This window comes from Urocitellus parryii, chromosome 9 (genome assembly GCF_045843805.1).
Source record: "Urocitellus parryii isolate mUroPar1 chromosome 9, mUroPar1.hap1, whole genome shotgun sequence".
NCBI classification, from domain to species: Eukaryota; Metazoa; Chordata; class Mammalia; order Rodentia; family Sciuridae; genus Urocitellus; species Urocitellus parryii.
In genome coordinates this window covers 30,554,161-30,626,249 of record NC_135539.1, presented here as the reverse complement: position 1 = coordinate 30,626,249, position 72,089 = coordinate 30,554,161, and the positions used below count along the sequence as shown (strand labels likewise).

Sequence of the window (72,089 nt, the reverse complement as noted above, 5' to 3'; positions counted from 1 at the left end):
TTTGAACATTGAGCAAAATTTTTAAAGAATGCATCAGTGCTGTGCTGACACAAAACAAAGCAACCATACCTATGTCCTGGGTCGATTTGTGAGTCAACAGATGACAAAAAAATGCTAACAAAACTAGGTTTTTCATGTTGATTCAGCCACCCTTGCCAATCTGCCCTCTCTCCAGTTCTCCCACAAACACTAATCAGAATAAGAAGTTGATCTCCATGAGGAAATTAGACTCAAAAAAGTCATAAACTAAGTAGAGCCTTCTATCACTTCTTGTGTCTTACCTCCTAAATATATTCCTGTACTTTCACATATTCTGATTCATTGATGTTCATTAACAGGAAAGAACCACCACCAATGAAGAAAAGTACTCATGACAATTATAAGAGTAACTACCAGTAACTAAAAATAATTATGTGAGTATAAAAAATAAACTTCAAAAATTAAAGCAAAAAACACAGGACTTAATGCATTCTAATCAAATTTCAATTCTACCAGTAAAAACGAGTTCACATTTATTTTTCTTCTGTCCAAGGGTCGCTCTAGGATTATAATGACAGTCGTGTCACACTGTTACTTCCTGCTCAGCTTCTATGGACTAAGAGAACAATTTCAACCCTGGTTCCCCTGATTACTTCAACTCAGTTGACATGATCTGCATACATCTTTTCTACCTAATTATTGAAACACATCTCTTTCTCTTTCTTCAATAGTTTCTGACTATCTCTATGAACCCCCTTGGCATAAGTTTTCCATGATATGCCTCTACTCTCTTTCTTCCTTAGGCAACCCATTCTTGTACCCCTTAAATTATGTTTTTCTCTATCTTCTCAGGAAGCATCCTCATGTACTGATGAAATGTCACCATTGACTAAAGGATAATCTCACAATGCCCTAGTTTCTAATAAAGGCTTCTGAACACCTCAAGCCCCAACACTATCTTACCTGCAATTTTCTCTGCAGAGATTTGTGCACAGAAGTGAGATGGATTGAGAAGAACACTCCTCCCAGCCACACATTGGCTATTGGTCTTCCACAAAAGTACTTGCTGAAGTACTCCTCAGACTCCTCCTCTACCCTGGAAGCTGCATCTTCTAGCAGAATACCAGAGAGAATATTTGTCCAGCTCACTCTTCATGGTTTCCACTAATTATCCTAGTGATGGAGCATCACACAAACAACAGGACATGGTGTTCTAGGACCCTCTGAAAATCTGTGTTTATATTTTGAGCCCTATCAGACAGATTAAGTAAAACTGAACACATTTGGCCCCTACTAATTGGAACCGGTGGTGCATATGTTTCCTCTTGACTCTGAACTTATATTTGAACTTCCTTCCATTACCAGATTGAGAGCCTGGGAAATAGAAATGGCCATCCATGTTACCTGAGTAAGAGACTAAACATAATAACAGGTTAATCCTCAATGCTCCCAGAGTCCAACAAAAATCATCTTTGCAGTCTCTGTGGTTTTGGATCACTATAGCACTCTCATCATAGATTTACCCTCATTCCCTAGTAGTAACATACAAGTATGTATGTGTTATGCAGTTACTAAGCTTCTTCCATACCACAGAGATGTTTCCTCAACAGTAATCAAAGGGGTCAGAAGAGGCCAGACTGTCTTGACCTGAGCCAGTCATGAGGGAAGAGGTTCATGCTCCACGAGGATGAAACATCCTCCAGGTCCTCAGGACCTCTGATGTCAGCAGAGGTGAATAGAAATCTGAAGACCTGATGGCATCAGGGATTCCCACTCAGAAGACACACCGGATGTCTTCTGGGCACCATTACCCAAGATACCAATTAGTCTGTACCATGTGCACTGAAGTGAGTATCCCATGGTGCTGTACTTGAAGTTTGTTTGCAGGGGTGGGGAAACTGGGTAATTGGGGAATCTGGTTCTGAATATAACATGGGAGTACTCTCTCTAGGGGCTAGTTAATAATACAGAGTAACGGATCCTACAGTCCCTGATTTGTTTTGTTCATTACAGAATCCAGGTCTCTGTAGCCCCTTTCCGTGCTACTCTTTTGAGAAGACAATCTGAGTGTCGTTTTGCCCAGTGGCCACATTACTGTTTTTCTCATGTCTTATATTATAGAATTGGCAGCAGGTAATTCCCATTCTCAGTCTTATTGGTGCTTCATTTCTATGGACCACACAAAATAGCATGTTAGGAGATTTTATATGGACCAATAGAAAGAAAAGTGCATTCCCTGTATTTCATTTACTTCCATATTTTATTCACTCACTGCCCTCCTCTCATCATAAGCATATTTGAGCTATTCTTGTTTCTTGTTTTGAAGCACAAACAAGACTGAGTGTGGGAATTACCTGCTATCATTTCTATAATACAACACATGGGGAAAAAAACAGAAAGTGGCAACTAGCCAAGAAGACATTCAGACTGTTTCTCTTTTCTCAACTCAGATATTAAAATGCCTTGCTTCACTGAGCTTACCTTGACTCTATATCATGGCTTGTTGTTTAAGTAGAGGAAACATGTTATTACTTTCTTGAAAACCTATAGGCTATTACTTTTATCTGGTACCTCCCTTTATGACAGAATATAGTTTTAATTTAGGCAGTCTTGGCATTTATATGATTTATTCATTGTTTGAGAAATATTTTATGAGAGCCTGCTGCATTCCAAGAAGTGTACTGATTACATAGTGATAACAAGCATGAGGGGTCTTTTACTCCTTAGGGGTTACAGACACAACTATGTCAACTTAAGTTTAGGATTTGTATTAATCAATATTCAATGCAAGTGACATAAAACAGAATGTGTTGCATTTTTTTCTTTTTATTTATGTCTAACATTAGGATTAATTTTGACATAATTACAAAGCATGGAATGTAATTTGTCCGAATTCAGTCCACAGTATTTCCCTTTCCCTTCCTTCTTCCCTTTCTCTTTTCTTTCTTCTGCTGTACTGATCTTTCTACTATTTACTTTTAGGCTTTTTAAAATAGAAACTTGTGGATATACATTATGGTGAGGTTCCTTGTGGAATATCCATGTATGTGGTATAATCATATATGTATTTTACATATATTCATATATGTGAAAGTTAGTTCAGATTCACTCTGCTGTTCTTCCCTTATCATGTACCATCTCCCGCTTCTCATTACCCTTTATCTAGTCCACCTACCTCATTTCAATTTTGATAGAAGGAAGGCACCAGTAATAGCCTGTAGGTTTTGAAGCAAGTGATAAAATGTTTCCTCTACTTAAACAACAAGCCTCGATATAGAGTCAAGGTAAGTGCAGTGAAGCAAGGCATCTTAATATCTGAGTTGAAAAAAGAGAAACAAGAATAGCTCAAATATGATCGTGATGAGAGGAGGGCAGTGAGTGAATAAAACATGGGAGTAAATGAAATGCAGGAAAATTCATGGTTCTTTATATTGGTCCATATAAAATCTCCTGACACGCTATTTTGTGTGGTTCATAGAATTGAAACACCAACAAGACTGAGTGTGGAAATTACCTGCTATCATTTCTATAATACAACACATGGGAAAAAAAAACAGAAAAGTGGCCACTGGGAAAGAAGACACTAAGACTGTCTTCTCAAAAGAGTTGCACAGAAAGGGGCTACAGAGATCTGGATTCTGTAATGAACAAATCAGGGACTGTAAGAATTAACTCTGTATTATTAACTAGCCCCTAGATAGAGTATTCCCATGTTATCTTCAAAACTAGATTCCCCAAATTACTCAGTTCCTCCTCCCCTGCAAACAAGCTTCAAGTACACACCATGGGATACTCATTTCAGTGCAGTCCAAGTAAATCAAGAATAAAGTGAAGGATTCACATTTCTTGATTTAAAAACTTAATGCAAAGCAAAAATACATTTTTAGTGATAAAGCAAAATGGTAGAACTATTAGAGAAAAGAGTTTTGGTGGTTCTTTATTAAGTGAAACACAGAATTATTGGTCCTGGCAGATGGGTAACATGTAGATAAATGCAATATGATTTGGAGTTCATAAAGAAACCCACCTGTGTATGACCTGTGGAATTTTGAGAAAGGTGCAATTGCCACTGAATGGGGCAGACACTCTTCAAAAATGAAACTGGCACAACTGAATAGCTACATGCCAAACAATAAAAGACAAATATGCACATAAGGACTCTAAAAGACTAGTAAGACAGAGCCTTGGGGAACACTTTGTCTGGACTAAGATGACAGTTTCATGAATCTATCCACAGTAGCAAATTTGCAGACATACATAGATACACATGCAGGAGGCACATAAAAAAAAAACTGGTGAAATCTAAATACGTTCTGCAAATTGTATCAATGTCAATTTCTAGTTACTATAATAAGAGGAATAGAATGTATCCATAGATAAGCAATGTGCTAATAATTGCTGGAATGCAGGAGAAATTGTATATGAAACATTCCTGTACATTTTTTCGAGCAATTCTCTGTGAAGGTATATTCATTTTAAGATGCAAATTTAATTTTAAAAAAATCATTTAAAAAAATGATGCTTACAGCTGATTTGTGAAAACAAAGCATCACTGTTTTGATCATCTCTGGATCTGCAATAACCAACACAGACTGTGGATCATCACACAACCGGTAATGGAAAAGAAGAGCTGATTAAAACTAATAAGCCAGATTCTGCAGTTAGAGCTACCCCCAGGAATCCAGACTTATTTTAACAGGGTCTTCATAAAAGCAAATATTGTTTTATTTGGAGGAGACTAATATATTAATATTTCTTTGTGGTTTAAGCATAATATCTGAAAATTCTTTACTTCTGACTTCTGTTTTTCTTTTTTCTCTTCTAAAAATTGTACTTTTATGCTTTGCATTTAAATCTATGATCTATGTCATGTTCATTGTTAAACAAGATAAGGTTCAGTTTTGTTGTCTCGTTTTGTTGACCTGTGACCGTCCAGTTGTTCCAGCACCATATTTAGAAAGACTATCATTGCAGCACTTCCAAACTCATTTCCTGAGGCCAATATCACCCTGATCCCAAAACCAGGCAAAGACACCAATATCTCTAATGAAAATAGATGCAAAAATTCTCAATAAAATTCTGGCAAATCAAATACAAAATCATATCAAAAAGATCGTGCACCATGATCAAGTGGGATTCATCCCAGGATGCAAGGTTCATTCAACATATGGAAATAAATAAATTTAATCATCATAACAATAGACTCAAGGATTAAAATCATATGATCATTTCAATATGTGCAGAAAAAAAAACATTTGACAAAATACAGCATAGCTTCATGTTCAAAACAGTAGAAAAACTAGGGATAACAAGAACATATCTCAACATCATAAAGGCTATCTATGCTAAGCCTCAGGCCAACATCATCTTAAATGGAGAAAAATTAACAGCATTCCCTCCAAAAACTGGAACAAGACAGGGATGTCCTCTTTCACCAGTTATATTCAACATAGTTCTTAAAACACTGGCCACAGCAATTAGAGAGTCAAAAGAAATTAAAGGGATATGTATAGGAAAAGAAGAACTTAATTAGCACCATCTGCTCACGATATGATTCTTTTTTTTTAAAGAGAGAGTGAGAGAGGGGAGAGAGAGAGAGAGAGAGAGAGAGAGAGAGAATTTTTTAATATTTATTTTTTAGTTCTCGGCGGACACAACATCTTTGTTGGTATGTGGTGCTGAGGATCGAACCCGGGTCGCACGCATGCCAGGCAAGCGCGCTACCGCTTGAGCCACATCCCCAGCCTGCTCACGATATGATTCTATACCCAGAAGACCCAAAAAGCTCCACCAGAAAGCTTCTAGAACTAGTAAATGAATTCAGCAAAGTAGCAGGATATAAAATCAACACCCATAAATCAGAGGCATTTCTATATATCAGTGACAAATCCTCTGAGAAAGAAAGCTACCCATTTACAATAATTTCAAAAAAAATAAGATACTTGGGAATCAAATTAAAGAGGTAAAAAATCTACACAAATAAAAACTACAGAACCCTGAAGAAAGAAAATCACAGACGACCTTAGAAGATAGAAATATCTACCTTGCTCTTGGATAGGCAGAATTAATATTATCAAAATGACCATACCACCAAAAGCACTATTCAGATTTAATGCAATTCCAATCAAAATCACAATGGTATTCCTCAAAGAAATAGAAAAAGCAATCATGAAATTCATCTGGAAAAATAAGAGACCCAGAATAGCTAAAGCAATCCTTAGCAGGAAAAGTGAATCAGATGACATCTCTATACCAGACCTTAAACTATACTACAGAGCAATAATAACAAAAACAGCACGGTATTGGCACCAAAACAGACTGGTAGACCAATGGTACAGAATAGATGACACAGAGACTAACCCACAAAATTACAATTATCTTATATTAGACAAAGGTGCCAAAAACATGCATTGGAGAAAAGATAGCCTCTTCAACAGATGGTGCTGGGAAAACTGGAAATACATATGCAACAAAATGAAATTAAACCCTTTAATCTCTTTCATCTGTATAATTGCTCTGCTCAGTGTTTCAAGAACTATGTTAAATAGAAGTGGTGAAATCGGGCATCCCTGTCTTGTTCCAGTTTTTAGAGGGAATTCTTTCAATTTTTCTCGATTTAGAATCATGTTGGCCTGGGGCTTAGCATAGATAGCTTTTACAAAGTTATTATATGTTCCTGTTATCCCTAGTGTTTATAGGATTTTGAACATGAAGCCATGCTGTATTTTATCAAATGCTTCTTCTTCATCTGTTGAGACGATCATATGGTTCTTATCTTTAAGTCTATTGATGTGATGAAATACATTTATTGATTTCTGTATGTTGAACCAACCTTGCATCTCTGGGATGAACCCCACTTGATTGTGGCACAGTATCTTTTTGATATGTTTTTGTATTCGATGCCAGAATTTTTTTTGAGAATTTTTGTATCTATATTCATTAGAGATATTGGTCTGAAGTGTTCTTTTTTTGATGTGTCTTTGCCTGGTTTTGGAATCAGAGTGATATTGGCTTCATAGAATGAGTTTGGAAGTGTTGCCTCTTTTCTATTTCCTGAAATAAATTGTAGAGTATTGGTATTAGTTCTTCTTTAAAGGTCTTGTAAAACTTGGATGTGTATCCATCCATTCCTGGGCTTTTCTTGGTTGGTAGATTTTGTGGTGTCTGCTATTTTATCACTTGAAATTGATTGGTTTAAATTCTGTAGATCATCCTGATTCAATTTGGACAAATTATATGACTCTAGAAATTTATTGGTGCCTTTGATATTTTCTATTTTATTAGGGTATATATTTTAAAAATACTTTCTAATTTTCTTCTGTATTTCTGTAGTATCTGTTATGATATTTTCCTTTTCATCAAGTATGTTATTAATTTGAGTTTTCTCTCTCCTTCTCTTCATTATAATGGCTAAGTGTCTGTCAAATTTATTTGTTTTTCAAAGAACCAACTTTTTTTCTGTTAATTTTTTCAATTGTTTCTTTTGTTTCAATTTCATTTATTTCAGCTCTGATTTTAATTATATCCTGTCTTCTGATGCTTTTGGTGTTGATTTGTTCTTCCTGTTCTAGGGCTTTGAGATGTGTTAATTCACTTATTTGTTGACTTTTTCTTTTCTTAAGAAATAAACTCCATGCAATGAGGTTTCATCTTAGAACTGCTTTCATAGTGTCCCAGAGATTTTGATATGTAGTATCTGTGTTCTCATTCACCTCTAAAAACTTTTTAATCTCCTCCCGATGTCTTCTGTAACTCATTGTTCATTCAATAGCATATTGTTTAGTTTTCAGGTGTTGGAGTGGATTTTATTTCTTATTTTATCATTGATTTCTAATGTCATTCCATTTTAATCTGATAAATTCAGGGTAGTATCTCCACTTTTTTATGTTTTCTAAGAGTTGCTTTGGGAATATTATATGGTCTATTTTAGAGAAGGATCCACGTGCTGTTGAGAAGAAAGTATACTCTCTTGTTAAAGATTAAAATATTCAAAAATAAAAGATTAAAATATTCTATATATGACAGTTAAGTCTAAGTAATTGATTGTACTATTGAGTTCTAGAGTTTGTTTGTTCAGCTTTTGTTTGGAAATCTATCTAGTGATGAAAGAAGTGTGTTAAAGTCACCCAAAATTATTATGTTGTGGCCTATTTGACTCTTGAACTTGAGAAGAATTTGTTTGATGAATATAGCTGCACCATTGTTTTGGGCATATATATTTATGATTTTTATGTTTTTTGGTGAATGGTTCCCTTGAGCAGTATGTAATGTCCATCTCTATCCCTTTTGATTAACTTTGGCTTGAAGTCTACTTTATTTGATATGAGGATGGAAACTTCTACTTGCTCCCAGAGTCCATGTGAGTGGTATGATTTTTTCCAACTTTCCCCCTTCAGTCTATGAATGGCTTTTCCAATGAGATGAATCTCTTAGAGGCAGCATATTGTTGAGTCGGTTTTTTTTAAATCCAATCTGCCAGTCTATGTCTTTTGATTGGTGAGTTTAGACCATTAACATTCAGGGTAATTATTGAGACATAATTTGTATTTCTAGCCATTTTTGTTTATTTTTGGTATTTAACTTGTCTTGGTTTCTCCTTTGATTAGTTTTTCCTTTAGTATAATGCCTCCCTTTTCTGATTTTACTGTTGTTTTTCAATTCCTTTTCATAGAATATTTTGCCAAGGATGTTCTGTAGTAGAGACTTTTGAGTTGTAAAATCTTTTAACTTCTGTTTATCATGGAAGGTTTTACTTTCATCATCAAATCTAAAGCTTAGTTTTTCTGGATATAAGACTCTTGGTTGTGGCATCCATTTTCTTTCAGAGCTTGATATATGTTGTTACAGGACCTTATAACTTTCAGGATCTGGGTTAAAACTCTGCACATATTCTAATCGGTTTCCACCTATATGCAATCTGATTCCTTTCTCTCATGACTTTAATATTCTCTCCTTATTCTGTATATAAGGCATTTTCATTATAATGTGCCTTGGTGTGGATCCGTTATAATTTTGTACATTTGGCACCTTGTAAACCTCTTGAATTTGGTTTTCCAATTCATTCTTAATGTTTGGAAATTTTTCTGATATTATTTCATTGAACAGATTGCTCATACCTTTAATTTGGAACTCCATTCCTTCCTCTATCCCAATATCTCTTAAATTTTTTTATTCTATCCCATATTTCTTCTATCTTCTGCTCATGGTTTCTTACCATTTTCATTGTGCGGTCTTCATTCAAGATTATATATTTTGTCTTCATTGTCTGAGGTCCTGTCTTCCAAGTGGTCTAATCTATTGGTGATGCTCTCAATTGAACTTTTAATTTGGTTTATTGTTTCTTTCATTGCAAGATTTCTGTCTGTTTTTTTTTTTTTTTGAAGCCTCTATCCCCATTGAAGTAATCTTTTGCTTCCTCTATTTGTTGATGTAGCTCTTTTTCAAAAATGATCTTTTGCTGCCTGTATTTGCTCTTATATCATCTCTCAGTTCACAGAACATTTTAATTATGTACATCCTGAACCCCTTCTCTGTAATATCTTCTGCTGTGCTAGCCATGGATTCTAATAATGCAGTGTCTTTATTTGTTTCAGACACTTTCTTCCTTTGTCTTTTCATATTGCTTGTGTGTCTTTCCTTCTAGCACTGTGTATATAGGTGGTACCTATTTTACCGTATAGGCTTATTGTGCCCCTGTAAGAACCCAATACCTCTTCTTTGAAATGAAGGACAATGTTATCAGATCCCATATAAACAAATATATATCCTAAAAACCCAAATGTTTGCTACAGTTTGTTCACAATGTACAAAAATGGTGAATTAACTTCTATAATATACTCAGTAGGCTTATAAAAGGATTTACAGATTCTGATGGTAGGCAAGGAACCTGGGGTGAGGAATAGGATGATATGGTGAGGAGGTAGGAGGTGAGGATATAGAGTTGTTATACCTTAGAAAGTCTGAAAGAGAAATCTAAAAAGGAAAATTAGTAGAAGGATGGAAAGTACCTTTGGGTAGATAATTAAGTGGGAAGATAGTAGAGTACATAAAACAAACACACAGATATATCAAGAAAAGTAAAAAATGTTAAAATAGAAGAACCTTAAGGAAAAAAGAAAACAGATTTTTAAAATTTAAAAAATAAAATAGTATTAAAAGAATGTACAACATAATGTAATATACTATTCAGACGTCCCAGACCTTCTTTGTGGGTGCTGCTGCCACTGCCATGGATGGTCTCACTCAGGTATCCAGTAGTCTTGTGTGGGCTAGTATTTGGGAGACCTACTCTGATCTTGAGGCCTGGAGCCCTGGAAAGGCAAGGTGCTTCCTGCATGGGGCAGGAATATTGCTGGCAGAGAAGCCATATTCTCACAACTTGAACCCCAGGTTACTGAGCAATGCAGAATTCTACCTCCCTCTGGCCCGCCATCTTGTAACCCCTCTTAATCATCCACACTTCATTCGTTGCTGTAATTTGTTCACTTATGGCTCTCTCTCTCTCTCTCTCTCTCGCTCTCTCTCTCTCTCTCTCTTCTCTTCTCTTCTCTTTGATCTGAGAGATGAGTCTCACTCACACTAGTGTCTCTGACTCCGCTGGCACAAGGGCAGCTGCCTCATGGCATGTGATGGGAACAAGAACTAGCCATTGGTCAACAGATAATTCTGACAGTGTGTGGATCTATGCTGGACCAGGCAGTGAGGGAGATAACATGTAGGTGACACATAATAATGAAAACTCCATCGTCATATTCTGTCCTTTCCAACTCCAGTTAGAGAACACCCCCTCCCAACCCCAAAAGCACAATAATTAGCTAAAAGAAGTTTAGTCTTCATGGCCCAAATTCTTGGGTTCATACTTGATAAACATTCCCATAAGTTAAAATTTCTGTGCTCCTGAGAGGTCCATACTGGTGTTCTGCCAGGGCGTTTTGTTTGCTATGTCTCTTTGGTCTCTTGACTCTTCCTTAATGTGCAGATTCCTACTCTAGGTAAAAAAAAATGGTGGGGAGAACAGATGTTTTGACATGATTTTGATGATGAGATTTTGGGTAACCAAGTTCACTCAATTACAGGGAATCCACTGAGAGAATATGGTGACATTTTTTCCTTGCAATTTGTTCACAAAACATTTATCTTTTTTCTTCTCACTATGCCATGTCCTTGGTTCATCATCCAGCACTACTTTAAATCTGACTTCACATGGGCACTTAGAAACAGTCATAGTATTCTTATTTCTATTGAATAAAAAAATGTATCATTTTAAAAAATGAGACTCCATTGGCTTAACACAAATGTGAAATCTGTTGAGTGACACCAAAGTCTGTTGTCAGATAATAAGATTGACTTGAGCCATAATGAAGGCTGATTTCCCTTACATCCTTTAAGTGCTACTTTGAGGAATGAATGACTGAAAAATCATCTCCAGACCACTCCTCTCCTTATTGAGTGTGTTTCTTCAACTGGAGATGGTCAAATGGCTCACAAAGCCAGACATGCTCATGTTCACCAAAGTGGTCAATCACGAAGCAATTTGTTTATTGCCTCCATACATGAGTATTTAGAGCAGAGGATACCATACATTAACTCTCTTTGTAAGAAAATCTACAAAGGCTGGTGCCCCTTGGGCTGAATAGTCAGCAACTCAGATGTGTTAAGTTGAATAGCCCCATTCCTGGGTATTCTGGATCCTAAAACCCCTGCCCTTCCACAGCATTACTCAAAGATGAGAGACTAGGAAAAGAAGAAAAGGTGAAGAAGAGATTTCTGCCAGCTGCTTTAATCATGAAACATCTAGTTCTGTATAGGTGGCCCCATAGTGGCAGAGAAGGAGAGTGTGGTAAGTATAAATGGCTCAATAGCCCTGCAATTCCATTCAGCTACATGGAAGAACCTTCCAAAGGTCAGGTACAGTCCTGTTGACACAGCAGAAAATATGCAACATAAAATAAGAACTCATGATGAATTCCAAACAGTTGCAATAAAAACTTGATGCTACATCTTTAGAGGAGAATGTTGAAGGCAGTATAGGTTTCATACACTTCTGTACAAATCATGTATCTAAATACAAGAAAATTAAGCTACATCAATTTATTAAAAAATGTTATTGAAGAGAGGATTATGTCACCATAACACCCTGAATTAATACCTTTAATTTCAGAGAATTGAAACTTTTTCATGCTATTGTGATTCTCTACTCTTACGAGTGAAATTCAGACAGAAGTCCAATATAACCGGCATGGAATCTCTCCTACACACACATCAAAGTAATGTCTCTCCCTCTACTTCAAGATATCATGATCTCATTATTAAGAGCATTTCCTATGAGATGATATTTATTCATGTTTTCATGCTGGAGTATAGAGAAAAAAACTATAAAATCAAATTGTCTTTGGGGTGTTTTTCAGGCTTCTTGCAGATTTCATATAGGGGGAAATGCATCTCTTTACTGATGTTAATCAATATAAAGCAAGAATAAGACTTCTTAAAATTTCTGTCAAGTATCCTCTGCTCTAAATACTCATCATTTGGAAAGAAACAGTATTGTGTATTGCTTAGTGTAAGAATTGAGTTGTAGGAGGGAGGGAGCGCCAGGAGTGGTTCACAGAAAACAGGAATTTGTGCAGTTAGCCTCCTGGGGAGTCTCAGGTATAATTGGTACATTCTATAAATAGTGCTGGGGGCAGGAGGAGTAAGGAATCACCACATGCATAGGAGCTATTCCTTTTACATTTGTTTTGCAGAAGATAGAAAACCCAGAGGATAAAGGCAAAACCCAAGCAAACTGGTTGCCCCCGAATTTCCCAAAACTCCAAAGGGTGAATTTTCCACTGTGCATGGTAATAACTCATTCATTAGCTGTATATGTTTAATTCTGGTTCATTACACTAGGTGCAAACTCAGAGCCAATCAGATCATCCCCAGGAACAAACCACCAATCCCTCTACCCACAGGAATATGGATTTAGAGGTAGGGAGGAGCTCCAGAAGTCTGCCTAAGATGAACAGGAACTTCCTAAGTGTTTATAGCAATTTCAATGACATCATCTCTTTGATCTTCCAAACATAAGGGAAACAGGAACCTGATTAGGCCTCCAACTCCACGGTTCCAGAGGAGAGGAGGCTAGACAGCAATTAAGAGTGAACTTCAGACAGAAGTCCAATATAACCTGTATGGACTTGTGTCTGAATTTCACTCTTAATTGCTGTCTAGCCTCCTCTCCTCTGGAACCCTGGAGTTGGGGGCCTAATCAGGTTGGTGTTTCTAATGTAGCTCCTCATAGGTAGAGAAGCACAAGGCTGATAGCTAGGAGGACTCAGGTCTCTATGGAAGAATTTGGGATCAGATCCATCACCATTTTCCTTCAATACTCTGTCTTCTGAATTTTCCTTTCAGCTCTGGGGGATGCTGTTTGGAGAACTGTGCCTGCAGAGCATGCCTTCTGTGCCAAGTTGTGCAAGGCCAGTTTATGTGCTGGGAAATGAGGTGGGGCAAGAGTTTCAGTCAGAGGAAAGGCCACTCTCTCCATTTCCTGAAATTGGAGGGTCAGGTGCCCTCTTTGCAGTTGGCAAAAAATCGTGCACTGTCTTACTTTGACCTTTTATAATAGGAACTTCAAGAAGCTACCTTTGGTAAATGCAGTGACTCTGAAGTCCACAGCTGTTCAATGGGTAACTAAAAGCAGGATAAAGCTTGGTGTTCTGCCTTCATTGGGTATCATTTACTAACTTAACATTTTTGACTGCTCAGCTCTGCACATAGATATGTTAATCATTTAAGAAGTGCTCATCTAAAAACTGGAAATACCACATTTATTAACCCAAATTTACCTATATTTAGCTATATTTGATACCCCCTTGAAAACTGAGGCAAGATGGAGGGGACATTTAATCATCAGCTTTTACAGTACCTTGTTTCAGAGACCTGGTGTGGTGCCTAGAAGTTTTCAGTCATTGTTCAATTCCTTCCAGAAATGACAGAGCATTATAGACAGATCACAATGAGGAGACTCTTCCCTCAATAGGAGCAATCATTTCATGGGACCTATAATGCCCCTTCTAGCATTTCAGGTCTGGTACATGAACATACTGTGCATTAAGTTAAATTTACCGACTTCAAGAGATAAGGACTTCTCAGAGTGCTAGAACTGAGATAATAATCCATCAGACTACAGTTTGGCCAATAATACTTAAAAATGCATACTTCTTCCCCACTTCTGCAATTCTTCTTCTATATAAACCTTCAGTTCATGTCAGCACCCTGAAGATATGCCTAAAACATGCATTCCCATTGTGGCTGGTATTAAAGTTATTTTCTTGATTTTCACAATTACTGTTTGGGTTTGTTTTCGGGGGTGAGTGGCCAGACCTGGTTTTTGTACCTGGCCTGGAACTCCTGTAATACTTTTAGTTCATATATTTTGGGAAATCCATTAATCACTGTGTAATTGGTAATGTCATAGGTTATTTGATATCATGAGAAACCGAAGCAAAGCCACTAGCATTAAATCTCCTTATTTTGTGTCTGCAAAATAGCTGCTGTTGTTAAAAACAGACTTTATCATAACAAAATGTTTCATCAAACATTCTTAAATCTTAGCCCACACAGTTTTGTCTGCCTAGTATGATTTTGTGCCTCATAAAAGATTCCTGCTTAGCCTACAAAACAAATCTCCTATAGCATCTATTTGGTACATAGAGTCTTTCCTTATTTATCTCAAACAGTAGAACAATTTATATTTTGCCTGTATTCCCCAAGACTCTGGAGGCTGAGGATGGAGGATTGCACATTCAAAACTAGCCTCAGAAATTCAGTGAGGTCCTACGCAATATAGCTAGAACCTGTCTCAAAATAAAACATTAAAAAGAGAAGAGTAATAGAATTAATCACACATTATTACTCTATGCAAATGATTATACAACACACGTATCTCTACATAGTGTACAAGCAGTAGATTCATTCTACTATCCTTATTACCTCATATCCCCTCCCCTCCCTTCACTCCTTTCTACCTAATCCAAAGTAATTCTATTCTTCCCTAACATCAGAATTTTATTGTGTATTTGCATTCGCATATCAGAGAAAACATTCACCCTTTGGTTTTTCTGGGATTGGCTTAGCACAATATTTTCCAGCTCCATTCATTTACTGAAAAATGTCATAATTTCATTCCCTTAGGCTGAGTAATATTCCGTTGTGTATATATAACACATTTTCTTTATCCATTTATCTGTTGAAGGGCACCAAGTTGGTTCACTGTTTAGCTATAAATCTCTGCTCTAAGTACTTGGTTAAGTAGAAACTCAGCCCCAGATATCATGATGATTTGAGAAAGGCACACCCCATAAACAGGCAATTTCAGGATGCCAAATAAAGTAATCATAGTGGAATTAGAAACAGCATCCTACCAATCTTGAATGGTGGAGCTTCTTTCTTGCCACGGGATGATCCATTCCCTTGTTTTTCGTCAGCACAAGTGACATCTCTTTGAGAAGCCTGTTCTGACTTTCACTGACAAGTATATTGCTCATGGTCTTGGTTTATGTTTTACATTGAAAAATCAGAGGTCATAATCTTAAATATGCAAAAAGAAAAAGGAAAGAAATGAAAGAAAGGAGAAAGATGATTTGTGTAACTCAGTTCTCAAATGCCCTTTCTTCAAAGTAGGAACTATATTCATCTTGCCAGTTTTGGGGGGCAGGCAGTATCTAAGCTTTGTGGCTGGGAAAGGGAATGGCCAAATCCTCTGGCCTTTGTGTTTGTGTTGTGAGGAGAGGGTCAGGTCTAGGAACATTCCCTCTTGGCACTGGAGAAAGTATGTACCTCACCTCAGTGTCACTGCAGGGTGACTGGGCTGCATGCCTGCACTTGTAATGCATGGCTCAGATCAGGATTTAGGATCTAAGCCATGCATCACACAAAAGCCAGGCACAACCTTGGCCTTCATGAAGTTTAACTTTTCCTGGGGGAAATAGACACTAAACAGCAACAACAAAATTTCCACTAATACAGATTTTGAATTACAAGTTGGGATAAATTCTGTGAAGTAGAAGAATTTTTTACTGAAGCTTGCAGCAGGATTTGATTCATTCATCCTTTCTTTTCCTCAAATCACTCCTCCTTTGAAAAATATAAAAACAACAGAATCAATGGGACTAGAGGCATGGAAAGTGTGAGGCATTGGTTGTGCCTGGATCTCTTTCCTCACAAGGGAGAAATTGACCTAAGAGGTCCAAAAGCCTTGTTATCTCAATCACAAGACCCACTCAGCACTACCTGCCTATCTCATACTTGGCATGAAACACACACCTTCCTCATTATTCTAATTATCTTCTATGTTATAGTCCCCAAATTTCTCCAGTTCATGCAGAAACCAAGAGATCCTATGATCAGGATGCATAAAAGGTGAAATAATCTGGAACTGAAAGTTGACACACCTGCCACAGATGTCCTGAGCTATAAAATCTAGAGAGGGTATCTCAATTGGGAGTGCAATAACCACATACAGGAATCAATAACTCAGGAAAGAATAGCTACCATTTATTTACTTATCTATATTTTTTATTTGGTCTTTTTAGATATACATGACAGTAGAGTGTGTTTTGACATTACACATACATGGAGTGTAACTTTTTAATTAGAATAACATTCTTGTGGTTGTACATGATGTGGAGTTTCATTGGTCTTGTATTAATATATGAACATAGGAAGGTGATGTTCAATTAGTTCTAATGTCTTTCCTAGTGTGTGGGTTTTTTTTTGTTCTAATAACTTCTGCTTCATTAACTGGCACAATCCATCCAACAACTCTATGAAATTTGTGTGGTTATAGTCATTATTTTATGAATGAGTAAACTAAGTATCACAAAGTTTAACTCACCCACCCATGGTTACCTAGCTAATTACTACCAGAGCCACTGTTCTAATTTAAATCATCTAACTCTAGTGCCCAGGGTCTTAACCTTGCAACTTGGGCTCAGCCTCACCTTCTGCCACACAGGATGAGTTAAGGGAATGGAATGTGGCCCAGATCTTCTGAAAGTGTTGTGCCCAGAGCTCTGTCTCCTACAAAGGCACAAGTTGAAGATACCATTTTAGCTCCATGGGGGACATCCTATCTCCCCTCCTCACTCTGGAAGAGGAAACCTTCTGAAGATTTTGAGGTTAAGAGTAAGAAGACTTCATCATGGCTGCTCACTTCCTACTCCATCCCTGAGCCTTTCTTCTTTTGAAAATAACCAATAAGGGAACAGAGTACCTCATAGTTTAGAAAGCTCATTTACATGTCTCTTAATGATGGATCCTATTTCTACTCTGTGAGACAACAAATGTTGGGTTGTTTTAATTCCCCTGTTATAGCTGTGAAACCAACACTGAAGAAGAAAATTGCTGAGGCAATTTAATCCTGAAGTGGGGCCCTGGAGCCAGAACTTGTAATTCCAAATTCTCCTGAAGGTGTAAGGGATTCTCTCAAAAACTTGGTTGATATGTCAGCCTCACATAGGTTATATATTTCTTTCCACCCCTCCCAGAATACTCCCAACATAGTTATGAAATGGTGCAGAACTGCTTGTGAACACAAATCCACAGACAGCCTTTAGTTTATTACTAAATGTGAATTCACTGAATTTCTGGAGTCAGCAGACAGTCAGAGGTAGAAAGAGTTCAGTCATTTCATAATCTGAATCATTTTGATAGTCAGGAAAGCAGGAAGCAAATGAGGACAAAGCCAATAAATCAAAGAGAAATCAGAATTCATGAAAGAGAAAATGAGTAAGGAGAAGATGAGCATCATGGGGTCATGTTGAAAAGGACTGCAAAGCCTGCACACTCTCCCCTCCACATGGGACAGTGAGCTTCTAACTTGCTTGATGGGACTGCAGGCTGCTCTTATCCAGGGAATACCCTGCTCACCACCAGGCATATCCTTGTAAAATGGGTCTTTTAATATTTATTTATTGATTTTTGTACTCAGACTTTTTACTTTTTATTTTGAATCCGGTCTTGCTAAATAGGTTAGGACCTCACTAAGTTGCTAAGGCTGGCTTTAGACTTGTGATCCTCTTGCCTCAGCCTCCTGAGTCACTTGGATTACAGGAGTGTACCACAATGCCCAGCTAACATTTCTCTTGTGCTAAAATCTTTCAAAATGCTATCAACACCTACAGAATAAAACCAAATTGCCTTCAGCAACACCTGATTCTTCTTCACCAGGACACACAGGCCTCTTCAGTCTGTCTCACTCTATACTTCCATTAGATGTTTTAAGGGATTGTTATCATTTATCACATCCCAAGCTCCCTAAAGGTGACATGTTCTTGTTTTCCTTTGTCTGTACAGGCTAGTCTTCTCTTGAAATGACCCAACGTGTTTTTCAAAAAGTGAATTCTATCCAACTTTCAGGAGTCACACAGGGCATCATCTACCCCAACTAACCCCTTCCACTGACTCACCAGAGAGCTTGTGAAGAGTCCACTTCTGCCCTCTCATACTTCCTATAAAGAAACTCTGAGTTGCTATCAACACAGGATTTCCATTAAAATTGATGTGCATGGGAGGCTTAAGAAATGCAGATATCATAATCTGACCCACTGCAGACCCTAGTAATTTCTCTGTCCCTCCCATTGTCCTTCCCTCTGTTACCTTTCTCTATTCTACTAGTCTTATTTCTATTTATTTCTACTTTTTGAAAATTAATGCTTTGTATTTATAATGAGATTACAATAAATCACTGAGTCACACTCAATGTAAGAATTGTAACTTTTATTCACAAGCTGGTGGGCCAAGAGAAGGCCAAGAGAAATCTTCAGTACTTGACCCACTCCAGGGTTGGAGCACACCACTTATAGTTCAAAACCACAAGTCACTACATTAAACCTAAGTGGCTGTTACTATGATTCAAAACCATACACATAAATCATAAGCTCTAAAATCATAAGCAGAAGGGGAAATGGATCAAAACAACCATAAATGTGTACAATTGAAAGAATGGTTTACTAATATCTAGACAATTGTCTCCCGAGTTCCCACTCAGCATGGAGAGAGGGAGAGCTGCCACCTTTACACAAGGACAGGGCAAGTTCAACACTTGCCCTGAGTTTTCACTTCGGAAAGTTAAGAATAAATCTTTCCATTGTTAAAAGGTAATTGTGAATTTTAACTATACAAAACTAGGTCGCAGAAATGTGGATTTTGGGACATATCTACTGAAAAGTTCATTTGGGATAAATGGAGAGGAAATTGTTGCTTTTTCAGAGAGAAAATGCATGGAGTCCTTCACTGGAACAAACAAAATCCTCTGAATGTGCCAGAGATTTTGGCTGTGAACCTGAGGCAAACACTAGGCTCCAAAGAAATGAGGTTAGAGCCCCAGGAAAATCCTGGGTGTACTCTGTGGAGCCAATACACAGTTTCTGAAACCTCAGCACTTCTTCCCAAGGAGCACCATCTAAATGGAACTAAGTGGATCTTTGCAACAAGGAGAAGCAAAACGGGAACTTACCTTGCAGTAAGCCAGAATAGTTTCCCCAAACAACAGAGGTCCCAGAATCCCCATCTCCATTAAAAGTCCACACGAGGAGGTCCCATAGCTATACTGTAAAAGAGAAAGCCAATTCACAGGAATTGTGAAAGTATGTGGGGCTTGCCTGTCACAGACTCAGGAACCAGAGCAGTCAAGCCAGGGAGGTGACATGTAGGTGATAAAATGACAGCAAAATCCCCAAAGCAATAATTGCATTCACTCACACTCTCCTCCTCCACCTCCACTGAGGGACCTGTTGGAACTCAGGATTACCTAAAAGAACCTGAATTCTTTATGTTCCCATCCTATAATAAATAGTTGATAAGCATCCCCAAACTAAAGTGTTCCTGAAAGGTTCAGACTAAAATTCTCCCGGGGCATTTGATTTGCCTATGTCAATTGGTGAAATAGATTATTCCATGAAGTTATGATTCTCATTCATATAATAATAATTGAAGTAGATTTTTTCTTTTCCTCAAATGATAAGATTTTGCTTAATTGCATCTTCTCAACATCACAAAGTCATGAAACACCTGTGGTAACATCGATCTTACAATTTGTTCTTGAGGGTTTTATAATTTTTCTTTTCTCTGAAGCATGCTCCTATTTTAGGGTCTGTCCTTAGATCTGTCTTCCCAGAAAGATCTGGGATTGCTCACAGTGCTCTTATTTGCATAGAATGACAACTGGGTCCAAGGCTTCCCATGACATCAGATAAATCTGAACACCTTTAGAGATACTCAAATTGCTGTCATCAGACAGTCCATATGATTTGATTTATAGGGAAGGCTGATTTTCCAAATTACACCTGAGTGACACTGGGCACAAAAATGGGTTACCAAGGAACCAATGTTGAGGCCATTCATCTCCTCATGAAATCTACAACCAATGATGCTTGCATGGTCAGCACAGTGCCAGCCATGCTCACACTTATAAAGAGGGTCAGTTACAAAACCATTCATTTGCAGCCTCTGTCCATCAACTACCTCTGTATGAAACCCATTAGGGCTGATGCTCCTTAGGGCAGGCCTGCCTGCAACTCATCTTTGATATGTCATGTTCTGATACCCACAGCTGTGGGTTCTGGATCCCACAAACCTCTTACTCCAATGTGGCCGACATGGGGCAAAAGTAAGAAAGAAAAGAGAGGGAAGAGGCTGCCAGCAACCGGTGAAGCCTGTAGCTGTTATTCCCAGAAGGTTGGTCCCAGAGTGACAAATGGGGAAAGTATGAAAAGTTCTATGTGTATGAAAGGAATGTTCTCCAAGAGAACTTTCAGTTACAATAGAGGTGCCCTTTGAAGTTCGTTTCTTCCTGTTCATAGCAAGAGATGCACTGTGCAATACCAAATGAGAAACCTTGATGTGTTTCAGATGGTTAAATTAACATCTTCTTCTCCAGAGATGAGCTTTTAAAGCAGACAGTGTGTCAAATATTCTGTAAAAATCCAGGAACTCTTGTAAAATATCATAAAATTTATTTCAGGAAAAGACTTGTATTTGAAGGACCCACAGGCATTCCTCAGCAAGGCCCAGCTGGGCTCTGGGATTCCCCCTTCATATTTCCAACAGCTGTCTCTGCTCTAAAAGTTCAACATTGAGAGGTAAATAGTTCTGCATATTGCACGGTGTAGAAATTGAGTTCTAGGAGGGAATGGAGGTCCCAGGTGAAGATCACAGAAAAGAGGGAAGGTGGAATGTGACGCTCCCACTAGGTATGCGGTGCACTGTGGAGCTTTTTATAAATGATGATGGGGATTAGGAGGGAGGAGAACAGGAAACACCAATATCCACAAGGCAGCCACACATCTATTCCAGCAGACATAATGAAGAAAGTAAAGATAATAAGACAAATCTCCAAATAACCCAGAATTCCCAAAGGGAATAGAGAAAGGGGTGAGGTTCCTACTGCACACGGCAGTCAGGATATATATATATATATATATATATATATATATATATATATATATATATATAATTTGCCTCCATTGTATTCTGGATCATTGTTCTGGGTCTAAAATTCAGTTAATCAGATCATCCCAGGAACTATTTCTTTTCAATAACCCCTGTAGACACAGAAATAGAAAGTTGGGGGAAGGGATAGAAACTCAAGCAGATATTAAGGATCTGGTTAATATTAACAGGAGCTTATGCATTTCAAGCATTATCTCTTTTGACTGTCCAAACACATTAAAAAAATAAGGCCCTGATAACCACCCCAATTCCAGGGTTACAGAGGAGAAGGGCCTGGACAGCTACTCACAGACAGAGGAACACCAGGCTGATTGTGAAGAGGATCCAGGTCTCCATGGAGAAGTGGGGGATCAGGTCTATCACAGCTTCCCACAGGCAATTCTCTATGCTGAGTTTTCCTGTCAGCTAAAGATGAAAACCTTTAGGGCTGCCCTATGCACAGCTGTCCCTGCAGAGCTTCCCTTCTGTGCCCAGATGTATTTGGTGAGGGCAACCTGCATTTTTACATTACAGAAGAGGAGACGGAGATAGTATGTTGGCCAGGAGTAGGGCCACCTGTGCCCCACCTGAAGTTGGAGGGGTTGAATGCTCTCTGCACCCTGGCAGTTGGAAAAGGGTCATAAACACCCCTACTCTGACCTCCTCTGAGTGCATGTTCTGGGTAAAATCAATATGCAATTCTCTTAGTGTTGTCCAAATGCCAAATATCTTTTACTCATATTAGATATTTAAGTGAGCCCACTGACATTAAATTTCCTGACTTGCTCTTTTCTCCATTGCTCCCCTCGTTCCAAAATACTTGAATTCAATCCAACAAGTCACATCTACAGATCATTACCCAAGTAGTTTCCTCAGCCTAAATTGACTCTGTGCCCCATAGAAGGCTCCTAATCACACTTCAAAACACAACTCAGGCACAAAATCATTCTAGTAGAAAGTTTCCACAGCAGTAGCCTCCAACAAATAAAATTGTGTCTTCCTCTGGGTAATTTCTACCTGTCTCCCCCACCTCCATTTATATTATATTATTGGGTATCATTTACTGTTATGTCCCTAGTCCCTAGCAGAATACTTGATACAGAGTTGGCATCCAGAAACTTTGGTTGAGTTGAATTGAATTTGATGGCTGGGCCCCTGCATGTCTTCCCTTGTAAGACCTTGGCATCCACTCTACCTACCTAACAGAAGGTATCACCTATGCCTCATCCTTTATCCCTGTAAGTTCAGGTGAATCGGAGCCGGGATCAGCTGCATTCAAGCTCTCGTTCGCCTACTTCTCCCAGCCAAACAGCAATGACTCAGCACTAATGATCTAGCCAAATCAACTGGTCAGCCCTTCTGATCCTACGGAAGTAAATGCCAACCAAGCCTTCATAGGCAGTGGCTACAGGATTGAAACGGGGCTGGGAGAGACAGTCAGGACCCATCCTTTGCATTGGTCACCCGTGAAAGGGAACGAACTGTCACCATTTGCATGGGATACCACCATGGCGGAGAACTGACATCACCAAAACGTGGCAGAGGAGAAAACTTCATTGAAACCAGCGGCAACTGGTGTGTAATCCCCTAGCCATCCCTCTCCACACAGCAGGGAAACCTTAAGGGCCCCTCCCCCCTCCCAGCTCTCCCGTGAGCGTGATAGCCAGAACGAGGGAATCAGGAGTGGCGCGAGACTCACAGCATGGAACTCCCGGCTACCGCTCCCACCAGTGCTGACAACTGAGGTCCCTTGCACCAGCTACTGGGGGCGTGGCTACCGGAGGGCAAGCAAATTCGCTGGGGGTTCTCAGCCCCAAGCTCTACAAACTTAGGGTCCAAGGGAATGGCAAACAGGGAGAGTGTGCCCATGTGTTCATGAAAACAGAGCTCCCGGGAGCAGCAGACCTGGCGAGTAGCCAATATTGTGGTGAGCATCACCAGTGACCTGGGCCTGGCTTGAGGATAAGAGGGGAAGTGTCTAGACACAAGAGAAGGCCCTAGGCACCCAGGATTCGAGACCTGCGCAGTCTGGGAGGAAGAGCTGCTGCACAGTGATTGGTTCCCCCCAATTGAGAGGACAAGCTTGGCCCAGTGGGCACAGCTCCACCTACTGGAAGAGAAGTTAATCAAACTCTAAGACTGCATTTATGAATTTTTTTTAATTTGGGGTTTTTTTTCATTTTCATTTTCATTTTGTTGAAACTGGAAATCAATGATAAAAGAAGAAAGGAAAAATCCTACATCACATTGAAAATGAACAATATGTTACTGAATGATCAATGGGTTACAGAAGACATAAAGGAGGAAATCAAAAAATTCCTAGAGATAAACGAAAATACAGACACAACATATTGGAATCTATGGGACACAATGAAAGCAGTTTTAAGAGGGAAATTCATCGCCTGGAGGTCATTCCTCAAAAAGAGGAAAAACCAACAAATAAATGAGCTCATACTTCATCTCAAAGCCCTAGAAAAGGAAGAGCAAAACAACAGCAAATGTAGCAGAAGGCAAGAAATGATTAAAATCAGAGCGGAAATCAACGAAATTGAAACAAAAGAAACTATTGAAAAAATTAACAAAACTAAAAGTTGGTTCTTCAAAAAAATAAATAAGATTGACAGACCCTTTGCCATGCTAATGAAGAGAAGAAGAGAGAGAACTCAAATTACTAAAATACGAGATGAAAAAGGCAATATCACAACAGATGCTACAAAAATACAGAAGACAATTAGAAATTATTTTGAAAACCTATATTCCAATAAAATAGAAGATAGTGAAGACATCGATAAATTTCTTAAGTCGTATGATTTGCCCAGACTGAATCAGGAGGATACACACAATTTGAACAGACCAATATCAATGGATGAAATAGAAGAAGCAATCAAAAGACTTCCAACCAAGAAAAGCCCAGGACTGGATGGGTATAGAGCAGAGTTTTACAAAACCTTTAAAGAAGAATTAATACCAATACTTTTCAAGTTATTTCAGGAAATAGAAAAAGAGGGAGCTCTTCCAAATTCATTCTATGAGGCCAACATCAGCCTGATTCCGAAACCAGACAAAGACACCTCAAAGACAGAAAACTACGGACCAATATCTCTGATGAACATAGATGCAAAAATCCTCAATAAAATTCTGGTGAATTGGATACAAAGGCACATCAAAAAATTGTGCACCATGATCAAGTGGGATTCATCCCTGGGATGCAAGGATGGTTCAATATACGGAAATCAATAAATGTTATTCACCACAACAATAGACTCACAGATAAGAACCATATGATCATCTCGATAGATGCAGAAAAAGCATTCGACAAAGTACAGCATCCCTTTATGTTCCAGACATTAGAAAAACTAGAGATAACAGGAACTTACCTCAACATTGTAAAAGCTATCTATGCTAGCATCATTCTGAATGGAGAAAAATTGAAGGCATTCCCTCTAAAATCTGGAACAAGACAGAGATGCCCTCTGTCACCACTATTATTCAATATACTTCTCGAAACACTGGCCAGAGCAATTAGACAGATGAAAGAAATTAAAGGCATAAAAATAGGAAAAGAAGAACTTAAATTATCACTATTTGCAGAATACATGATTCTATACTTAGAAGACCCAAAAGGGTCAACAAAAAAACTACTAGAACTAATAAATGAATTCAGCAAAGTGGCAGAATATAAAATCAACAAGCATTAATCAAAGGCATTTCTGTATATCAGTGACAAAACTTCTGAAACAGAAATGAGAAAAAACACTCCATTCACAATATCCTCAAAAAAAATAAAATACTTGGGAATCAACCTAACAAAAGAGGTGAAATATTTATACAATGAAAACTACAGAATCCTAAAGAGAGAAGTAGAAGAAGATCTTAGAAGATGGAAAAATATACCCTAATAATGGCTAGGCAGAACTAAGATCATCAAAATGGCGATATTACCAAAAGTTTTCTATAGGTTTAATGCAATGCCAATCAAAATCCCAATGGCATTTCTTGTAGAAATAGAGAAAGCAAACATGAAATTCTTATGGAAAAATAAAAGACCCAGAATAGCAAAAGCAATTCTAAGCAGGAAGTGTGAATCAGGAGATATAGTGACACCAGATTTCAAACTATATTACAGAGCAATAGTAACAAAAACAGCATGGTACTGGTACCAAAACAGGCGGGTGGACCAATGGTACAGAATAGAGGACACGGAGACTAATCCACAAAGTTACAACTATCTTCTATTTGATAAAGGGGCTAAAAGCATGCAATGGAGGAAGGATAGCATCTTCAACAAATGGTGCTGGGAAAACTGGAAATCCATATGCACAAAATGAAACTGAATCCCCTCCTCTCGCCATGCACAAAAGTTAACTCAAAATGGATCAAGGAGCTTGATATCAAATCAGAGACTCTGCGTCTGATAGAAGAAAAAGTTGGCTATGACCTACATACTGTGGGGTCGGGCTCCAAATTCCTAAATAGGACACCCATAGCACAAGAGTTAATATCTAGAATCAACAAATGGGACTTTCTCAAACTAAAAAGTTTTTTCTCAGCAAGAGAAACAATAATAGAGGTAAATAGGGAGCCTACATCCTGGGAACAAATCTTTCCTCCTCACACTTCAGATACAACCCTAATATCCAGAGTATACAAAGAACTCAAAAAATTAGACAATAAGATAACAAATAACCCAATCAACAAATGGGTCAAGGACCTGAACAGACCCTTCTCAGAGGAGGACATACAATCAATCACCAAGTACATGGAAAAATGCTCACCATCTCTAGCAGTCAGAGAAATGCAAATCAAATCCACCCTAAGATACCATCTCACTCCAGTAAGATTGGCAGCCATTATGAAGTCAAACAACAACAAGTGCTGGTGAGGATGTGGAGAAAAGGGTACACTTGTACATTGTTGGTGGGACTGCAAATTGGTGCAGCCAATTTGGAAAGCAGTATGGAGATTTCTTGGAAAGCTGGGAATGGAACCACCATTTGACCCAGCTATTCCTCTTCTGGGTCTATTCCCTAAAGACCTAAAAAGAGCATGCTACAGGGACACTGCTACATCGATGTTCATAGCAGCACAATTCACAATAGCAAGACTGTGGAAGCAACCTTGATGCACTTCAATAGACGAATGGATTAAAAAAATGTGGCATTTATACACAATGCAGTATTACTCTGCATTAAAAATGACAAAATCATAGAATTTGGAGGGAAATGGATGCTATTAGAGCAGATTATGCTAAATGAAGCTAGCCAATCCCTAAAAAACAAATGCCAAATGTCTTCTTTGATTTAAGGAGAGTAACTAAGAACAGAGTAGGGAAGAAGAGCATGAGAAGAAGACTAACATTAAACAGGGATGAGAGGTGGGAGGGAAAGGGAGAGAGAAGGAAAATTGCATGGAAATGGAAGGAGACCCTCAGAGTTATACAAAATTACATACAAGAGGAAGTGAGGGAAAAGGGAAAAATAATACAAGGGGGAGAAATGAATTACAGTAGAGGGGGTAGAGAGAGAAGAGGGGAGGGGAGGGGAGGGGGGATAGTAGAGGATAGGAAAGGCAGCAGAATACAACAGACATGAGTATGGCAATATGTAAATCAATGGAAGTGTAACTGATGTGATTCTGCAATCTGTATACGGGGTAAAAATGGGAGTTCATAACCCACTTGAATCAAAGTGTGAAATATGATATATAAAGAACTATGTAATGTTTTGAACAACAGAAATAAAATATATAACTATGTAATGATTTGAACAACCAACAATAAAAAAAGAAAAAAAATAAATAAAATAAAATTTGAAAAAAAATAAATGAAAAATAAAAATAAATATATGAACAACACTAAAAATATTCTATAAAATAGTTATTTTTGTTAGTATGTCTTTGCTCCTTTCTGTTATAGGTTATCAAAGCTAAAGGGTAAAATAAAGATAAGTCATGTTAAGTGAAATAATCCAGTCCCAAAACATTAAAGTTCAAAGGTTCTCTCTCCTAGGGGGAAGGTAATCCAAAATAAGGCAAGTAAGGTGGAGATTAAAAAAAAAAGAAGAAAAAGAGAGAGGGAACAAAAGAAGGGAGAGGTAATTTCATCAAAAAATGGGAGTTCATAATCTGCTTGAATCAAATGTATGAAATATAATATGTCAAGAGCTTTGTAATGTTTTGAACAACTAATAAAAAATAGAGGAAAGTTCAGTAGAGTAGATGGAGGGGTTGAGGAGGAAGAAGAAGGGACATAAAAAGGGAAGAAGAGTGGAATGAATCTCACTGAACATGGAACATGCATGCATGGGTGTGGCACAGTGGGTCGCAGCATCACATGTTTCCACAGGATGTTAATTTTAAAAAAACTATAAATGGATTTTTTATGGGATGATTTGAAAATTCTGTCAGTCTGACCCAATTTTGCTCAGACAATTCACCCTGAGCCGAATTGGCCCCCATTTCTGCATGAGCCCATTCACACAGAATCTGAAATTGCCACCCTTACCAACTTGCTCCCTTACAACAATGTCCTTAACTGTAGAACTAATGCAAGCTTGCTTCCTGACTATGCACAAAAAGGTGCCAATTCTGAGAACCTGGTGCTTTCCACTTTATAAAATGAATGTACTTATGATTATACTTGCCTCTCCTGCCTCCCTACATTGTGCTTTTTTTGTATGTTTTTAACCTGCCCCCAACCAGCACTTAATATCTTGGACTGAAGAACTGGCAGCTTTGTGCTCCCTTGGCCCTGGCCAGAATAAATCCTTTGCCTTTACTTCAAAAAGACACAGAGTTTTATTTGGGATTTAGAATAGTGCCTTAAAATTTGGAGGCCCCAGAGAGATATTGGCTGTAGTTCTAGGCCACCTGAGACCCCAATGCCACAAATACAGAGAGAAGATCTTGGAACAACATATATCAAGTTCTGAAAAAAATGGGTGCCAATCAAGAATCTTGTATCCAGCAAAATTAACCTTTAGATTTGAAGATGAAATAAAAACCTTCCATGATAAACAAAAGTTAAAAGAATTTTTAGCTAGAAAATTGGCTCTACAAAACATCCTTGGAAAAATATTCCATGAAGAGGAAATGAAAAACAACAATGAAAATCAGTAGAGGGAGGTAGTACCCTAAAGGAAAAACTAATCAAAGAAGAAAATCAAGTCAAGTTAAATAACCAAAATAAACAAACATGGCTGGGAATACCATGTCTCAATAATAACCCTGAATTTTAATGGCTTGAACTCACCAATCTAAAGACATAGGCTAGCACACTGTATTGAAAAAAAAGAACAATATGTTGCCTACAGGAAACTCATCTGATAGAAAAAGACATACACAGACTGAAGGTGAAAGGTTGGGGAAAATCATTCCACTCACATGGGCTGCAGAACCAAGCAGGGGTGTCAATTCTCATGTTAAATAAAGTAGACTTCAAGCCAAAGTTAATCAAAAGGGAAAAAGATGGACATTACCTTCTGCTGAAGGGAACCATACACCAACAAGACATAACAATCATAAACATATATGCCCCAAACAATGGTGCAGCTATGTTCATCAAACAAACTCTTCTCAAGTTCAAATTGAACACAACACAATAATTTTGGGTGACTTTATCACACCTCTCTCAGCACTGGATATATCTTCCAAACAAATATTGAATAAGTAAACTCTAGAACTCAATAATACAATCAATAACTTAGACTTAACTGACATATATAGAATATTTCAACCTGCATCAAACAGATACACTTTCTTCTCAGCAACACATGCATCCTTCTCCAAAATAGACCCTATAATATACCACAAAGCAACTCTTAGCAAATACAAAAAAGTAGAGATACAATCATGCATCTTATCAGATCGTAATGAAATGAAATTGGAAATCAACAACAAAATAAAAAATAAATATTTTTCCATCACCTTGTGACTAAACAATACGCTACGGAATGAACAATGGGTTGCAGAAGACAACAAGGAGGAGATAAAAAAAATTCTAAGAGGTAAATGAGAACATAGACAAAACATACCAAAATCCAGGACACTATGAAAGCAGTACTAAGAGGAAGGTTCATTGCATAGAGTTCATTCCTTAAAAGAAAAAAAAAAGCAAACAAATAAATGACCTCACATTACATCTCAATTCCCTAGAAAAACAGGAACAAATCAGCAGCAAAAGCAGTAGAAGGCAAGAAATAATTAAAATTAGAGCTGAAATCAATGAAATCAAAATGAAACAATGGAAAAAATTGACAAAACAAAAAGTTGTTTCTTTGAAAAAATAAATAAAATCGACAGGCCCTTAGTTATGCTAATGAAGAGAAATAGAGAGAAAACTCAAATTACCAGCATTCGTGATGAAAAAGGTAATATCACAACAAACACTACAGAAATACAGAGGATAATTAGAAATTATTTTGAAAACTTATACTCCATTAAAATAGAAGACATTGAAGGCATTGATAAATTTCTTTTTTAAAAATTGTTTTTAGTTGTCAATGGATCTTTTTATTTATTTGTACGTGGTGCTGAGAATCGAACCCTGTGCTTCAGGTATGCTAGGCAAGCAGTCTACCACTGAGCTACAACCCCAGCCCCGATAAATGTCTTAAGTAATAAGATTTGCCCAATTGAATCAGGAAGATAAACACAATTTAAACAGACCAATATCAAGTGATGAAATAGAAGACGCCATCAGAAGCTTACCAACCAAGAAAAGCCCAGGACCAGATGGATACACAGTTCTACAAGACCTTTAAAGAAGAACTGTATTAGTTCTTCTTTAGAAGAAATACTCTTCAAGTTATTTCAGGAAATAGAAAAAAAGTTAAAATTTTTTAGACAAAAATTTGACCTATTGTATCAGTCATCCATTTCATGCTTTGAATATAGTCTTTGGCTGCTTTGCTACTGAGGCTTATCTTAAAATGGACAGGATTTTATTTTCCTCTTCAACCTCTCTGTCTTCATAACCTGGGGGTGGGGAACAAAATAATCTTTTCCCATCCTAGGCTGAGTAATCCATCTGTCTTTGAGCATACACCCACCACAGGAACAAAGTAATTCAGATTTCAGGACTTGTGCCTTAAGAATGGCTATCTCCCAAATTAACAGGTGAACCGAACCTCTCACAGGGAACACCTGGAATGGATTATGTCTTTAGAAACCCTCTGTTATTGGTTGAGTCAGAGCACTTGCCTAGCATATATGAGGCACTGCTTTCAGTTCTTAGCACCACATAAAAATAAACATAAAATAGAGGCATTCTGTCCATCTACCACTACAAAAAAAAAGTAAACAAACAAAAAACAACCCAAACCCTTTGTTCTCCCTGATGGGCAGAATCACAGCCTCTGGGACAGGAGTCCCCTGTTCTTCTCCTTCCCCAGTAGAACAATAAAACTTTCTTCTTTTCTCAAAACCATTCCTTTTATTGAATTGACATCAGGGACAAGACTGAGCTTTCAGTAACACTATTGTTGCTTGAGGTACATTCTGTGTGTGGGCACAGTGATGCACATCTGTAATCCCAGGGGCTCTGGAGGATAAGGCAGGAGGATCATGTGTTTGAAGGTTTGAAGGCAGATTCTTAGCAAGGCTGTAAGCAACATAGTGAGAGCTTGCCTCAAAATTAAAAAAAAAAATAAAATGTGCTGGGGATGTGACTGGATGTTTAAGCAACCTTAGGCTCAATCACTACTACTAAAAAAAATGGTGTGTGTGTGTGTGTGTGTGTGTGTGTGTGTGTGTGTGTGTGTGTATTAATGCATTTGTGTTTCTGGGCAAATATGTGTTTGGGTGCATGTGTATGATGCCCTTTACTCTGTACCCCTAGTTGAGAAACCACTTTAGAATTTTAAAGCTAGGACCTCCTTGGCAGATGTCTTCTTCAAGGCCCAGTCTATTCTGCTGTCTTTGTGCTTCATCCTACCCTCAGGAGTTCTTGGTTGCTGGCTGGACTTGAGGGTCTGGGGGACTCTCAGTGATATGCAAGATAAAGAGGATAATGTGGAGTTGGCATGTTTTTGAAAAGACAAGAGAATCATAGAGGTAGAGAGAGGCAGGTGATCCTTGGGGTCCTGTGATTTGAAGGGCATTTTCTGACCCCCTTCTACAGTCAGATGAGGAATTAGAGCTAAGCATACTCAAGTTCTCACACAACCAACCCAGCAAGTCCTGTGGATACTGCTTTCATAACTTACAAAGTAGGAGGGAGTTAAGGGATAAAGGAAATATCATGATATGGTTTGTTTTTTTTTTTTTAATATTTTTTTTATTTTTTTTATTTTTTATTTTTTTTTATTGGTTGTTCAAAACCTTACACGGCTCTTGACATATCATATTTCAGACATTAGTTTCAAGTGAGTTATGAACTCCCATTTTTACTCCAAATACAGATTGCAGAATCACATGATATGGTTTGGCACTGGAATGTTCCCAAAGGCTCAAGGGTTAACAGCTTGGTTCCCAATGCATCCATGTGCAGAGATGGAGATTTTGGGAAGGTGGTATGATCATGAGCTTCCCTAATCTCATCTGTGAATGATCCATAGATGGATTCACAATTGTATGGCATTATCAGAAGGTGGTAGAGAGGACAGGGCCTAGGGCCTAGTTGGAGTTAGGTCACCAGGTGCAGATCCTGGAAAAGCTAATCAAATCCTTTGCCCCTACCTTGCCCTCCTTATGCTTCCCAGTCACCATGAGGGGAGCAACTTTGCTCCATGGTGCACTTCTGCCATGGCAATTTGCCTCACCACAGCCCAGAATCAATGGATCCAAGTGACTATGGACTGAAATCTCTTAAACTATGAGTCCAAATATATCTTTTCTTCTTTATTTAACATTTCACAGTTTTTTTCTCTTATGGTTTTTAAATTTTTATTTGTGCATTATAATTAGATAGATGAGTGATTTTTATTGTGTTATATTCATATATGCACATAGCATACATTGTCGATTTCATTCTCATATCCCTCCCTTTGCTCCCCCTTTTCTATCCACAAATTCCATTTCTCTACTGGTCCCTCTTCTGTTTACCTGGGTTCCCTTTCTTTCCTTTTTTCTCTCTAGTTTCCACATATTATAAAAAAACATATAATCCTTGACTTTCTGAATCTGGCTTATCTTACTTAGTATAATGTTCTCTGTTATGGTTTGGGTGTGTAGTGTTCCCCAAAGGTTGAGGTGTGAGACAATGCAAGAAGGTATGGAGGAGAAATGTTTGGGTTATATAGCATAGTCTTAACCTAATCAGTGAATTAGTCCCTGATTGGATTAATTGAATGGGGACTGTAGGCAAGTGGAGTGGGGCTGGAGGAAGTGATTCATTGGGGGTATGGCTTTGGGGTATATATTAGTATCTGGCAAGTGAATACTTCTCTCTCTCTCTCTCTCTCTCTCTCTCTCTCTCTCTCTCTCTCTCTCTCTCTCCTTCCTGATCATCATAAGAGCTGGTTCCCTCTGCCACAAATTTCCACCATGATGTTCTGCCTCACCTTGAGCCCCAAGGAATAGAGCTGGCCTTCTATAAACTAAGACATCTGAAACCATGAGCCCTTAGATAAACTTTTCCTCCCCATACAATTCTACTAGCTGGGACCTTTAGTCACAGAAGAAAAAAGAACTGACTAAATCATTCTCCATTTCTGTTAATTTTCTTGCAAATGGCATAACTCTATTTGTGTTTATGGCTGAGCAAAACTCCACTGATTACATATACCATATTTTATTTATCCAGTTGATGGACACCTAGGTTGGTTCTATAACTTAGTAATTGTGAAGTATGCTACCGTAAATATGGATATGCATATGTTGCTATAGTATGCTAATTAATTCTGATGGATAAATATGAGGGATGATATATCTGGGTCATATATTGGTTTAATTTCTCATCTCTTGTCACATCAACCAAAACCTGACAATACAGGTCACCTATGTCAAACACTGCTGGGGAGTTCAACAAAGGGCACTGGAGAGTTCAACAAAGGACAGTCATGAGGGCAGTCTTCTGGCACATAATGTTTTCCTGCACATGCACAGCAAAAATTTAGCATGTAAATATCTTTGTGTTTGATGATATTACCTTCTATGGAATTAAGTTCATGAGGAACATGCCTCTCTCTCTCTCACTCTCTCTTTCTTCTCTCTCTGTGTGTGTGTGTGTGTGTGTGTGTGTGTGTCATGACTTTTCCCTGTGTTGCCTGACCTTCCTTGAATTCCTGGGCTCAAGGTATCCTCCTGCCTCATCCTCTTGAAAAGCTGGGACTACAGATGTTTGCCACCCTGCCTGGCTAGAGCATGGCTTCTTTGATTGCCCTTTGCAGAACAAGAACTTTTGCATAGGTTGGGCCCCAGCACTGGATGTGTTTTTCATCTCAAGGAATGACTAACCCATCCTTGTTGGCACAAATCCCAACCAGTCCAACAAGGATCAGAGCTATGAAAGACAGGGGGAAAATCATAATAGCCCTAGTTATTTCATCATAAGAGCCAAATACATTACTTGAAGGAAGATGAAATTATATTAGTTCCATAGAGGTTTTATATACAGAAAATATAAAAAAGATTTTGGGTTATGGTAAGATTATTACTGACAGCCTAACCCTGGGAGCTACCTTGATCCTAGCTGGCTGGATTTGGCTGCCTATCCACATAATAAATAGACAAAAGATGGTAAAATGAGTATTGAACTTGATGCAGTTCCATCAACTCAGGAGAAAGTGGTTAGATTGCTTCTCCTTACCTATCCCACAGACACAATTACAATTTACAGAAACAAAAGCCATGTGATAGACATGTGTATATTTGGTTGATCTGAAGAAGAAGCAATCTGGAAAAAAGGCAATAAATGCACAGATGCAGATTTAGTTAGTCTGTGTTGTCCCAGAAGGAAGGAAATCCCCATTTCCATTTTCTTTGGTGCCTGTCAGGGTGAGAGGTGGAAGCCCCAAGGTCCTCCAGCTTCAACTCTTAGCATGAGGAAGTCATTCCCAATTTCAGTGGGGTGCCTCCAAATTCAGTCTGTTTCAAGGCTGTTAATTGTCAATAGTTATCAAATGACACTGTAATCTCTCCTTCTTTGAATGCATGTCAGAGATGTGGGAAGAGTTGGTGAAGGGTGAGTATCAGTTGGTGCAGAGTAAGAAGAAAAAGAGAAGGAAGCACACAAGAGTTGAATGTCTTATTATTCTGTTATGATTGAGAACTTGGAGACTTTGTTACCTAATCCTCCACTTCTCAAGCTAATCAGACAAAAAATTTGAATCAGAGTTGAGATAATGAGCTGATATAATTTTCAAACACTCATACCTGGCATCACTCACATCAGGAATCTATTGAGAGTCTCACAAGTGACAATTGTTCTTACAAGACTTCTCCTAAACCAGCTCCCAAGGTCTGCTCTCCACCCACAACCACCTATTGACCAAAAAGCAGGAAGCCACCTGCTCAGACACCTCTTGGTTAATGAGAAATCTAGGATCATCTTTTTGGAGTTCTGGTGCTGGATGTGCTCTCTGTGGTGATATCTGCCATGATATGGGTGGGTAGATATTTGTGGTTCACCTGGCCATGCAGGATGCTGTTCTCTTCTTCCTTTCACACCCATTGATCATGGACATGCATTATTTTCAGAGACAGAGGCTATTTTTTCTATAAAATATACTTACTGGCTACTGCAGGGATCACTTACTGGCTACACAGAAAGTAGCCTAATGTGCTGGGAAGGTGGCTGTGGCCCAAACAAGACAAATCATCTTTCTGTATTAATAAACAAGGAAGATGAAGTGGTCAGCAAAGACACACAGGGAAAGAACTTGCAGAGACTCAGCAGTCTCACCTGACTCAATGACCAAACGTCCCAGATACCAGCTCTTTGTAAAGAGCTCTGCTAGGGACTAGGGGCATAATAGTGGATAGTACAGAGATCCTGATCCAGAGAAGTTCACATTCTGGAAAGTTAAACAAAGGTGGAATCCAACAATGTTGTAGGTCAGTTAAGAGAACAACAACAAGAGAAATGTGTTCCAGGGATACTAGAAGTTGTCCAGGGGAGGAAGTGGCTCCATGTGAAGAGGTGGTGTTGAAAGCCTTTACCAGATGAAGTTTTGACTGAGCTGGGTTTTGAAGGATGATTAATAGTCTTCTGGGCTGGGGCTGTGACTCAGTGGTAGAGGGCTTGCCTAGCATGTGTGAGGCCCTGGGTTTGATTCTCAGCACTGCATATAAATAAATAAATAAATAAATAAGATTTTCAGCAACAACTAAAAAATATTTTTTAAAAAGTCTTTTATGGGGCATGAGGGCATTGTAAGCAGAGGAAAGTGCATGAGCAGTTATTTATATATAACCTTTTGGGGTAGAATTCAAGGATTTTGTAATGAGAACATCCACGCAGAAAAAAAAATGGAGTAGAGGACATTTAATTCTAATGTTTCACTTGAGTTTATGATAAGAAGCAATAACCTTTGGGCATAATGATAACACTGATCAAAGTTTTTTTAAAAAAAAATATTTATTTTTTAATTGTAGGTAGGCATAATATCTTTATTTCATTTTTATATGGTGCTGAAGTTTGAACCCAGTGCCTCATGAGCACTCTACCACTGAGCCACAACCCCAGCACCATTGAAGTTTTTATAGATAATTTGTTATAAAATCTGAACTCAAAGATCAAAATAGGCATGTCCCCATGTCTCACTGCCAACTGCCAAGGTGGAGAGGGCACCTGGCTTCTTCAATAGTGGCTAGAGCACCAATAGTTTTTTCTATTGGTTGAACACTCAGCCCCACCTCCTTTTCCAGCATATAAATATGCCAGTATGACTTCATTGAATCACACCTGCTCACAGAAGGCAAGCTTGGCATTTCTAGATCACATATCTGGAAAGAAAGTGATGCACACTTTGCAAACTTTCAGAATTCTGGGGGTATAGAGGGGTCTTCACAAGTTTCTGTGTCATTGTTTATCTTTTGTGTTCTATGTGCACTACAAGAGATGTGTAGGAGCTTCTCTCCTGTGGAACAGGTGGTTCCTGCTCCTTTTTCCCACGTCCCAGCACCATTTGTAAAATACACCAAGTGCATCCCAGGTGCTACCACAGGCTCAGATTCAGTTCTTCCCTCTGTTCTCTTCCCTTTCACTGGAACAGCCCTCCCTCTAAAAAATCAAATCCTCCACTCTGCAATATGCAAGTACTTCTGAATAATAAAACTATTGAGCAAAGACCTGGGAGAAATTTGGAAGTTTTATGCCTTAAGTTAGCATCAGTGTAGAGATTTGTTTCTCCCTTGAATGGAAATCTAATGACAGCTTCAAGAGACAGAAGTTTCCAAGCTCATTTTGTATTTTAAATATTTGCTTATGAAATTCCAGTACAGGAGCATGAATAAAACCATCTAGTAGAAGAATTCCTTTAAATAGTTGGAATCCTGGTTTGGGGTTGTGGCTCACTGGTAGAGAGAGCTCATCTGGCATATATGAGGCACTGGGTTCAATCCTCAGCACCACAAAAAAATAAATAAATAAATAAAATGTATTGTGTCCGCCTACAACTATAAAAATATTTTTTAAAATTGTGGGATTCCTGGTTTCAAGGAGCAGGGGAAGAGAACAGTTATTTCTGACTGAGGTAGAAGACATTGCCCCAAGGAGACCTTTGACTTCTATCTTAAATCCACTTTTACAAGACTAGGTATTCATAATGATGTGAAAATAGAAAATATAAACCTGGTTGTAACAATTAAAGTAAAGGGTAGTATTCAGGCTTTTGTTGCATCTATTTTCCCTCCAGTGGCATTTTAAAATTAATGAAAATGTTTTAATTTTATTCTGCTCAATAGTACAATTTCTTTGAGGTAAGTTCCTCACATTTCTTCTGAAGGTCAAAATAGGACCCTTGGATTCTGTATTTGTGAAAACCAACCTGTTTAAACATGACTTCATCTTTTTTGAAAAATTGAAGGAATATTAATCTAATACATACATCCATGATGTAGATTGCACGTGTCTTTAAATATACCTTCCCAGCTGGTTATTCTTACTCAACAGTTTCCCCATATGCCAGTGTTCTTAATCTCTTACAGCAGATGAGTAAGGAAAATGTGGACCAGAGATGCAATAAAAGGCATCCAGATGGGAGTTATGAAAAAGTGGGAGAATACTCCTGTCTGCTCAGTTAAGAAGTCCCAGAATGGGGATGGCCCCCACTGGAGGCCACTAGAGGGCCAACATGATGGCATCAAGTCAACTTCCTAAACTGACACCAGTGAGTGAAGTGACCTGGAAGAAATCTAATCTGAATGACTCAGGAGTTTTCAAACTCATGTTTGGGGACTTATATCAAATATTAACTGTAGCATTTGGAGCCTAAATATGGAACTTAACAATAATCAGCTGCTTTGAGCTAATTATTATGACTTGGGTTCTCTCAGGGAATGTGAGAGAGGAGATGATGAGCAGATGTAATTAGGGCCATTGGAGTTTTTGTTGTTATTTAGGGCCTACATGTTACCTGCCTGGCTTCACTGTTCCCATTCTTGAATCAGTGACTCATGAGCCACTATGTACACACAGTCACAATCCCTTGACCTGGATTTCTCTTCCACTTTATAGATATGGGACGTATTCACATGGATATTTTAAGAAGCTGGGAATTCCAGGGCCAAAACCTCTGCCTTTTTTAAGAACTCTTCTTAATTATTGCCGGGTGAGTGTCATTTGAGCTCCCTGTTTTGCCTCTTTTGGTTGCAAATACCTGCTTAGTTACATCAGTAGAAATTTAGCTCCATGAAAGAAGTTTTGAGATTTCAAGCTTCAGAAACCGTGTGAGGGACCATCCAAAGTTCAGTCAGGTTTACCCTGGGGCTCTGTTTACAACTCCTCATAGTGTCAGGTTCACTTCTATTAATGAGCTCAGGACTCTGGCACATCAACAGTGTAAGCTGTGGACTTTCTGTTCAGACTATGAGCATCCTCACAGTGTTTTCTTTTTTTCCTCAGGGCAGATTCTAGGAAGATACACTCATACCTCTGGGATGCTTTATTTGCACAGTTAAAATATTACACATGAAACTTAGCATGAGGAAGATTAATTGCTTAGTTTCTATGATGAAAACTCACAGCCAGTGTCTAACTATCTGTGTACTATGTGCAGAGAGGTAGCATCTCCCCTCTTCCAAGTTAAGCCCCAAAACAGGAAGGCAAATTCACTTTTATTTGCTCACTATGTCACTTACTTACTCAACAACATGATTGTGACAACATAAATCTCCTAGGCTAAAAGAGTTTGCTGGCATCTTTACTCCCTAATTCTACCAGAATTCTACCAGAAAACATGAGATAAATTAAAATCATACTTGATGAGGAGAGAAAAGATCATGCATGGTCCTGGGATGCACTCATTTTCCCTCACCCTGGGATTCCTCACATGCCTATGGAGGTGATAATTCAGAAGGTCCCAGTATTTCTAAGACAACACAAGCAGACAAAGAAATAATGCAGAAGAGAAGCATGTTGTATTCATTGATAAGGGTAATTGGTAGATTATGTATAATACTTAGAGAAAATTCAAGTGACTTTACATGTTTTATTTCAAATATTGCATATTTTCTCTTTTCTCCTCAGAAGCTTCTGAATAAGAGCTTCTCTCTAACCACCTGTTAGGAACATCAAGCCCGAATTCATGGGATTTGGGTCATTTGATGCAATGTCAGTACATTTGCAACAATAATGTAATTTCATTTTGTTCTTCTTCCTAGGTTGTGTCTAATTTTGACAGAGAATGTTATAAAAAGTATGGAAAAACATGGGGGTGAGTATTCTGGAAATTTCTCTTTGGTAGACTTGTTATGATGTGGCACCCCAATGCATGAGGACAACCTCAGCCCAGAACTTTTGGGATGCAACCCTCTGTGCTGCAAAGTTCTTGGAGGATTGCCTGCCAGTGATCCTGCATGTCACCAGGAGTCTGGGTCTACAGTCTGACTTAGGTTGAGAATGTTGCATGTTTTGGCTTTTCTCCTACTTTTGATGACCTAGAGTCTCCAGCCTTACTTTGTGTCCAATGTCTGGCTATTCCTATCTTCCCCATTTTTCTTTCTTTTTTAATCCTTTAGATGAATAAAATGTATTATTTGAGAACTTTTTTTAAGAAAAAATCATGGGCTTATAAATCTATGCCATCATCTCTTTTGTCCACTGATTTCCTTTTAATTTAAAGACAAAATTCCCTTATTTAAATTTCAGATTCAATGTATGCTTTTGAACAAAAGGCTGGGAGGTACTCTAAAGCAGATGGGAAACCATTTCTGCTAAGCTTTTTTCATTTCCTTTACTTTCTTCTTTTTAATTATCATAATTATTGTTGCTCATATGCCATTTTTTAAGTTTTCAGTGTTGACTATTCAATGAAGCATTTCTTCCTCTCCTTCATCCATTTGATGTTAAGACCAGACATAGGATGTAGTTCCACCAGTGAGTTCCCTGGTGGATTGATAGGGTTTATATTGGAGGGTGGCCTCAGTTAACTATAGCAACTATTCCCTTTCAGAGCTGGTGGGGGTTTGGTGGGAGCCATAGATGAGGTATAATCATTTTGCTCTACACTAAAAATAGTGGTAGAAGACTTTGACTTTTCATCTCCATCTTCTCTCATCAATCCCCAGAAAGCCACAGGGCTGGCCAGAGTGTTCTGCTCAGTTGACATGGCCCATAGATACCATGTGATCCAAGGACACAACATGCCCCACTGGATCTCCAAAGGCCCCATTTCAGCTACCACTTGCAAAACTTAGTACTTGTGAGATGTTAGTCAATTATCTGCCTTCAATTTTTCACAAACCTATATTTTTCCATGTAAAAAGTTGTGGAGACTATGGGCTGAGGCTGTAGCTCAGTGGCAGAGCGCTTGCATAGAACAATGAGGCACTGGGTTTTATCCCTTATCACCACATAAAAATAGACAAATAAAGGCTTCTGTCCACCTGTAATTAAAAAAAATAACTAAACAAGTAAATAAATAAACAAATAAATAAGTTATGGAAAGTACCATAGGCATAACTATTGTATTCACCATCTAGATTTAACCAGTGTTCCAATGCTATTTCTAATTATGATCTCTTAGAAGGTGTATTTTGTCTCTAAGTTTCTCTTCCTACCTACTTTACCTACATTACCCTTTATGCTATTAAGAATCCCCAACTAGAACTTTATGTTGCTATGTATTGTAGGAGTAGGCAGGTAGAATAGGTAACATCAGGATCAAAGTCTGGATTCCTGCTGCAGAATCTGGCCTGTTCGATTTAATTAGCTTTGCTTTCCCAACACAGCCTGTTTCATGGTTCACAACCTGTTTTGGCTACTGCAGAGCCCAGCATTATCAAAACAGTGCTCATCAAAGAATGTTATTCTGTCTTCACCAACCGACGGGTAAGCACTCACTTTTCAACATTATAACATTTATTTATATTTTTAAGTTTTTATTTGTTCTTTTTAGTTATACATGACTCTAGAATGTATTTTGACATATTATACATACATGAAGTACAACATCCATCCTTGTGTTTGTGCATAATGTGGATTTTCACTAGTTGTGTATTCACATATGAACATAGGAAAGTTGTGTCTGATTAATTCTACAGTCTTTCCTATTCCGATCCCCTCACCCTTCCCTTTGTTCCCCTTTGTCTAATCCAAAGTAACATTATTTATTTATTTATTTATTTATTTATTTTATTTATTAACTCAATTTTTATCCTGAGATATTTACAAATTCAGAGGGCATTCCTTGCCAAAAACAATTACCAGGCAGTTTCATGTATAATTTATTCTGTTTTACCCAATGATAATTTCTTACATGACTATAAATTTATTAAGTTCTTGTTCCTATATTAACAGGAAATTAATACAATCTAGGCTTTTTATTTTCATTTTTCCATTTTGTGTGCCTATATGAATGAGTGTGCAGCTCTGTCCAAATGTATCACATGCCTAAATTTGTGTAGATTTAGATTGTGTTTTTAATGTGTTTTCACCAATTTTCATTAACCTTAGAAATGTACCTGATTTCTTGTGTGTTGACCACATTGGACAAAAATTGCACCTATAAATAGGGAAAATCCTATCTATATTTCTTTTATTTATTTGTTTTTCTTTTCCTCTGACATCAGCTGGGAGTTCCAGTGTGAGGTGGAATAACAGCCATGAGAGTGAACATTTCTTTTGAAGGATATAGACTTTAATCTTCCAAAGTTCACCCCAATTTTAGATGAGGCTGTGTGTGTGTGGATTCCCATACAATCTCTATCTTTTTTAAAAACTTTGAGGGCTAGGGATATAGCTCAGTTGGTAGAATGCTTGCCTTTCAGGCACAAGACCTGGGGTTCAAACCAAAATTTAAAAACTTTGATTAATATATGATAATTGTGCATGATAATTGGATTTGCTGCGATCTTCAATACATGCATATATTGCACATTACTCAAATCCAGCCTCTACTTACTTGCCTTTACATACCCCTTCCCAACCTGTATATATCACTAATCTACACTCAGATGAACGTTCTTACTTGTGTTTCTGTGTATGACTGAGAAGACATTGTTGAATTATTTCCTGATGCTTGGGAGAAAGCATTCAGTTTGCCACCAGTATGTACATTGTTAGCTGAAAATTTTTTTATACAATCTCTGTCAAATTGAAGAAGCTTCCCTCTGCTCCTAATCCCCTAAATGTTTACATTGAATGAGTGCTTGAAGCATACATTTTTTGGTAGTAGTGGGGTACTGGGGATTGAACTCAGGGACACTAGACCACTGAGCCAAATTCCTGGTCCTATGTTGTACTTTATTTAGAGACAGGGTCTCACTGAGTTGCTTAGCACCTCAACACTGCTGAGGCTGGCTTTGAACTTGTGATCCTCCTGTCTCAGATTCCTGAGCTGCTGGGATTTCAGGCATGCACCACTGTGCCTGGATGGAAACATACATTTTAACACAAAAATATATTTTAGGTGACAGAACTAAATTTCAAGGGTTTTACTTTGGAAGTCTAGCACCCAGGTGAAAAATAGAATTATCTTCCTTTTCTCCTCTGCCCTTTTAGAAAATACTGAAACAACTTCCATTAAAAACTTGTGTTTTTTTCCTGTATTACACTTATATTCCAAATCCTTTAAGTTTCAAATATTATTATTTTTAAAATTATCATACCTAGGCACCCTTTTATCAAGACGCTTATGCTGTAAATGCATGTAAAGACAGAACTGATCTTAGGTAACATACAGTTGACCAAGAACATCTGGTATCTGTCACCAACCCATTTCTGCTCTGCATAGCCCTGGAGTTTGTACTATGTCTTCTTAGATCTTCTTCCTGTCTATTCCCCTGGAAAAAGTTTCCAACCAAGTGGAAATTTTGCATCTAAACAAAGGTTGGAATATAAAGTCTAAAAGCGGTGTGAGGTACCTGGGTATCTCTTTCAAACCCTCAGGAGGTTATGTCACTTGGAATAAATATTATTGAGTGTCTGACATAGGGCCAGCTACCTAGTAGGCAGTCACTAAATATTTTTTTAATAAATGATACTTATTTAACAACTTTTGCAACTGTGGAGACCTCAACATTTATGTAGGATAAAATCTCTTTTCCTTTGGGTGCTAGAATCTTGGTCCAATGGGATTTATGAAAAAAGCCATCTCCTTGTCTGAGGATAAAGAGTGGAAGAAAATAAGAACACTGCTATCTCCAACCTTCACCAGTGGAAAACTCAAGGAGGTAAGGAGGGCTCTTCATTGAAAACTTAGAGAATAAACCTGGGGATGGGTAGAAAATGAGATAGATAGTAGTCCCTTTAAAGGGATAGTTCTCTGAATTTGAACTTCCTAAACATGTTCTTTTGTCTTTATGTTTTAGAAGAGATATAGTAAGATTCATTATAAATGTCTCATACTTCTTTATCCTGGGAAAACCATAACCTTGGGGACTGAGTCTCTCACTTAACTATGGGTGATTTTGTGTTTTGTGCGTAGATGTTCCCCATCATTAACCAGTATGGAGATGTGCTGGTGAAAAACATGAGACTGGAATCAGAGAAGGGCAAGTTGATCAACTTGAAGGAGTAAGTAGCAGGGCAGCTCGGGCATTCCAAGCTCCACCAGGAGCCCCTCCAACTGCCTGCCACGGAACCGAATTCCAAATGTTGAGCTTGTACAATGAGCAGACAAAAGCAAGTTTGGAGTCAAAACTCCAACTTCTCATCTAAGAAAGGGCTATTCCCAGGAGGAGACAGGGCATCTGGGGGAGAAAGGATCTTTCCTGTATCAACCAAGGTTTGTTTGGCTGCTATTTATGACTTTGGATATACTAGAAGGCAAAATACTGTCAAGGTCACGGTCACCTTTTTGAGCCCTCTAAGAAGACTCAGTTATTCCACCCTTGTCCTGCTGAAGCTCAGTTTGTATACAACTGTCATCATCTGCATTCTATTTGTGCTACTGTAGTTTGTCTGATTATGGATCTTATCCCTGTGTGGGTGAACTTCTTGAGTTCAGAGGTGAGTCTAAGTCACCTCACGTCCCCATGACTCCTAGCACAAGGGCAGTACCACATTTGAAACTCATAAAGACCTCTTGGTCAGTGTGAAGGGATCATAGACTCATCTGATGGTCCAGCAGATAACTGTTGACAGTGTGTGGCTCTCTGCTTTTCTTGCTTGGGCACATGAACTTACTCCTACTCCTTGCTGCATGTGTAGTGGAAGGATTGGGAAGAGGCACTGTTTTAACTTTCTAAATCTTTCTCTATTCAGCATCTTTGGGGCCTACAGCATGGATGTGATCACTGCTACATCATTTGGAGTGAACATTGATTCGCTCAACAACCCACAAGATCCCTTTGTGGAGAAAGTCAAGAGACTCTTATGACTTGATTTCTTTGACACTTTGCTCTTCTCAATAAGTATGTGAACTACCATGTTATTCATTCATTCTCTTTTTAAATAAGAGTATTATTGATACATAATTAATATACCTTTGGATTACCCTACTTAACTTATACAATTAAATGGTTTTCAGTACAAAGATATATGCAGCCATCACTAGTGACCATTTATCAACTCAGAAGAAGGCTATCATTCATTATTAACTCTTATTCCCCAAGCCTAAGCAACCATGAATCTATTTTCTGACTCTATAGATTTGCTGATACTGTGAATTTTATATTAATGGAATCCTAAAAGTCATGTCTTACTTCTTTCATTTATCATTATGTTTTCAAATTCTTCCATCCTGAAGCATGTGTCAGTACTTCATTCCTTTTTTAAAAGAAATTACTTATTTATTTGTTCTAATTAGTTATGCATGACAGCAGAATGCATTTCACTACATAATACACAAATGGAGTGCAAGTTTCCATTTCTGTACTTTTACATAAAGTAGATTCACACCATTTGTGTCATCATACATGTACCTAGGGTAATGATGTCCATATTATTACACCATCATTCCTATACCCATAACCCTTCCCTTCCCTTTTCTTTCCTTTGCCCTCTCCGAAGTTCCTCCATTCCTCCAATGACCACCCCATTACGGATCAGCAACCAATTATAGGAGAAAATATTTGGCCTTAGATTTTTTTGGGATTGGGTTACTTCACTGAGCATTGTATTCTCCAAATCCATCCATTTATCTGAAAATTTCATTATTTTATTCTTTTTTAATGCTGAATAATATGTCATTGTGTATATGCACCATAGTTTCTTTATTCATTCATCTACTGAAGGGCATCCAAGTTGGTTACACAGTTTAGCTATTGTGAATTCAGCTTCTATAAACATTGATGTGGCTGTGTCCCTGTGGTATGCTGATTTTAAGTCCTTTGGATATAAATTGAAGAGTGGGATAGCTGGGTCAAATGGTGTTCCATTCCAACTTTTCTGAGGAATCTCCATACTGCTTTCCATATTGGTTGCATCAATTTGCATTCCCACCAGCAATGTAAGAGTATGCCTTTTCTCCCACATACTCACCAATATACATTTTTGCTTATATTCTTCATAACTGCCATTCTGAGAGAAGTGTGATGAAATCTTGAGAGGAGTTTTGATTTGCATTTCTGTATTTACTAGAGAAGTTAAACCTTTCTTCATATATTTGTTGACCAATTGTATAGCTTCTTCTGAGAAGTGTCTGTTCAGTTACATATGCTATTTATTGATTGGGTTATTTGTTTCCTTGGTGTTAATTTTTTCAGTTCTTTATATATCCTGGAGATTAGTGCTCTATATGATGTGTATGCTGTAAAAAATTGCTCCCATTCTTTAGGCTCTCTCTTCTCCTTATCGTTTCTTTTGTTGAGAAGCTTTTTAGTTTGAATCTATCCCATTTATTGATTCTTGATTTTATTTCTTGCACTTTAGGAGTCTTGTTAAGGAAGTCAGAATTTAATCCAAGATAATCAAAATTTTGGCCTACTTTTTCTTCTATTAAGTGCAAGGTCTCTGGCCTAATTCCTAGGTGCTTCATTCATAATGAATTAAGTTTTGTGCATGATGAGAGAGAGCGGCTTAATTTCATTTTCCTACATATGGATTTCCAGTTTTCCCTGCATCATTTGTTGAAACAACCATCTTTTTTTTTCCAGTGAATGTTTTTGGCACCTTTGTCTAGTATGAAATAACTGTATTCTTGTAGGTTTGTCTCTATATCTTTTGTTCTGTACCATTGATCTACGAATCTGTTTTGGTGCCAATATGGATTTCCAATTTTGCCAGCACCATTTATTGAATAGGCTCTTTTCTCCAGTGAATGCTTGTGTCACCTTTATCTGGTATGATATAAACATATTCATGTCGGTTTGTCTCTGTGTCCTCTATTCTGTACCATTGGTCAACAAGTTTATTTTGGTGCAGATACCATGCCTTTTTATTACTATAGCTCTGTAGTATAGTTTAAGTTCTGGTATTGTGATGCCTCCTGCTTCACTTTTCTTGCTAAGGATTGCTTTAGATATTCTGGGTCTCTTATTTTTCGAAACCCATTTTACCATGGCTTTTTCTATTTCTATGAAGAATGTCACTGAGATTTTAATAGGGATTGCATTAAATGTGTAAAACACTTCTGGTAGTATGAGATTTGCCAGAATTTAATTGAGAATGCTTATATCTATGTTCATTAGAGATAATGGTCTGAAATTTTCTTTTGTTGATGTGTCTTTGGCTATTTTGGGAATCAGGGTGATAATGGCCTCATAGAATGAGTTTGGAAGTGTTCCCTCTTTTACTATTTCATGGAATAATTTGAGGAATATTGGTATTAGGTCTTCTTTGAAGGACTTGTGAGAATCTGTCTGGTCGGGGGTCTTCTTTGTATGTAGCCTTTTGATGGTGTCTTTTGTTTCCTTGCTTGAAATTGATCTTTTTAACCTGTGAATGTGATCCTGATTCAGTTTGGGTAGATCATGACTCTAGAAATTTATTGATGTCTGTGATATTTTCTATTTAATTGGAGTATAAATTTTCAAAATAGCTTCTAATTATCTTCTGTATTTCAGAAGTGTCCATCATGATATTTCCTTTTTCATCACAGATATTAGTAATTTAAGATTTCTCTCTCTCTTTCTCTTTGTTAGTGTGGCTAAGCATTTATAAATTTTTTTTTCAAAGAACCAACTTTTTGTTTTGTCAATTTTTTCAGTTGTTTCTTTTGTTTCAATTTCATTGATTTCAGCTCCAATTTTAATTATTTCCTGTCTTCTACTACTTTGGGTTTTGATTTGTTCTTGTTCTGGGGGGGCTTTGAGATGTAATGTTAGGTCATTTATTTGGTGACTTTTCTTCTTTTAAGGAATGAACTCCATGCAATGAACTTTCTTCTTAGTACTGCCTTCATAGTGTCTCAGAGATTTCTATATGTTGTATCAGTGTTCTCCTTTACCTTTAAGAATTTTTAAATCTCCTCTCTGATATCTTCTTCTATCTCTTGCTCATTCAGTAGCATTATTTTTTAGTTTCCAGGTGTTGGAGTACCTTCTATTTTTCATTTTATCATTGATTTCTAATTTAATACCATTATCTGATAGAATGCAGGTTACTATCTCTGTTTGTTTGTATTTGCTAAGATTTGCTTTGTGGCATAATATATGGTATATTTTAGAGAAGAATCCATGTGCACTTGAGAAGAAAGTGTATTTACTCCTTAATGGGTGAAATATTCTCTATTTGTCTATTAAGTCCAAGTTATTGGTTGCATTATTAAGTTCTATAGTTTCTTTGTTTAGCCTTTGTTTGGAAGAGCTATTATATCTATACTGGTTAAAGTCATCCAGTATCATTGTGTTGTGGTCTATTTTACTCTTGAAATTGAGAAGAGTTTGATGAATGTAGATGTTCCATTGTTTGGGGGTATATGTATTTACTAGGGAGTGCTGCCCTGTATAGCAATTTAATGTTTACCTAATAAAGTAACTGTCAGTATGTTTTCCACAAAAGCCATACCCATCTCAAGTTCCCACCTGGAATGCACAAGTGCTGCTGTTTCTCTCTATCCTTTCCAACACTTACTTTTTCCCATTGTTTTGTTTCTAGCTATCCTCCTGGGTGTATTGTGGCATCTCATTGTGGGTTTCATTTTAATTTTTATAAACTAATATGTTGAACAAGTTGAGCTATTTTTATGTCTTCTTTCTATAAAGGTCTTTTCAAGTCACAATTGTATTTCTGTTTGTAGGCGAGTTGTAAGATTTCTTTATTCTGGATACAGATTCCTGATGTGATGTGTTTTGCAATTTTTTTCTCCTCATCTACAGGTCTGGTTTGACTTTTTGATTTTATATTTGGAAGTACCGTCTTTTTATATTTATAACATATAATTTTTTATAGAGAGAGAGAGAGAATTTTTTAATATATATTTTTTAGTTTTTGGCGGACACAACATCTTTGTTTGTATGAGGTGATGAGGATCGAACCCAGTCCACATGAACGCCAGGCAAGCGCGCTACTGCTTGAGCCATAACCTCAGCCCAAATTTTTGTGTTTTTATTACCTTCTTTTGGCTTCACAATCTTAGACTCCAGATCTAAAATTATAAAGGTTTAATTTCTTGCTTTTTTCCTAAGAGTTGGTTTAATTTTATATTTACATCTTCAGTCCATTTTTAGTTGGATGTTTTTTACAGTATGAATTCAGGGCCCAACTTTAATCTTTTGCCTGTCTCTGTCCAGATGAACCAAAAGCATTTATTGAAAAGAGTGGTTTTTCCATTTTTCACTGTCATGACACCTTTCTCAAAATTCTTTGAACCATAGACACATGGGATTATTTCTTATCAACACTACAATTCTTCTGTCAGTTTTTTTGTCTTTGAATTTTAAGATCACATCTTTTGTAAAGGATAACAACTTGACTTCTCTTTTTCCTATTCCTTTTATTTCATTCTTTGGCCTCATTGCTCAAAGATTTCAGTTGATATATTGACTAAGAGTGGTGACAGTGGACATCTTTGTCTTATTCCTTATTTTAAAGAAAATGCTTTTAGTTTTTTCTTGTCCATATGCTGTTTGGGATTTTCATAGATGACATTAATGATATTGAAGGAATTTCCTCCTATTCTTTGCTACTTCAGTGGTTTTAATTTTTGACCAGTGCATTATAATTACACATAATATTGAGCTTCATTCTGACATGATTATACAAGAATGGAATATAATTTGCTTTAATTCAGTCTCTAGTACTTCCCCTGTCCCTCTCCTCTCCCTCTAACCTGTTCCCTTTCCTTTAGTCTACTGGTCTTTATTCTATTTATTTATCATTCTTTTTAATCAATGCATTATGGATATGCAAAAAGATGAAATTCACTGTGGTGAATTATATGCCCCCTTTATGTCACCCCAGAGCTCATGGATATTCTGATCATGGTTTCCTCTTGTTTCCCTTAATGCTGACTGAGGTTTATATGTTTCAAGTGTGAAGTTTTATCTTCCAGGTGACCTAATATATTTGCAAGAATTCAGCTAAATTTTTATTTGATTTATTGAGATTTTTATTTCTCAAATTTGTTTGGTCTTTTCAGAATATCTTTCACATCCTGTGTTCTCACCCAGAGTTCATTCCTTAGATCATGTCTTAGTTTATTGATAATGTTAACAATCAACTTTTAAAATTATTTGCTTGGGATTTCATCAACTGCAATATCTGTGAATTTACTATTGGAGGATAATAAGCTTTTGGAGACAGGATGACAGCCTGTTTGCTGAGGTTCTGTATTTGTGTATATGTTGAGATGGATTCCTTTTGCTCATGTATGTGGGGGAGTTTAATGAATATTTATTTCATCATTTTAAGCCCCGATATGAAGATATATCTTAACTTTAACACATCTAATCAATGTAATCAGTCTTGGGCTCAAGAACAAGTACCACTTTCAGAAAATCAGTGTCAGTAACAGTAATAACTTAATAGCAAATCATGTATCAACATATACTATAGCATTTATTAGTAATGAGCTCTGCAACTCTATTAACCAAAGAGAAAAGTAAGTGAGGAGTAACATAGAGTAGGTGGAAAAGCTTAAGCATTAGCAATATAGTATGGCAAACTGTATTAGAAGGATAAAGCATAAAGAAAATAAAAAGAAAAATAAAGAAAAATTGGGAGAGGGAGGAGAGAAAAAACAATGAAGCACAGGAGAATGGAGTGGAGGTGAAAGAGAAGCAGAATTGACATGGGATCCATTTCATTCAAAAAATAAATAAAATTATATGAATTCTAAAAATACATAATGAGAAGACACTGGGAGTTTATCTCCAATAGTGAATGCAAGACCACTCATAGAGCTTCAGTTTTATTCCTGTTGAAGCTTTAAATTTGCAGACATTGGTTTGTGGGGTTTTGATTTTAGAATCTCCCAGTTATAAAGGGTTTTATGTGACACCAATGTCATGCTGTTTGTCTGTTTTCAGCTCTGGCCCAAGCTGGCCAAACTTGATGGAGGAGTCTGTGTGCTGAGCTCTGACCCCTCTGCCTGGCAGCATCTGCTGTGGGAGTATTGTATGATTCAGAGCAGACTTCAGTTTAAAAATGGCTTTGTTCTTATGACTGGGGTAGGAATGTGAGTGTGGTAGGGTTGTTGGTCAACTTCTAGAAAACAAAGAGAATCAGCACAGGATGTGGGTGTCTCACACCCCTCCTTCAGAAAGCCTGAGTCCCTGTGCTGGGTTGTGTGTGTGAAATGTTTCCCTCCATCCCTCAGACCCTCTGGAGCTTGGGGAGGTGGCACAGGTGCTGTGGGATGCTATCACAGGCCCAGGGTTTTCAACCTGACCCTGATCTGTCCTATTTCCATCTCCTGCAGCCATGGTCAGACTGCCAATTTCAAATCAAAGTGCCCTTTACATTTTACTCTGCAGACTGTCAGACAGCTGCAGCTTGCCCCACAAAGCTTCTCCTTTTCTGTGTTGTAGTGCCACTTCTGTGTCCAGATTGATGCATGATCTGGACACCCGCCAATACAGTAAAAGATAAGGATTAGGTGGCCATTTTTCTTGGTATTCAAAAAGAAAATATACCAGAAACAATACAAAAAGGAGCAAAAAGTGAAAAATGAGTGAAACATGAAAAGTAAGGGTAAATGGCAGGGATTCCTAGTCTCCCTCCCAGGAAGTACTAACAGAGAATGTCTTTAGCTGATGCCACTTCCCCACTTTTACTCTCTGCTGGAGAGTGCCTGGTCTCTCTGTTGAGCTAGCTCTGATGAGCTTATTTTCTTCTCAGATGATGATTTTGTTGGACAGCAGCACCATTCATCTTAAACTGGGTGGGAGTAATTTGGGCCCATTGGGGAGGAGCTTCCTCTCCCCCATGGAACCAATGCACACCCAGAACTGCTGCCATATATCCCATGAATTAATTCTCTTTGTATTCTAAAAGTTGATATTTTTGGATTTCGCCTGATTGCTAGTTTTCTGGGTTGCTTGCTATCATTTCCCCACAGTCTTCCCATCTCCCCACAGAACTGTTGTTTTAATTCAGTCTCCAGGGACTGCTGGGTTATTGTGAGTTCTGCTGATACACCATTTTTTCTGACCTCCAAATCTGATTTTTTTGTTGTATATAATTCTTTTTATATGATACTGGTTTTAATTTGCTAATACTAGTTGAGATTTTGCATCCATAATTATAAGATATGTCAGTGTGTAGTTGTCCTGTGTTATCTTTGTGTTAAGTCTTATGATTAGGTTAACATGGGCATTTTAGGATCTTTTACAAGTGTTCACTGTATTCTATATTAGAAAATACTAGATATTTCTATGAAATTTTGTGAAGAAGTAAAGAATTGGTATTAGTTCTTTGAATGTTTGGTGGAATTGTCCATGGAACATCTGGACCTGAGCTGCTCTTTGTAGAAAAGTTCTTAATTTCTATTTTAATCTCATCATGTGTTGTATGTCTATGTATATTGTCTATTATTTTTTCTGTCAGATTCTGTTGTTTGTGTTTTTCTAGGAATTTGTCCATTTCATTTAAGTTATGTAATTTGTATAGTTGTTGTGATAATCTGATTGTTAAAATATCTTTATAGAGTCAGCGGCCACCATCCGGGAAAGCTGAAGGATACACCGCCACTCTCCTTCAGAGTGCGACATCAAAACAGGTCGGTGTCATTCAGCTCACCCCCCAGACAGCGGGAATTCGCATAAAATCTCTCCTAGGCTTGCCGGGAGAGGGAGTATCAAGCTGAGCCTCCATACAGGCTAGGGGGAAACCAGAGACACCTGACCTCCAACCCCTCCTCCCAGTAGCAGCCAAAAGGAAACCTGGCTAGCCAGCGCTGGGGGAGGGGCAAGCAGAAAAAATCAAAGTGATAGAGTGCCAGGGATCCCAGCAGCCTGCAGCAGGGCCTCGGAGATCCAGGCCAACTGATTCGCGTGGCCTGCCCTGCGGCTACAGAAGGCGTGGCGCCTCAGTGAAGCCATTAATTGGCAAGCAGGGAGGTTAGGGAAGGCCATTAGGTGGAATCCCACCAGCCAAGCCCACACGGACCCTTGGGCCGAGCACGGGGTCTCAGAAGGGGAAGGAAGCGGTACAGTCCCATCCCCCACAGCGGACACTCCACCGAGGCAGTCAGCGGCCACCATCCGGGAAAGCTGAAGGATACACCGCCACTCTCCTTCAGAGTGCAACATCAAAACAGCGGACACTCCATCCAGGCAGTCAGTGGCCACCATCCGGGAAAGCTGAAGAATACACCACCACTCTCCAACAGCTTGCAACATCAAAACAGCCAGCAGCAGGACCCCAGAGATCCAGGCCAACTGATTCGCACGGCCTGCCCCGCAGCTACAGAAGGCGTGGCGCCTCAGAGAAGCCATTAATTAGCAAGCAGGGAGGTTAGGGACTGCCATTAGGTGGAATCCCGCCAGCCAAGCCCACCGCCCACGCCCAGAACAGGCCCAGCGATCTGTCAGCATTGTAGTCACGACACCCCAATTGGAATAGGGACAGAGCAGAGCCGCCTTCCACTCCTGGAACAGGCCCAGAGAGCCGCCAGCGTGGTAGACACGTCACCCCAATTGGAGTAGGGGCACAGCCGCCGCCCGCACCTGCAAGGGAGACTTTTCAAGTATACAAAAGCAACATAAATAAATAGGGGGTAAATTTCAAAACACAACAGTTGCACCAAGCAGAAAGAAACGCGGACAGTATGAAAAGACAAGGAAAGAAAGGACCACAAGCAATGCAGGTCAACTCAACTTTAGAAGAGGTAATAGCTGCAACAGATGGAATATCAGATAAAGAGTTCAGGATATATATGCTTCAGATGATCTGGAGTCTCAAGGAAGACATGAGACAGCAAAATCAGACAATGAAAGATCACATTGACAAACAAATTCAGGAAGTAAAAGATCAATTTCACAGGGAGATAGAGGTAATAAAAAACAAACAAATTGAAATTCTAGAAATGCAGGAAACAGTAAACCAACTTAAAAACTCAATTGAGAATACTACCAGCAGAGTAGATCACTTAGAAGAGAGAACATCAGACAATGAAGACAAAGTATTTCAACTGGAAAAGAACATAGACAGCTCAGCAAGTCTGCTAAGAAACCATGAGCAGAACATCCAAGAATTATGGGACAATATCAAAAGACCAAATTTAAGAGTCATTGGGATACAGGAAGGCACAGAGCTCCATTCCAAAGGAATAAACAGTCTATTCAGTGAAATAATACGAGAAAACTTCCCAGAATTGAAGATTGAGACAGAATCCCAAATCCTAGAAGCCTACAGGACGCTGAGTCTAATAGACCACCATACAATAATCATGGGAGACTTCAACACACCTCTCTCACCACTGGACAGATCTTCCAAACAAAAGTTAAATAAGGAAACTATAGAACTCAATAACACAATTAACAACCTAGACTTAATTGACATATATAGACTATACCACCCAACATCAAGTAGCTACACTTTTTTCTCAGCAGCACATGGAACCTTCTCAAAAATAGACCATATACTATGTCACAGGGCAACTCTTAGACAATACAAAGGGGTAGAGATAATACCATGCATCTTATCTGATCATAATGGAATGAAACTGAAAATCAATGATAAAAGAAGAAAGGAAAAATCAAGCATCACCTGGAGAATGAACAATAGGTTGCTGAGTGATCAATGGGTTTTAGAAGACATCAAGGAGGAAATTAAAAAATTCCTAGAGTTAAATGAAAACACAGACACAACATATCGGAATCTATGGGACACATTGAAAGCAGTTCTAAGAGGAAAATTCATTGCTTGGAGTTCATTCCTCAAAAAAAGAAAAAACCAACAAATAAATGATCTCATACTTCATCTCAAAATCCTAGAAAAAGAAGAGCAAAACAACAGCAAAAGAAGTAGAAGGCAAGAAATAATTAAAATCAGAGCTGAAATTAATGAAATTGAAACAAAAGAAACAATTGAAAAAATTGACAAAACTAAAAGCTGGTTCTTTGAAAAAATAAATAAAATTGACAGACCCTTAGCCATGCTAACGAAGAGAAGAAGAGAGAGAACCCAAATTACTAGCATACGGGATGAAAAAGTCAATATCACAACAGACACTTCAGAAATACAGAAGATAATCAGAAATTACTTTGAATCCTTATACTCCAATAAAATAGAAGATAGTGAAGGCATAGATAAATTCCTTGAGTCCTATGATCTGCCCAGATTGAGCCAGGAGGATATAGACAACCTAAACAGACCAATAACAATAGAGGAAATAGAAGAAACCATCAAAAGACTACCAACTAAGAAAAGCCCAGGACCGGATGGGTATACAGCAGAGTTTTACAAAACCTTTAAAGAGGAACTAACACCAATACTTTTCAAGCTATTTCAGGAAATAGAAAAAGAGGGAGAACTTCCAAATTCATTCTACGAGGCCAACATCACCCTGATTCCGAAACCAGACAAAGACACATCAAAGAAGGAAAACTACAGACCAATATCTCTAATGAACCTTGACGCAAAAATCCTCAATAAAATTCTGGCGAATCGGATTCAAATACATATCAAAAAAATTAAACATCATGATCAAGTAGGATTCATCCCTGGGATGCAAGGCTGGTTTAATATACGGAAATCAATAAATGTTATTCACCACATCAATAGACTTAAAAATAAGAACCATATGATCATCTCAATAGATGCAGAAAAAGCATTCGACAAAGTACAGCATCCCTTTATGTTCAAAACGCTAGAAAAATTAGGGATAACAGGATCATACCTCAACATTGTAAAAGCAATCTATGATAAGCCACAGGCCAGCATCATTCTGAATGGAGAAAAATTGAAGGCATTCCCTCTAAGATCTGGTACAAGACAGGGATGCCCTCTCTCACCACTTCTGTTCAACATAGTCCTCGAAACACTGGCCAGAGCAATTAGACAGTCAAAAGAAATTAAAGGCATAAAAATAGGAAAAGAAGAACTTAAATTATCACTATTTGCAGATGATATGATTCTATACCTAGCAGACCCAAAAGGGTCTACAAAGAAGCTATTAGAGCTAATAAATGAATTCAGCAAAGTGGCAGGATATAAGATCAACACGCATAAATCAAAGGCGTTCCTGTATATGAGCGACAAATCCTCTGAAACGGAAATGAGGACAACTACTCCATTCACAATATCCCCCCAAAAAATAAAATACTTGGGAATCAACCTAACAAAAGAGGTGAAAGATTTATACAATGAAAATTACAGAACCCTAAAGAAAGACATAGAAGAAGACCTTAGAAGATGGAAAAACATACCCTGCTCATGGATAGGCAGAACTAACATCATCAAAATGGCGATATTACCAAAAGTTCTCTATAAGTTCAATGCAATGTCAATCAAAATCCCAACAGCATATCTTGTAGAAATAGATAAAAGAATCATGAAATTCATATGGAATAATAAAAGACCCAGAATAGCAAAAACAATACTAAGCAGGAAGTGTGAATCAGGCGGTATAGCGATACCAGACTTCAAGCTATACTACAGAGCAATAGTAACAAAAACAGCATGGTACTGGTACCAAAACAGGCGGGTGGACCAATGGTACAGAATAGAGGACACAGTAACCAATCCACAAAACTACAACTATCTTATTTTTGATAAAGGGGCTAAAAGCATGCAATGGAGGAAGGATAGCATCTTCAACAAATGGTGCTGGGAAAACTGGAAATCCATTTGCACCAAAATGAATCTGAATCCCTATCTCTCGCCGTGCACAAAAGTTAACTCAAAATGGATCAAGGAGCTTGATATTAAATCAGAGACACGGCATCTGATAGAAGAAAAAGTTGGTTATGATCTACACGCTGTGGGATCGGGCTCCAAATTCCTCAATAGGACACCCATAGCGCTAGAGTTAACAAATAGAATCAACAAATGGGACTTACTCAAACTAAAAAGTTTTTTCTCAGCAAAAGAAACAATAAGAGAGATAAATAGGGAGCCTACATCCTGGGAACAAATCTTTACTCCACACACTTCAGATAGAGCCCTAATAACCAGAATATACAAAGAACTCAAAAAATTAGACAATAAGATAACAAATAACCCAATCAATAAATGGGCCAAGGACCTGAACAGACACTTCTCAGAGGAGGACATACAATCAATCAACAAGTACATGAAAAAATGCTCACCATCGCTAGCTGTCAGAGAAATGCAAATCAAAACTACCCTAAGATACCATCTCACTCCAGTAAGACTGGCAGCCATTAGGAAGTCAAACAACAATAAGTGCTGGAGAGGATGCGGGGAAAAGGGCACTCTTGTTCATTGCTGGTGGGACTGCAAATTGGTGCAGCCAATTTGGAAAGCAGTATGGAGATTTCTCGGAAAGCTGGGAATGGAACCACCATTTGACCCAGCTATTCCCCTTCTCGGTCTATTCCCTAAAGCCCTAACAAGAGCATGCTACAGGGACACTGCTACATCGATGTTCATAGCAGCTCAATTCACGATAGCAAGACTGTGGAACCAGCCTAGATGCCCTTCAATAGATGAATGGATAAAAAAAATGTGGCATTTATACACTATGGAGTATTACTCTGCATTAAAAAATGACAAAATTATAGAATTTGGAGGGAAATGGATGGCATTAGAGCAGATTATGCTAAGTGAAGCTAGTCAATCTTTAAAAAACAAATACCAAATGACTCCTTTGATATAAGGGGTGTAAACAAGGACAGGGTAGGGACGAAGAGCTTGAGAAGAATATTTACAGTAAACAGGGATGAGAGGTGGGAGGGAAAGGGAGTGAGAAGGGAAATTGCATGGAAATGGAAGGCGATCCTCAGGGTTATACAAAATGTCATATAAGAGGTAAGGAGGGGTAAGTCAAGAGAATACAAATGGAAGACATGATTTACAGTAGAAGGGGTAGAGAGAGAAAAGGGGAGGGGAGGGGAGGGGAGGGGAGGGGGGATAGTAGACAATAGGACAGACAGCAGAATACATCAGACACTAGAAAGGCAATATGTCAATCAATGGAAGGGTAACTGATGTGATACAGCAATTTGTATACGGGGTAAAAGCGGGAGTTCATAATCCACTTGAATCAAACCGTGTAATATGATGTATTAAGAACTATGTAATGTTATGAACGACCAATAAAAAAAAAATTTGCCTAATTTAAAACTAAAAAAAAATAAAATAAAATAAAAAAATAAAATATCTTTATACTTCTTTCTATGTTTATAATGTCAGTATTTCCTATTTTTCATTTTGAATACTAGTAACTGTAGTCTTTCTACTTCTGGCTCAGTCTAGCTATTACTGTGGCAACATTGCTGATATTTTTCAAATAATTGCTTTTGTTTTTATTCATTTCTTCTATTGACATTATTTTCTCTTTGATTAGCTTTCACTTTGGTCCTTAATATTTTCTTCCTTCTGTTTTCTTTACGTTTAATTTGTTCTCTTTTTTTTCATGATTTATTGTGTGAAGTTTGTTCATTTGCGATCTTTGTTTTTATTTAATACATAACAATTTTCTGCTACACAATAATGGCTTTTTCTTCTGTCCATAAGTTTAATATATTATTCCTTCTTTTTTCCATTCTGTACTTTATCTATATCACTTTATATTTCTTTTTTCATCCACTGTTTATTTAGGTGAATATTGATCAATTTTCCCATACATTGAGTTTCCCAATTTTTTTTCTAATAATGCCTTCTGGATTCCTCCTCTGGTGGATTCTCTTTATCCCATCCTGACTGCTCTTTCTTGAAGAGCATGATTAACCACAGTCCCAGACTAAAGCCTAGTATTATCCAAAGACACTCTATTCAAGTACATGAAGAGGAAAGGGGTCAGGGTTTTCATCTTGCTCCTTTGGTCACTCCACACAGGCACAAGGGGCCACTGATATCACTGCTATGATGCTGGCCCTATATATGACCTCCTCTTGCTCAGCCAGGGGCCTGGAGCCCAATCAGTGGTCCTAACAGGAACAGTTCCTCTTTAGGAACCCTTATGACTTCCACTTTTCTGATTGGTAGAAAAGATGTAATTGCTCCAGGTAAATTTTACATTTTTCACTGAAGTGTCCTTTGTTTTTTCTTTCCCCTTCAGCAATCTTTCCATTCCTTACTCTGATTTATGAGGCAATGAATATCTCTATTTCCAAAGGATGTCACAAATGTTTTAAAGAAAGCTATAAACAGAATGAAAGAAAGTCGCCTTCAAGAGAAACAACAGGTAAAATCCAGTGGTGGTTACAGAGGAGGTTAATTTTTGATAACTTATTTGCCTGTGGGTGTTTGACTTCCATACTTCTTTGCATATTTTTAAAAGGTAGATGAAGAACTCTTAGTTGAGAATAGTAGATGGTTTTCATTTGGGGAGAATAAAGAATTTAGCATCTGGTAATTGAGTTACAAGAATGAATCAGAGAGGGAACTTACAGTAAGATGTATTCCAAGCTTTTATAATAACATCAAAATGGACTCTACTCTCATACATAACTAAAAAGAACTAATAAAAAGATTAAAATAAATAAAATTATATATTTTAAATATTGGAAAAATAGTGAACCAAAGAGAAAACATTTACAATTAAATGATGGGCATGGAATTTAGTTTGTCAAGGCAAAAATATTGCTGATAGAAAAAGTCCCAAATACTCTAAAAATGAGTCCTTGTACATTGTTGAGTGGAATGTAAATTAGAACAGCCTTTATGGAAAATTGTCTGGAGGGCCCTCAGAAATCAAATACAGGCCCATCATATGATCCAGCAATCTCACTACTGGTTATCTAGCCACAAAAAGTGAAATCAGTATGTCAAAGAGAGATATGTACTCCCATGTTTATTGCTGCACTATTTTAAAATTGTCCCTATTAATTGAGCCAAATAGATTTTGGAAATATCCATTATCAGAAAATGATAAATGCAATTAAAGATGTGTCTAAACTGACATAAACATCAAACAGCATATGTATCGAAGTAATCAGGTACCTTGTTAATATGTGTATAGCTTAATGTTTTTATATATCAGTTGAAATGATTTTTTAATTAGAGGAAAAAAATTTTATTTTATCCCTTCTCTTCAATAGATAAAATTTCAACATAATATTTTTTCCTGGTGCTTTAATTTTATCAGATTTTATATTAACAAAGAATCATTGCATTTCCAAACCTCTCACTTTACAAATTCTCCACAGAAGGCATCCTCAGCGTAGCAGGTACTGTCTGGCCCCTAATGGAGCAGGCATGGGTTCTTTAGGTGAAGGTTTGTTTCATGTATGAAGGCCAGCACAAGGATGTGTGCAGGCCAGGGAGCCAGGATGGACCCTCCAGGTGTCAGTACAAGTTCATAGCTTCAAGCATGGTGGGATCTTTCAAGAAGCTTGCCCAAAATCTAATGATAAGGTCTATAAATGGCAGGAGATTAATCTGTGGCATCTTTGGTGAAGAATTAAGGCAGTAAAACAAAATATTGCAGCCAAGGACTTCTCCCTGAGAAAACAAATGTAACAGGAGACAAAGCCAACCACTCTCTGGCCAGGAGGCTGTGTTCAGAATCCACAGAGCTCACAAGCAGGGAGAGCAAAGACCAGTAGCTGTTGGACACCACAGCCAGTTTTCACTCAGGGAAACGTCCTAATCTCCAAAGTTTGTAGATGGATACTTTTCTTCACTGATGGCTTAGGAAACTCCAGCTGGACATCTGTACTTAAAGAAGTCATAGTCCCAGAAGGGTAGATAAGTTCTGCACTCTTAATTTATTTCTGACTTAATAATTAACCTTCTATCTTTGAAATCACTCTGTTTCTAGCATTGGGTGGATTTTCTTCAGCTTATGATAAATTCTCAGAATTCCAAAGATGTGGAGTCTCATAAAGATAACCAAGGTTGCTACCTTGTCTACTGATGGGGAAACTCAGTGGGAAGAGTTGTTCTTGAAATGTTCAGCAGGTTTCCCAGGAAGAAGAGCATTTCTACCAAGTTGCAGAAAGGCCATGCTTGGATATTATGTACAGTAGCCTGAGGAACTTTCTGGAAAGACACCTAGAGCCATATTCAATGTTGAAGCTGATATAAATAGTATTTCTTTCACACACATGGTATTTTTATTCAACTTATTTTCTTAATATTTTTATTTGATGCTCAATTTCTCCCTTATTTGTCCACTGGAATCCCTTTCATGTAGGCTCTTGAGTTCTCTATTATTCTGTCACCTTTCCTTGTGATTGTTTAAAAAGTAGCCTCTGTTTATTCTGAGAAATTATACATCCATAACAATATTGAACTGAAAACATAGAGGTTCTCCATGTAGTCTTGAATACACTGCTTCACTCTTAATATCCACCACAAGAGAGTTATATTTGTCACAGTTCAGGAACCTGTATTGACACACTTCTATCATTCAAAGTCCACAAATTTCCTTAGAGTTTGCTCTTGGTCTTGTACATTCTCTGACATGTATTTACATTATAGGAACATACAGAATATTCTGTGCCCTTTTCATTTATTTTCCAAGTATTTTCTTGCTTTATGATTTAAGATATTCCAGGTTTCTGCTCTGTTTCTCCTGACAGCTTTGGAATCGGTGATTTTTCAATGGATCCCATTGCACTTCTAATTTTTGGTACCCATTGTCTTGACAATCATATGAAAAAATTACTGAATGTTGAACAATTAAATCTAGAGATGAGGGCTGGGCTTACTACAGCCTGCCAGTGTACATATTTTTTTAAATATCTTTATTTTTTAGTAGTAGGTGTACACAATATTTTATTTTATTTTTATGTGGTGCTGAGGATCAAACCCAGTGCCTCACGTGTGCTAGGTGAGTGCTTTACCACTGAGCCACAAATCTAGCCCCAGTGTACATAATTTTTTTAATATTCATTTTTGGGTTTTAGACGGACACATTATGTTCTTTTTATTTATTTATTTTTATGTGATGCTGAGAATCAAACCCAGGGCCTTGCACATGCGAGGTGAGCACTCTACCACTGAGCCATAACTCCAGCCCCTCCAGTGTACATATTTTTGTGTTCACATGTGTATATCCATCCATCCATCCATCCATCCATCCATCCATCCATTCATCTATCCTATATGTATCTACCTAGTTCTATTCAGCTCTCTGTGATGATGGAAACAGTCTATATTTTAACTGTTTCAATATAATAACCATCAAACACATGTGCCTACTGACCATTTGACATGTGGCTAGTGCCACTGAGGAACTGAAGTGTATTGACTTTAATTAATTAAAATTTAAACATTCACATATGGTTGGTAGCTACAAATGCAAACATCCAACTTCAAACCTTGATTTTTTTTTTTTTGCATTGGGGAGTGGGGTACCAGGGATTGAACTCAGGGGTACTCAACCACTGAGCCACATCTTCAGCCCTACTTTGTATTTTATTTAGAGACAGAGTCTCATTGAGTTATATAGCACCTTGTTGTTGCTGAGGACTCGTGAATATCTTGCCTCAGCCTCCCACTGGGATTACAGGTGTGTGCCACAGCACCTGGCCCAAACATTGACTTTATAGTACTACTTCATGGGGTTCAAACTCACTGGGATAAAAGATTTCATAATTAGATGCTCTCATGACATCATCATAGAAAAACATCATAGAAAAAAAACATCAGTAAATCTGAACTCTGTATACCTTTCAAACACTTGTTTTGTGTATTCTGTTTTTATCTTGAGTTGCATGTTTGGCATAGGGACCATGTAATTTCAGGGCCCCAGGTATCTAAATGTCCTGATGCATTCCAAGATACATGAGTTAATTTCATGATTGTGTTTAGCTTCTGTCAAGAGAAAAATCAACATAGAGGTAAGCTTCTATGAGAAGATCTGTTTGGTGTGCATGATGTAGAGCAGAAAGAGAGAATGTACTAAGGAAGGTGAAATTCAGTCGTGCCTGAATAAGTGTTGTGTTTTACTAAAATTGACCCACTTTTTCGCCACATGTGATGCCCACTGCCGCTCTATTGACAGTTTTCAATAGAATAGAATCATCACATTTTATGGAAGTTCATAAAATGTAAGTTCATATTTTGACTTGGTAGTTTTAGGATGGGTTTGAGATTCTGTGTTTCTAATAATTTCCCAAATGCTATTGATGCTGCTTGTCTATGAACCAGGCTTTCAGTAGCAACAGTCCTTTTACTGCCCAATATTTCTGTACATTTCCTCCAACATGCTTAGATTAAAGATTTTTCAATTTCCCACACACTGAAACCTTAGTATTAGAAACAATCAAATTAGTATTTCAGGCTGTATGTTACCTAGAATAATTAAAATTGTCCTCCACAAGAATATCATCCACTTTTGTACTTACACAAAGTAGATTCATGATAATCTAAGGGACATATTGATCATACTGTGTATCTTAGATAGAAATGGTGTCTCTTGAAATTACCTATCTTTGGTGGTGCTGAGAATGGCACAGTTAGTAGCCAAGTCCAAGTGTGTTGTAGACCTCAGAAAACTGGATTAAAAAAGTTTTCCATTGTCTCCCATATCAGATAGACACTAGACTGAAAACCACTCTGAGAATGACCCTGAACTGCTTTTCCATGGTCCTGCCTGGTGATCTGTGAGTTTTAATGGGATTTCTCTTCATCCAAACCCTGATGTTTTTTTTTAAAGAGAGAGAGAGAGAGAGAATTTTTTAATGTTTATTTTTCAGTTTTTTGGCAGACACAACATCTTTGTTTGTATGTGGTGCTGAGGATCGAACCCGGGCCGCATGCATGCCAGGCAAGCGCGCTACCACTTGAGCCACATCCCCAGCCCTATACCCTGATGTTGTGATTTTCTGGATTTACCTAAATTGTGTTTCTTCTTCCATTAGCCCTGTCTGATCTGGAGCTTGTGGCCCAATCAATTATCTTCATTTTTGCTGGCTATGAGACCACTAGCAGTGCTCATTCCTTCATTTTGTATGAACTGGCCACCCATCCTGATGCCCAGACCAAACTGCAGCAGGAGATTGATGCGGCTTTGCCCAATAAGGTGAGAAGATGGTACCTGGAGAGGGAGGAGAGAGGCATAGCCTCAACAAGACTGCCTCCTCATCACTTCCTAGGAGGCTTTATCCAAAATATAGTCACTGATTCTTTTTACCAGCTCTATTTGGAAAGGCTCTTAAGAAACAAATGAAGAAGAAAACAGCATTTTGGGGAAAATGTTATTCACAAAACTACAAGGAATTTTGAAAAGAATGAAATTTCAATTGTACCCATTACCAGTTACCATGATGATACCTAGGAAGTGTAAGCATGTGTCACTCAAGTGTCCAGATCATTGTCTCTGCTGAGCTGTGGCATGAGCTCCTGCCCTGCTGTCTGCTGAGTGATCCTGGGCTTGGTGGGCAGGCCAACTCTGCTCTGCTCCACACATATTCACACTCTAGTCATGTATTAGAGAGAAGAAGTCACGGGATGAGTCAGGTTTTCTGTCTCCTGAGACAAACTCTTTACTTCTACCTTGTGTCCTCTCCAGTGACACACAGGCATTAGCTACATGTTGTGCCTGCTTTCCTCACACCTCTTCCTAAACAGAGTCTATTGGATATGAAGACACCTGGTCTCTGGGGCTGGCATGCCTGGTTTGGCAGAGAAGTGGGCACAAAGCCTCTTCTTCAGAGCTCACAATGAAGCCATGAAGAACAACAAGGAGAATGGTCCAGCAAGAGAGGGTGGGGCTGAGAGTGGCTTCTTGTCCTCCTTAGAATGTTCTCTGGAACTGAAATTGTGTGACATGGTGCCATCCAAACTTAGCCTTCTTTTGATGATATTAGGGTGGAAGTTACCAGTTTCTCCCACATTTTTACATGATGTAGTGTTATCTCTATGAGATATGTATATATATATAACCAAAGCAGGATTATTCAACTAAACCTGATGTAGAATGGTTATTTCCTTTTTTCTATGTTCTATTTACTTGAAATACATACATGAGTTTTCTAGTGAAAGGTGACAGTGTCTTTCACATATTTTGCCTGAGTGTAATTGTCATATTCTCTTTTTGGTGCTATTAGTCACTTTTCCTCACATGAGAAAAAGTAGTACATGATGCTGCTGAGAATATTACACACTGAATTTGGGATTGTCCCAAAGGTCTCTTATGTACATAACTGCTCTGCACTTCTCAATGGGCCATGGACATGGTTGTCAAATGGGCATGATTGTTATTACAATGCTTAGTCAATTGTAAGCACTACTCTCCTTCACCATTCTGAGTATATTTTGGGATATTCTAACACTTTAATAATACAGCATGGACTGAGTTTAAAGTTAGTTTCAAACCTTAATTCCCCAAAATTGCATTTTTTCCCTTCAGGCACCTGTTATCTATGATACCCTGATGCAGATGGAGTACCTGGACATGGTAGTAAATGAAACTCTCAGGTTGTACCCAATTGGTGTCAGAATTGACAGAATCTGTAAGAAAGATATTGAAATCAATGGAGTATTTATTAGTAAGGGGACACTGGTGATGATACCAATCTTGAGAGACCCCCCCATTGATGCCAGAGGCAGCCCCTGGATGCATCCACCTGCTCTTGGTTTCTGACGTCTTCTGCAGCCCTCACTAGGCAGAGCTGGCTGGTGTGAGTCACAGATCTCTCCCTGTGTGGGAGAACAGGATAGAGGGATGGACGTGGGGTTTTTGCATGCACGTGCATGTGTATAAGCACGCGCATGTGTATGAGCACGCGCACACACACACACACACACACACACACACACACCTCCTTCCACACCAGAAATGCAGAAGGCTCATGGAGTATCAGTTGGCCTCCACCCTCCTGTTGGTTTTACCTGGAGAGACCCTGCAGCCCAGTCTGCTTGTAGATACCCAGGCAGGTGATCGTTTCTGGTGACCCAAGACAAAGCCGAGTAACTTGGTGGCTGAAGCATCAGAAGGGATGGAGCCTTAGATTGCAAATAGATAAAGAAGTCAATGTGAAGAAAACTGCCACTCCCAGACTCTCCCCCTCCGCCCACTCTCATGACTGCTCTATTACTGCAGACTGAGAAATCAATTCTTCCAGAGTCAGGACTGAGAAGGTGGTGCCAAACCCAAGAAAATGGTTATACATTTGCAGGGTGCGAATGTAGCATGAATTGGAACTGAGCCACAGCCGCCAGGCCCTGAGCCCGCTCGCCCCCCATCAGCCGTGTTGGCGAGGAGGCCTGAGCAGGCTGCCGAGGGCCTCCTCTCACTGGTGGCAGTGAGACAACGGAGTGGGCAGGAGTGTTAATTGTGACCAGAGCTTTTGTCTTGTTCTCACTTATGTGTGGAAAAGATGCCCGAAGAATGAGAATAAATTTGTCCCCTTTCCCTCCACGGAGCAGAGACCAGCCTGCCTCAGTCTACAGTCTGGGCCTCAGTAAGGAAGGGAAGTCAGTGACTCAGAAGACGCAGAGCTCAGAGCTTCTCCTCACTACTCACAAAGACAAACCAGGCACCTCCCTAAACTAACCCAAAGCTTTCTGCTCAGAATACATCTTAAAATCTCCAGCAGGCCTCCACACTTTCCTGTAAATCAGACTCCCCTAGAAGGCTGGTTAAAACACAGATCGATGGGCCCACCCCCAAGAATTTCTGAGGCAGTAGGCCTGGGGTGGGGCCCGAGGGTCTGCATTTCAGCTGCTGGTCCTGGATCCAACTTAGGGAATCACTACCCACCCCCACCCCCACCAAGTCCGCAGAAAAGGATTCCATTTGTCCATAGTGGGGTCGGGTTTGGATTGCTTGAAAGCACCCAGGGGATCCTGGGGGAGCAACAGCTAATGCTGCCAAGGCTAGAGGCCCTGGAGCCAGTTACAGCGCTAAGCACAGACTTGCAGTGACCAGAGACTCGCTCCGTCCAGCTGTGGTCAACCTCTGCCTTCCCTCACGCCCGTCCCCTCTTCTACATCAAAGGAAATCTTTGATCTGTTTTTGTGAGACTGAGGATTAAGCCCAGCAGCCCTCTACCACTGAGATACATTCCTAGACTACTTTATTTTTTAACTTTGAGACAGAGCCTCATTAAGTTGCCCAGCTGGCCTCAGACTTGGGGTCTTCCTGCCTCAGTCTCCCGAGTGGCTGGGATTACAGGCATCCTCACGTGCCCGGGGAAATCTTCCACGTCCCTGTCTGCCTTGGCTCATCTGCGGCCTTGCCGGGCCCTCCCTGCACATCCAGACCTGGCCCCCGGTTCCGCCTGAGCTCTGGGGCGTGAGCTCTTGGTCACAGCTTGGAGCTGTCAGTGTGCACGTTCACGGGCGTCTTGATGCTCCGATTTCCTCTCAAGCGCCTCTCCCTCTTCCCAGTGCTCCGAGAGGACCATTCCCTCTCCTTGAACGTGGCATAGAGGTCTCTCAGGTCTGGCCTCTCTTGTGAGCACAGGAAGGCTAGTCCCCTCCATGGGTGGAAAAGCTCAGGTCCTGTGCGTTCTCTGCTTACAGTGGCTCCCAGAGGGCCCGACCCTTGGTCTGTGTGGGCATAAACTCCAAAGATGCCCAGGCAGAGTGAGGGCCCGGCTCCTTTAAGGCCTGGCAGGGAGGAGTTGTGGGGAGATTTACAAAACCAAGAGCAGACGCTTCAAAGGATGACTTCCCTGCAGTGGGTCCACAGGGAAGGGATGGCCAGGGGATGCTGACCAGGTCCTGCAGGGGAGTCTTCAAGAGAAACAGGCAGGCGAGCACTAGGGCCACATGGCCACAGTGAGGACAGGGGAGAGGGACAAACACCCTACCAGAGAGGCTATTTTGAAGATGAAAAACGGGCTCGGAGAGGTCAAGCATCTTGCCTAAAGTCACGAAGGTGCATTGAAAGTGGACATCTATTGAGTCCTTACGAAATGCCAGGCACAGCTTTAGTCGCTTCACACATATTAACCCTTTTGATCTTTACCCTCCAAGGCCACTTGCCTTTATGCAGTGACCCAGGGACCCAGGCAATTCTGAGTTTATGGCTCAGCCAACTGAATTCAATCCCCAGCATCAGAAAAAAACAAACAACAATAACCAAAAAAAAAACCCAGAAAACTGGATTGGAGCCCATTATGGTTTAGATCTGAGGTGTCCCCTAAAAGCTCATGTGGGAGAAAGTGCAAAACAGTCAGAGGTCAAGTGAGGTGACTAGATTATGAGAGGTGTGACCTAATCAGTGGGTTAATCCACTCATAGAGACTAACTGGGTGTAAGTAGAGGCGGTGGGGAGTGGGTGGAGAAGGCTGGTCCCTGGGGGTGTGCCTTTGGGGTTTATATTTTGTCCTTGGTGAGCAGAACTCTCTCTGCTTCCTGACCACCATGGCCTGGATGTCCGGAGCTGCATTCCCCTCCACCATGGTGTTCTCATCACCTTGGGCCCAAAGCTATGGAGTCGGCCATCCGTGGACTGAGACCTCCAAAACCACGAGCCCCAGGTAAACTTTTCCTTCTCCATATTGTTCTTGTCAGGTCTTTTGGTCACAGCAATCAAAATATGAGTTAAACAGAGCCCCTCAGAGGACAAAGCCTGAGATTGCCACGCTACACAGGAGGGACAGAGAAAGAACAAGACCACCAGCGACCACCGACTCGTAACTGGCCCAGCAGCCAGGTTCCCAATCAGAGGAGGACGTGGGAGGCTGAGACACCCGGCAATTCAACCACAAGAAATGAGATCACGGAAGAAGGAGGAAAGACAAGAAATGGGTTTGTTCTCCTTAGAGATCAACGGAGGAGCCAATTTGAAGGAAAGGAGAGAGGAGGGAGGGAAGGAAGGAGAGAGGGAGGATAGGAAGGAAGGAGGGAGAGAAGATAGGAAAAAAAGAAACTAGGTGTGGGGTGCACGCCTCTGTCCCAACTCTATGGGAAGCTGAAGCAGAGGATCAAAAGTTCAAGTTCAAGATCAGCCTGGGCAACTTAGTGTGACCCTGTCTCAAAAAAAAAAAAAAGGAAAAGAAAAAAGAAAGAAAGAAAGAGTGAAGGGCTAGGATGTAGCTCAGTGGTGGACCCCGGGAAAGGGAACAAACTGGGCTAGGCTGATTCAAGCATATCATTGTGTCTATTAGCATAGGTGACATACAGGTAACTGTGCAATCATTTTCATGTATGTCTTTTTATTTTAAGCTGTTTTCATGTTACAAACATGACATTTTCTTGCAAAATGCTATAAATTTGTGACAAGGAATAAAAAGGATGCTATATCCATCCAGTATCTCAAATTCTTTAAATAATCACAAGTTAATAATGTGATTATGTTCTCAGAAACATATTTCTGTGTAAATATAGACTTTTTGCAAAACTAGATTGTATCATATTTATTTTATTTTGAACAAATGTTTAACAATAAATGGTAAATTCTCCATTATCACTTGATGACACTCTGTATGTACAGGTTTTGCATCTATGATTTCAACTAAATATAAACATTTTTCTTGTTTCCCTATAAACTGTCTAATACAATAAGTGTTTATAGAGTATGTACATTTTATTAGTTATTATATGCAATCCAGAGATGATTTAAAATATATTTCAGTATGTGCTTAGGGTATACAAATATTTCCTCATTATTTTTATAAGAGACATCATCACCCAAGATTTTGTTGTGGCCTGATGCTGAAACTAATCCTCCTCAGATATGGCACCATGACTGTGTTTGTGTGTATGCATGTGTGTGTGTGTGTGTGTGTGTGTGTGTATGTGTGTGTGTGTGTGTGTGTGCTTTCAAATTTTATGGAATGTGCCAAAACTGACATAACTGCTATATCATTTCATTTTATGTGTTTATGTTTTATATGTCTTATATTTTTTGTTTGTGTTGTTTCCTTTACTATCTCAAATTTACCATGATTCCTTTTAAACAGCATTAATCTCATCTCAAAATGACTGAAAGATCCTATAGGTTAAGGGAGGAGGGTAGGTGGAAAAATTCCATAGCTTAATAATTCTCATAGCAAAACCACAGCTGGATTTCAATAAAAATCAGCCCAGAAAGGCATCCTTTACACCATTGCTTGGGAGTGTCTAAGGGACATTGTAAAACAAGTAACTGTTGTGGTTTTAATGTTTTGTTGACTTGTCATCTATTGTGGAAACAGGTTCAGTAAGAAGAACCAGGACAGCATCGATCCTTATGTGTACATGCCCTTTGGAAATGGCCCCCGAAATTGCATTGGCATGAGGTTTGCTCTCATGAACATGAAACTTGCTCTTGTCAGATTAATGCAGAACTTCTCCTTTCAACCTTGTAAGGAAACACAGGTCAGTAGATTTTCATGTAAATGTTTTACTTGAAGATGTTTTTCCAAACAGAGGGACCTAGTCACAGAAAAATATATGCTCATTCATCACTTAATTCTTAGATCTATAGTCCAATGAGTCTCTTTTGCATCATCTTTGAGATTTTAGAGTTCTTCACTGTGGGGGCTCTAAGTCTATGGCTTTATGAAGACCCAAGTATAAAAAACATATGGGCTCAATGCAGATTAGTGTGACATGTGTATGTGTGGACTGTGAACTTGAGCACAGAGTAAATTCAGCTTTAAGTCTCCTGGAGACACCCTGTGCACAGTCATAAGGTGTGGTTACCTCAGGATTATGATGTTTGAGTGAAGCTCTCCTCACTGGAACTTACACAACCTCCCTATTGATAGTGGTTCACTTCCAGGACTTGTGGGTTTAATATGCAACTTTTCCTTCTCAGTGTGCCATCTACATGAGAGAGGAGGGTAGAGATGGTTTCAGGGCCAATTGGCTGATATAAACGGGTTCTCTGACACACCAGGAATGGGGCAGATACTTTCTGCAAGCTCTGTCTTCTCCAGGCTGGTCTTCTCAATCTAAACAATAATTTGCTTCTTACTGAGAGCAAAAGAGTACTCTGTTGGAGATCTCCCCAGCCCTGTGGAGTGATTCTGGAAATGGCATGAGGATTTAGTCAAAACACTGAAGGGCTCAGAAGTTCCCCCATTTCCACTGGGCTTAGAAGCCAAGAGGAGATTCCCAAAGAGCAAAGCAAAGCATAATGGTCTTAAGGAATTAAGACCACTTCCATCATTCTACAGATTGAGTTCAACTGGAATAAGTGAACAGACCCTTTGGAAGTTGAAGACTGCTTATGACATTGAAGTGAATAAAACCTCCTCAGGGTTCTTTGTTAAGTTTCAGCAGGCACAAAATTAACTTTATACAGTTCTCTAAAAGTTTGCCTTAATGTGTAGGAATCTATTTTAAATTTTTGAAACTTTTTTTAATTTACAATTTTCTTAAAATCACTTTTTGTTTAGTTTATGGACCTTATGTATTTATATGTGGTGCTGAGAATAGAACCCAGTGCCTCACATGCTAGGGAAATGCTCTACCACTAAGCCACAACTCCAGTCCTTTATTTACAATTTTATCAATAAAGTGATAAGTCAATCTCATTTTGTCTCAGGCCTCGTATAAGAGATATTCATGAAATAATTTTCCACATAAATTAATAATTTTACTATCCCATCATGACACGTTAGAGAAGGAGTAGGAGGAGTTCAAGATACATGATACTAAAAGTAGTTTTCATGTTTGTAAAGCATGACTGTACTGAAGGCTGTGTGCAGAGATGGGCCAATAAGTGGAGCCTGAACTTCCCTAAGGATTTGTGCATTGTTGTCCTCAGAGCCTGGGAACCAGAACATCAGATAACAAAAATTTATTTTGTGAAAAAAACTCAAAATGAAGATAGACTCTATATTCCTCAATTGATGAATGATAAGAGATGCTGGACCTTTGCTGACCTTGCTCAGGGTCTGTGCAGAGGAATATTATCTAATTTGTGATGGAAAGTATGTGCCAATCTCAGTGCCACTCACCCATTCTGGGTCTAATGGTCTCTCTTCTCTCACTGCCAGTTACTACTGGCAACTCCTCCTGATCTCTGATCAGAGAATCAACAATTATCACCAAATTTGTCAACAACTTTTAATGAAAATGAGGGTGGTTGTGGTGGCTTTTTTAGTGACATTGATATATGATGTGTTCTTTGAAATATGTTACGATAAGTTTTATAATGAGAAAGTCAATAAAAATATCCTTATAAAATTTATCTGAAGCCTCTATGCCCATTTAAGGGGATATATAGTACTGAATCAGTGAAAGTCAAAACTCAATCTTTTGATCCTCATAATCACTGAATACATGGAGCTTTTTCAGAAATTCAAATTAAATAGTAAGATAGAGTTAACCCACTGTGAATTTTTGCATTGCTGGAAAAGTATATTTATAGTGTCCTTCTGCAATTTTTGAAGCACATAATTTGTAACACTCTACTGAGGTAGTTATTACTGTATCTCTAGTTTAGATTTCATATTCCCATCCTATCTCCCTTATTGATTCTGGAAAGCAAAAATCATATTTGTAGTCCATCTTCAATTCCCAACGTGATAACAAGCACAATAAGCATTGAATTAGAAAATGGCTGATAGTCAATCATTTTTATAGCAGGACTCCTCAGATTCAACTGGTATCAAAAGCTACACAGGATTTTTTTCATCTTATTCCTGCCCCATATCTTCCTTCCCTTTACTTCTCTTTCCCTTCCTGAATAATTCACTCCTAATGCCATTAGATGCAGTCCAGCAATGTGAGGGCACACTTTGTGGTAAAG

At 38.6% G+C, this 72,089-nt stretch overlaps 1 pseudogene; it reads left to right on the top strand.

Annotated features, from left to right (window-relative positions):
- Positions 1–38,066: 38,066 nt before the first annotated feature.
- On the top strand, positions 38,067–70,208 carry LOC144256962 (cytochrome P450 3A12-like; annotated as a pseudogene).
- The last annotated feature ends 1,881 nt before the right edge of the window (positions 70,209–72,089 follow it).